General features: G+C 36.1%; 7 protein-coding genes, 3 long non-coding RNA genes and 1 other non-coding gene across 14 annotated transcripts; 7 read left to right on the forward strand and 4 right to left on the reverse strand.

Moving 5' to 3' along the window:
• Positions 1 to 1584: 1584 nt before the first annotated feature.
• On the reverse strand, positions 1585 to 1657 carry TRNAA-CGC (transfer RNA alanine (anticodon CGC)). The gene has a single exon. It is a non-coding gene; the product is annotated as a tRNA-Ala (tRNA).
• An 862-nt stretch (positions 1658 to 2519) lies between these two features.
• On the forward strand, positions 2520 to 4413 carry LOC147569340 (uncharacterized). Its single transcript, XM_086655829.1, has 2 exons — positions 2520 to 2809; positions 3455 to 4413. Exons 1-2 carry the CDS (start codon positions 2753 to 2755, stop codon positions 4346 to 4348), a joined length of 951 nt encoding a protein of 316 aa, XP_086511955.1. The 5' UTR covers positions 2520 to 2752; the 3' UTR covers positions 4349 to 4413.
• Positions 4414 to 4604: 191 nt separating this feature from the next.
• Positions 4605 to 6865, reverse strand: LOC147569341 (uncharacterized). Its single transcript, XR_015231247.1, has 5 exons — positions 6533 to 6865; positions 5655 to 6484; positions 5493 to 5551; positions 5327 to 5373; positions 4605 to 5161 (listed from the first exon to the last, which is right to left on the reverse strand). It is a non-coding gene; the product is annotated as an uncharacterized LOC147569341 (long non-coding RNA).
• Positions 6866 to 10490: 3625 nt separating this feature from the next.
• Positions 10491 to 15877, forward strand: LOC147569342 (uncharacterized). The gene is made up of 8 exons (XM_086671893.1): positions 10491 to 10999; positions 11737 to 11979; positions 12494 to 12915; positions 13393 to 13500; positions 13850 to 14042; positions 14690 to 14766; positions 14900 to 15053; positions 15299 to 15877. Exons 1-8 carry the CDS (start codon positions 10667 to 10669, stop codon positions 15578 to 15580), a joined length of 1812 nt encoding a protein of 603 aa, XP_086528019.1. The 5' UTR covers positions 10491 to 10666; the 3' UTR covers positions 15581 to 15877.
• Positions 15878 to 22016: 6139 nt separating this feature from the next.
• LOC147569343 (uncharacterized) lies at positions 22017 to 24315 on the forward strand. 3 transcript variants are annotated; one of them, XR_015231250.1, is made up of 4 exons: positions 22017 to 22317; positions 23167 to 23258; positions 23905 to 24037; positions 24131 to 24315. It is a non-coding gene; the product is annotated as an uncharacterized LOC147569343 (long non-coding RNA). The 3 variants fall into 3 exon arrangements; XR_015231249.1 differs by having other exon boundaries at positions 23696 to 24315; XR_015231248.1 differs by having other exon boundaries at positions 22020 to 22317; positions 23905 to 24315.
• A 678-nt stretch (positions 24316 to 24993) lies between these two features.
• LOC147569344 (histone-lysine N-methyltransferase ATX4-like) lies at positions 24994 to 35920 on the forward strand. Of its 2 annotated transcripts, XM_086655831.1 has the most exons (24): positions 25087 to 25145; positions 25477 to 26699; positions 26806 to 26861; positions 26954 to 27167; positions 28094 to 28213; positions 28322 to 28390; positions 28493 to 28561; positions 28679 to 28770; positions 28918 to 29010; positions 29532 to 29667; positions 30703 to 30808; positions 30940 to 31039; positions 31177 to 31301; positions 31689 to 31834; positions 32110 to 32214; positions 32586 to 32650; positions 33124 to 33331; positions 33659 to 33748; positions 33861 to 33917; positions 34011 to 34097; positions 34378 to 34464; positions 34716 to 34790; positions 34929 to 35029; positions 35586 to 35920. In XM_086655831.1, the coding sequence occupies exons 2-24, from the start codon at positions 25653 to 25655 to the stop codon at positions 35674 to 35676; spliced, it is 3339 nt and encodes a 1112-aa protein (XP_086511957.1). In that variant the 5' UTR covers positions 25087 to 25145; positions 25477 to 25652; the 3' UTR covers positions 35677 to 35920. The 2 variants fall into 2 exon arrangements, with proteins under 2 accessions (XP_086511956.1, XP_086511957.1); XM_086655830.1 differs by having other exon boundaries at positions 24994 to 26699.
• A 3097-nt stretch (positions 35921 to 39017) lies between these two features.
• On the reverse strand, positions 39018 to 42339 carry LOC147569345 (phosphatidylinositol 4-kinase gamma 4-like). The gene is made up of 2 exons (XM_086655837.1): positions 39882 to 42339; positions 39018 to 39634 (listed from the first exon to the last, which is right to left on the reverse strand). The coding sequence occupies exons 1-2, from the start codon at positions 41262 to 41264 to the stop codon at positions 39257 to 39259; spliced, it is 1761 nt and encodes a 586-aa protein (XP_086511963.1). The 5' UTR covers positions 41265 to 42339; the 3' UTR covers positions 39018 to 39256.
• Positions 42340 to 45590: 3251 nt separating this feature from the next.
• LOC147569346 (SGNH hydrolase-type esterase superfamily protein) lies at positions 45591 to 50627 on the forward strand. The gene is made up of 5 exons (XM_086655833.1): positions 45591 to 46017; positions 46293 to 46420; positions 46505 to 46744; positions 46852 to 47107; positions 47223 to 50627. Exons 1-5 carry the CDS (start codon positions 45684 to 45686, stop codon positions 47438 to 47440), a joined length of 1176 nt encoding a protein of 391 aa, XP_086511959.1. The 5' UTR covers positions 45591 to 45683; the 3' UTR covers positions 47441 to 50627.
• Positions 47269 to 50627, forward strand: EMB1796 (Pentatricopeptide repeat (PPR) superfamily protein). Its single transcript, XM_086655832.1, has one exon. It carries the CDS (start codon positions 48463 to 48465, stop codon positions 50383 to 50385), a length of 1923 nt encoding a protein of 640 aa, XP_086511958.1. The 5' UTR covers positions 47269 to 48462; the 3' UTR covers positions 50386 to 50627.
• Positions 50628 to 52224: 1597 nt separating this feature from the next.
• Positions 52225 to 54694, reverse strand: LOC147569348 (uncharacterized). Its single transcript, XR_015238653.1, has 4 exons — positions 54622 to 54694; positions 54468 to 54535; positions 53709 to 53790; positions 52225 to 52507 (listed from the first exon to the last, which is right to left on the reverse strand). It is a non-coding gene; the product is annotated as an uncharacterized LOC147569348 (long non-coding RNA).
• Positions 54695 to 65233: 10539 nt separating this feature from the next.
• On the forward strand, positions 65234 to 68760 carry LOC147569349 (SUN domain-containing protein 5-like). The gene is made up of 4 exons (XM_086655835.1): positions 65234 to 65889; positions 66309 to 67441; positions 67548 to 67633; positions 68301 to 68760. Exons 1-4 carry the CDS (start codon positions 65667 to 65669, stop codon positions 68533 to 68535), a joined length of 1677 nt encoding a protein of 558 aa, XP_086511961.1. The 5' UTR covers positions 65234 to 65666; the 3' UTR covers positions 68536 to 68760.
• Positions 68761 to 69335: the final 575 nt, after the last annotated feature.

Raw genomic sequence — 69335 nt, forward strand, 5'->3', positions numbered from 1 at the left:
GGCCCTCCCCTTAAGCTTTAACCCAATCCTCTCATCCCAAACACAACTCAAGACTCAGGCCCAACTTAAAATAAACAAGGACCTAAGGGAATCTTTAAATGCACTCACCATTTTTGTTATATACAATTACATCTAAGGTAATATTTGTTGAAGTCAAAGAAGATGTGAGTGTGACCAGTAGAAATGGTGAGTGCATTTCTCATGACATATTCTTACTTTTCCAAGTTCCACAACCCAAATAATTAATTTTTTATATTTGAAGTTTTTATTATTTCAATATTATTTGAAGTTGTTGTTATTTCAAGTTTCAATTGCTTTTCTAGTTGTTAATTTATATTGATTCCAATTGTAAAGAGAAATCAATTTAAGTCATCCAAACTTTGATATCTCGTAACCTAAAATTAATTGTCTCTCAAATCGTAATTCGAAAGCAAATACATTTATCAAAGAAATCGTATTTTCTCTCAGATTTTTTGATTTTGTACAATGAAAAAGAAATCATTCAGAAGTTTAGCACATATATCCATTATAAAAGATTTTAGAAATTTAAAAGAGCGACGGGTTTTATTTTCTTTCATTAAAGAGAAAAACTATCAGGTGTAGCAGTACCATATTATTTTTCTTATTTATGGTTAATCTCTATGACTTAATTGATATTTTTAATTGAAATATTGAATGAAGTTGATATTTTTAAGTGCTAGTTTTGAACGGAATGGAATTGATATTTGTATTTAATCTCTATGACTTATTTATGTATAAATTTCTCAAATTTATTTATGACTATGATAGTTCGGCCCTTTCTAACAAAAACTCTGGTTTTGACCCAGCACAAATACATTTAATAGAAAAAAATAGTTGAGAGAGAAAGATTTTCTATTAGTCCAAAAATTAAATTTGATGACTAAGATACTTAAGAGATCTCAAAAATAGAGTTTGTAATTGAGGCATCTCAAAATTAAATGTTTTCACATCATCTTAAGATCTCGATTGAGTTTTGCATTTAAGAGGTTTTTTTTGTATAAAAAAAACTAAAAAATCCTAGGTGGGGACACTTAAGATTTTAAGATTGAGTCTTGCATTGGAGATTCTCTAACTACTTATTTTGATGTCTGATGATCTACTAACTCACTTATCGCAGGCCAGGAAAAACAAAATTACAACAGAGCCGGTGTGACCACGTAACAAACGCACAGAAGTTCTAAATTGCTCTTGAAGAAAAATAACTTACTTTTTTTTTTTGTTGAAAAGAAAAATAACTTACTTGATGGTTTGAAAGCAATTCCGATTGCTGCTCAGAAGAAAGATAACTGCATTGAGGGGTTGAAAGCATTAACGTCTCTTCAAGAAGAAGATGACTATCATATCACAATCTACATTATAATTTCTCGGTCGTTAATCTAGAAAACTAGATGTGGAGTTCTGTGTGAGAATCAGTGGCCCCTGTTTTGGAATAGTGTTCATCATTCATGAGGAATAAAAAAATCATATGCTTTTTTAGACACAATTGATGAAAATTTTTTTTTTTCATCTTTCACCAAATTTTGAAAAAAAATGAAGAAAAGAAAACACAAAAAGTGGTGGAATTGGAGGTGCGGGGAATCGAACCCCGTGCCTCTCGCATGCGAAGCGAGCGCTCTACCATATGAGCTACACCCCCGTTTTTGATTATCTGTTGAGTTGTGTTTACTTACTGGAAACACGCATGTACAAATTTCCCACCGGAATAAAAAAAAAGAGCAAGACATTCATGCATTGAATGGACTTCTCTCTCTCTCTCGACCACATAGAATGCAAGTTTGTACAAGTGCCTAACTCATTCACAAACATTATTTCTGATTTTAATTTTCCGATAATGTCTTCTTTTTTTTACTCTGGAAGGATATATGAGTATGTAACTCCCATGAAACATCACTACATAATATCTACGGAATAGAGTATCTTTTCCCTCCACCCAACCGTTCAGATTTATTCTCATGGTGATATAAGACCAGAAATTTTTTTAAGACAAAATAAGCTCATAAGTAACCATATAAAAAACATTACAATTACATTCTACACCTATATTTCCACCCACATTATGTATGTATCAACCTTATAGTCCCAAAGCACAAAGTACTCGTAAATGAAATAGGGTGCGTCTACAGGCGCACTCCAAACTTGGTATAAGGCCCTCCAAGAGTGTTTGAGTGTAGTCGATTCTTGATACCTATAGGTGCCCCCACTCGGACTGACCAATTCGAAACGAAAGCATTGCGCGTAGAGAGGCACCCAGTCAAATGATCCCACAAAATCACTAATCAGAGTTAAACCGATCAAGTCAAAACGAAATCGTCATGGTCAAAATCCAACTAACGCCAGTTTGTAAACTCTACCCAAGTATTTGTAACAGAATTGTTGGTTGGGTACTTGGATCCTAGGGTAGTCGTAATTTCCGTGTTAGTTTCCGTTTGTTTAGGGTGTAACCACGTATACAGTTAATTTACCTCAGTATATTTAGGCACCCGCTTTTTGTCATCGTTGTACAAATTCTAAAATACCAACCATATCCTCTAACCTAAAATAAAGGCCTTCTTTCTCCATTCCATAAACCAGAATCAAATAGAGTTTTCTCTCTAAACTTTGTCAATTTTTTTGTGAATTTAAAATTTCCGGTTTCTATATATTATCATTTTTTCCGGAAGAATTCAATCAAATCAGATTAGTTAGAGACAAAATATTGGATTCAATCTGATTTTGGTATATATATTCTGAAATGGGAGGATGGTCACCTCAATCTGCCACAAATGCTTATTTTGATACCCTTAAACTGGTATATCTCTCACTCTCACTCTCTTCATTAATTTTTGGGGTGTTAGATATTGGAGGTCTTAATTTGTTGAACAATTTTCTTCTTCTTAATTGCATTAGGACTTTAAAAGACTTAATAGATGATTATGGGTTAAAATAGTTAGTTTTGAGGAATATATGAATTGAACATCATATATGAATTTAGTGTCAATATTATATTGAGGAATAAAGCAAAGGAATGATAATTAACTTCTCAAAATCCAATAATTAAAACCAATGGTTAGCTTAAACTTGTACAATTAATACAACTAATTGAACATTTAGACTACTTTGTGCATATTATTAGGTCTCACTTATTCTTCTCTAAATTTTTCGTAATGATGTTCATCCCTTACGCAATCCCATCTTTTGAAATTTCAGTAAGATAACATAATTAGTTTATACAAAATACACTCAAATACATAAATACACATGAAGGAATCATAATTTGGAGTATGCTTATTTACAAACATTCATTAGCAAACCAATACTAGCAAATATTCTTTCGTGGATACGTTTTTATGCGTAATATATATATTTTTTATTCGCGTTATTTCAACAAGTGTTTCTAAGGTGAGTCTTGGCATTCCGCCACGGTATTTTTAGCATAATTTCGGTTTTTTGGCAGTGTAAAGATCAAAATGAGAAGGGAAACGAGCCAGAGATAAATGGTAGTCAAGAATGGGCCGAGTGTAACGAGGCTATATCGGCATTAGCTGCGGGAATGACTGCTAAACTAATTGTCGAAGTTTCGTCTCAAGTATCACCATCAACAATAGCCTTAGCAGCTGCTGCAAGACAAACAGGCGGTCGTCTAGTATGTATATTACCTGAAGAAGCCACCTTAACAGAATCCAAACAAGTAATAAAAGAGAAAGGACTTAAAGATATGGTTGAATTCAGAGTTGGTAATCCTTTCGAACTATTACCAACTTATGAAAACATTGATTTCTCCCTCATTGATTGTAAAACTGAAGATTATACAAGACTGTTGAACTTGGTAGATGTAAACCCTAAAAGATCAGTTGTGGTGGCAAATCATTTGAAGGATGGGGAAGTAGGGTTAGGAGGGAATATAAGAGTTGAGAAAGATAAGACTACTTCAATTAGGTCTACAAAACACATTATTGGAAAAGGTGTTGAAGTCACTATGTTTGGAAAGAGTGATGAGTTTGAGTCTAGAGGTTTGGGTAGCCATGGTGGTGGCAACAACAGTTGCTCCCTACCCAGTGGTGGTGGTGGTGGTGGTGGTGGAGTACAAGGTCATTTTGGTGACAGTGAGGTTAGAGCTACATCTCGTAGATATGGTGTTGATGAGCTTGGTGGTTCACTTGGTAGATGTCGATATGGAGGTGGTGGTGGTACACCTAGTCAATATGGAGGTGGTGGTGGTGGTGGTGTTGGGACACCTCCAAGGAATACAAGGAGGGGTGGAAGGAGATCGGGTAAGAGTAAATGGGTTGTTCAGTATGATGAGAAGAGTGGAGAGGAGCACATAACTAGGGTTCCTTTCTCATTATAAAGTTAATATGATCATGTAATGGTTGAAATTGAATAATGTCATGAACTATTTTTAATGCTCACAAACAATGGGATAAGGTTAATGTGTGTGTGTGTGTCTGTCTATATATATACACCCCTATGATTAATGGCATTTAAGTATCAAAACTTTCACAAATTCAATATTTTGCAACAATTCAGCATCTACTGGCGCTGTTTACAGTTAGGACGGCACAAAAAACCCTAATGAATGTTAACTTCCAATCCTGGCAGGAAAAGGGGGGAAATGGATACTCAATTTAAAGTGAGTAAACAGAATTCCATACTCGATCTCATAGATACATATAGAATTCTTGGAAAGCCATATTAACCATAATAGACCATATAAAAGATCCAACAAAACTCCAATGACAACAATAATTCCTAATCTAGTATTAAACCACTTTTACGAGTATCCAACCATGAACCACAGTGAAAGCTGAGAAAATCGAAAAAGGACAAGTCATTGGTTTAAACTTCTACTCTTTGTTTTTCTGTCCATAAAAAACACAATTTCCTCTTACTCCAAATCATAGAGGTTACCTTGTTCAAATTTGAATGAGTAGCTTCTCCGTTCTCGTAGTCACTTATTTAATAGTGGTGGTGGTGGTGGCAGTGGTTGGGTGGAGGACTTATAGTTGGTGTAGAGGATTCACGGTTTTTCTGCCAAATCCTTCTGTTGATGATAGGGTTGTTGTGTTGGTGGTGGACTGGTGGCAGCACCGGCGGTGGTGGTGACGTTAGTTGAGGTGGAGTCTTCATGAATCCCTTCAACTTGGAGTACTCTTCTTACCTTCTAATACAACAAAAAAATGACATTGAACTTCAATAACTAAAGAAATCTAGACAGGGAGTCCAGAAACCGAAAGAGGAAAGGATGAATTAAAGAATGAAATATGTTGATGAAACCAAAACCCAAACTTCAAGTATAGTAAAATTCCGAAAAGTAAGATGTTAGTACCAGACTACTAGATGGTTTTCCTTCTCATCACTCCGTGGAGCTATTATCTAAATCAGACAATACCAGATCTAATTAAGTTACTATAATCTAAATAAAAGAAAAACATAAAAAGATAATCAACTTCTTATGTGTGTTTGAAAAGAACAAACAACTCCATCGGTCTTACCAGATGCCTCTAGATTATATCAGGGTTGTTACTTGATAGCAATAGTAAGTATGTCCCAACTGAATCACAAGGGTGCAAATTATCTCATTAAACGATAAAAAAAACATAAACGAAGAGCTTAATTGTTCAATGAAATGGAATTGAAAGATTTTTTTTATACACCTAGCCAGAATGCAGTTCCTGGTCCTAAAGCATGTAAATTGGAAGAAGACGCCATAAATAATCATCAGATTCCAGCCTGGAATAAACCCATCTACAGTATCATATTATCAAGCAAACAAAAGTGGCATGATTATAAATTGTAATAAAAATCAAGGCAGCCCTAAAAGTTGACGAAAAGCGACATGAAATTTAAAAATCAAGTCCCAAAATGTACATAGCGAAAGGATCAGAACGAAGGTTTGATCAACGCAGGAAAGATGAAGATAGCAACGAGATGAACATCAGCTTGGGGATATGGTACTATGTCGGGCGAAGTCTAGGCTAGCACCCAACTCTAGAATACAGCCCACGCCTTTTCTAATCAACCCGTTATACAAATGTATAATTTTTATGGGAGAGGTTGCGAAAGCCACATGTTATAACTTGAGCAAAGGCCAGGGCCCTCTCCCCGAGTCCCTTCCCCATCTGACTTCATCTAGTTGCTATCAACACTCTTTTCCTACTCATACCTTTTACTGTCAAATCATCATGTCCTTACTTAGACATTAAGGGGATAAAAGTTAAAACACATTAGATAAAAATACGAAATGTACAATTTCGTAGAATGTACTCCATATGCCGGATTGGGTAAGCCCATTTCAGGTTTAGGATGCCCATGGGATACCTCGGACTGTCGCAGGTCATTCTCCCACGCTTAGAACCTGCGGTACGAGCACCTAGGGTTCCGGGAGCCATCCATTGAACCCATTCCTATATCCTCGAATCAGAAGGAAGTCATATTTGAAAGTGATTTCAGATCAAAGTATACCTCATTATATGATTGACGGAAGCTTAAAGAGTTTAGTTGTATAAAATGATATGTCCCTTCAAAGAAAAACATGATTTAAGGTGAAGGGAAATAAGCTTAACTATAATTAACTCATATATCACAATTTCTATCAATGAATCAACACAAATCAGGTAACTAGATAACAAGTCAAAAAATATCAACTTTGCAGTAAAAATACACAAAAAGTAGGGCAAATGATGTGCTAAAAAATTGAATGGGTAGTATAAACAAGCATTTTAAAGATGAGAAAACGTCTATAGGGATCACCAGAGAATAGTTTGAAACGGCGATGAGTGACCTCAAGGTACTTGTGGTCAAAGATAGAACAAATGAACCACACAAAACCCTGTTCCTTACGAGATCTCCACTCTTGGAGAAAGATGACTTTAGGGTTTTTACTTGGGTATAAATAGAAGTTGTGTACAAATAAGAAACTAGAAGGAATAATGACCTTCAAGACCTTATTTCCAGCTTTTCTTACATTTCACTCTCTATTTCAAATACTATAAATCTTGATAGAAATATAAATATTCATTCTCTAACTTAACAAATTACCTATATTTATAGATAACATTTTCTAAAGTTCACCAATTTTTTCTTTTAAAACTTAAATTTTTTTATATGTTTTACCTAAGATGTATCATTAATACTCTATATATATAAATATATATATTTAAAGAGAAGAAGGAAAAAAAAGTTGTCGGGCTCAACTCGAGCTTTTATCGAGTCGGGCTCAACTCGAGCTTTTATCGAGTCGGGCTCAACTCGAGCTTTTATCGAGTCGGGCTTAGCCCGTTGGGCCAAGTATAGAGGTCTGAATTCGGGAGAACCCGGGTTGACCTGACTCGTCTTCCGTACGGGCGGGTGCCCGAACTGACCCGTCCTTTTGAGCACCACTACCAGCAACTGGTCAGCTCAGTCAGAAACTGATTCTGATGGAGGAGGGGTGTATTGAATGTCAACTCAAATGTTAGCCTAAGATAAAGAATTCTGAAGATGACTGAAAAAATAAGAAACAAAATAACCATGAAGAGTAAACATGACTGCTCAATAAAGCCTGTATCTTAATGAAAGATACACTGGTTTTTGGTTTATGTCAGTTAATGGTGTTTAACTGATTAGATGAGTAAAGTATATCTAGGGTTCTAACTGACCAGATCTGAAAATTAAAAATAAGGTTGAAGCAGATAATCAAATTTAAAGATCCAACCGAACTAGGTCGATTGAATATATCGACAAAAAGCAGTAACTAATAAAGAGAGTATAAAATCAGATAATACTAAAAGAAATCAGGTTTGATAGACTCCCCCCTCTAAGTTGGAATGGTAGATCAGTTGAGGATTACAAGTGGATTATGTAGATTTTTTTCTCTTCTTTGATTGTGATAAAACCCTTCGGTGAAAACAATAAATACTTGATTGCTTAATTAAATCTTGAAGACTTCCATAAATCTGTGTTGTTTATTTAATATCTTGTGTATAATTGTTTTTCAGGACAACAAAACTTCTCTTTCTTCCTCATACCACTCATTTTTTCGGCCACCACGACCACCATTCTCTCATCTCCATCTCTTCTCCCTTTTTTTCTTCCCACCGCCACTTATATTTCTCCACCACTTATATTTCTCTTTTTGCCTTGTCTTTCCTACTTTCATTCTATTTATTCTCGCGAGCAAGGTCCCCTTCACCTAAAGCTTGGTCATGTTTGTGGGGTTCCTCCAAGTCAGACAAACATTCTGGGGAAAGGAACCCTCCTTTCGCCGGAATAGAGAAAGTGGAAGGAAGTTAGGGAGAGATGGAGCAAAAGAGAGATAGGAATGACGGTGGTGATAGTCGATGAAGAAGAGTGAATGATTTGGAAAAAAGATGTTGCCGACATTAGCCCTTTGCGCGCGACCATTGTTAGAGTTTGAGAAGGAATGGTAGCGGGGAAACAAGAAAATTCATAAAAATGAACGTAAAATTTGTTTAATATTTTTTTCTCCAAAACGGTGGCCTTTCCAAATAGTGTCGAGGAACAGAGTAAAAATTACTTATATCTTATACTCTACAAATGCGATATCTGGATGAAAAAGTTAGATATTATATTGAAAAGAACTATACGACTTCTAATCGAGTATTGCTCAATGAAGACTTCTTTTATTTGTAACTATTTTTTTGTTATAAGGGATGTGGCTGCCCATAAATCATTGGTGATGCAAGGGATTTGGGTGCCTTTAATATACCCTTTTTCTTATCCAACTTATATCTCTAGCCACCCACCATTTCTACAATACCACCTTGATGTGGTGTCACCTTATGGTAGCTCCATATGAGAGGTGTCACCTTATGGTAGCTCCATGTGACAAGTGTTTGTGGTTAAGTGACACCACATCATGCAAGTGACAACACATGAGGTTATGTGTCACCATTCTACAACTCCATATGCAAAGTGTCATCTTGGTGGTGACAACACACCATGCAAGTGACAACACATAGGGTATGTGTCAACATCCTATTACTTCTCCCACCCTATAAATAGATGTACTTTGTGTATTGTTGAGATAAGTTGGTAAGAGATAAGAAAGTGTATGGAAAAGATTTGGAAAGAATTCTTCTAAATATAGTTTGGTTCAAGATCATCTCTTTGTTTTAGTATATCTTAATATTTCTATCTTTTTCTCTTCCTTTATTTCCATTAAGTTGCATGCAAATATCGATACACATTGAAGCAAATAGACCGACAATTTACAACATTTTTATCATTGTTTAGTATTATTTGCTTCATGTTTCAAGTTTATACCTCTTTTTTTATTTCTTTGTGAAATGGTAAATGTTTCAATAAAAATGTATGTGTTGCTGATTCTTTTTTACTTGTCTTCGTTAAGATAATGGGTATAGTTACACGCACATTGCAATAATTTTTTTTATTGTGGGTAACTTTCTAATTAATATTACTTAGATATCTCGTGATGATGGTTTTACATTGAGAATGTATCATGTTACTTGTTATTAATTTTTTGTAACGTTATTCAGTATCGTAAAGTACGACTTTGGTTGTGAATATGATATATTATTCTAAAACAAGAGCGACGCACTTTTTTTTATTTGTAAGTGCTACTTATTAGAATATAGAATTGAAATAGATAAAAAGCGAACCAACACGAGTACTAAATACCAAAAATAGTAGCTCAATACATTTACACAGTGCGTTGATCTGTACTGCGTTTGAAAGAACTATTTGTACCCCACCGACACTACTTACACCCTTTTATCGGAAGAAATAATCAAATAACTCATAAACCCGCTTATGAAGTAAACCCCTAACCAGGCACTACTTACACCCTTCTAAAGCCTATGCCAATTTGTTTTGACAAAGTCTTCTTAGGTGAAAAATGCATTGGCTTTAACAAATTTGTACATTGTGTACCCATTTTTCCTAAAAAGTTTGACTAGTTTTGGGCGCATTTCTTTCCTTCTAGACGTCAACGTGGATTCGTGGTAATATAGGACTTCGTATATGCAAATGGTCAGTGTTTTAGAGAAATAAGAAAAGTTTACAGGCAATAAATTTCAGGTGGAAACAAATTTTGTTTGTGTTTCCTCCAAAAATCACCTTTAATCATTTTTCAGTTTTTTAATTTTTCTTCTTCCCTTCTCGCCTCCACTAGAACTCTGGCGACTTCCACCATTAGTGCCGACGACCACAACCACCAAATCTGGTAAGCTACTTTCTCTATTTTCTTCTTTCTTCTTTCTCCTTTCTATGTTCTCTCCCTCTCTCCTCTTTCCCTATCTCTCATTCTCTCTCTAAGTTCCGGAAACTCGTTTGGATCTGGTTCTTCTGGTTTCTAGACGAAAGAACCCTATTTTCGTTTGGAACTCAAGCGCAGGGTTTCAGCGAAAGGAGCTCTCCCCTCGTCGGAACTTAGACAAAAAAGAGAGACGTCACCACCCATCTCCAGTCGACCGTTTTATGCCGACAGTTGAGGGGTGTGTATGATGGATGGGTGATTTTTGGGGTTTCAAGGGAAACTTTTCTTTTTTCCCCCAAGGCACCCACCTATGCAAATATAGGGCGGGCCCTCTGTCTTCCCTCCAAAAATCTTCCAACTTCTCACCCTTCTTCCTTACTTAAAAATTTTCCAGAATTGTTTCTCTCTCTCGGGTTTTAGGGCAGAAATTTGTAGCCTTCGTTTTTCGCAATGAGAGGCCGTGATCTGATAAACACAGTTCTTCCTGATGAACTAATTCTTGAGATTTTCAATCGTCTCAATGATGATTCAAAACCAATTACCGATTCATGTTCTCTTCGTTCATGTTCTCTTGTGTGCAAAAAATGGCTCAAACTCGAAAGATTAAGTCATCGTACACTTCGAATCAATGATTCTTGTAATCAAGATTATGTAATTAAGTTGATGATTGATCGATTTGTTAATCTTCGAAATGTTATTATCGATGGAACATCACCATATTCCAGCAGTCCACCAATTAATTCCTTACTTAGACCCGTCCAAAGATCTTGTCGCCCCATCAATGTAAGTCTGCTTCATCTTAAATTTGTTATTAAATGTTCTTGTTGAATTAGGGTTTTGATTCATAGCCGTTCTTTAAAAAAAATTACCAGCATTGAAAATTATGTGAAGAGTTTTATATAATGATAGTGAAATTAACATTCAAGGGTTATGAAATCCTTTGTGAAGTGTTCTTACTTACTAGTTAGTGATTTATCATGATTCTGCTTGATTTTTAAGAGTAAGTAATATTAGCTTAATCTCCCATGAAGTTATTTTTGTTGGAAAGTCAAAACTGATCAACTTGAATTTAAAGATTAGATACATAAACAACCCGGTTTATTCAAAGTCTCAAAAAAGCAAAATATTTATACTTGGATGTTGCTACGTGGTAACGTGGGGATACATAAAAGCATGCAAATTTTTTGAGGGATTTTATGTAGGAGAGTGCGTGCTTTGGCCGTGTGCAAGTTGGCGGGTTCTCTTAGAAGCTAGGCTTTAAAACAGAACCCTCGTGGAGGCAACGGGAAACATGTTTTTTATTCAGATTATGGGCTCATTGGGCTCTTCTCTAAGTAGAAAGTTTTTCCTCGATAACAAGTCAATTTTGTTGCTCATGCTGAAAAAACAGATATCTTACCCATTAGTCTAGATGTGTACACAACTTGATATTCATTGTGTTGATTTTCTTAATGTAATTTTTTCCCTCCAAAATCCTACATATCCAATTCAAGAAATTGACAGTTTTACTTCCCTCGCAGAAAGGAAGACGCCGTCGTATTAAGAATTCAAGCTCTTCCATAGAACAATGTGATGGTCATGGGACTAGTGGATCTGAAAAATGTGTCTTTGATACAAGTGGCTTATCAGATGTCGGTTTGTCCTTTCTTGCTCAGATAAGTAAGCTTGAGAAGTTAACCTTGATGTGGTGTCTTGATGTCACAAGTGCAGGACTAGTATCCTTGGCTGAGAAATGTCGATTCTTGAGATCTTTGACATTATATGTGAGTATTTATCCCCATTATATTATTTATTTTCTCGTTTGATAAGCGTTTCATCTATTAACATAGCCTGTACTCTTTGTTTTGAATTTTGAATTTTGAATCATGAAATGATGTGTCTTTTGTGTTCAAACTGTAGGCAGTAAACATGGTATTTCACTTCGTATCAAAGAGGAGTGGGCTAGTGGCAAAGCTCATGAAATGAGTTGTATATACTGTGTATAATATAATTTATCAATTCAGCTCATTAAACAACATCAATTTTGAGAAAAATCTTAAAAATATAGGAAGATAAATTTAATTCTATTAAATTTGTTTAGAAAAACACAAGAAATTTCGAATGAGATAAAAAAAAATCCGGTACTCCAGACTCCAGAGCAATGTTAAGTTGTTAACCCTTATGCAGAAATATGCAATGGTCAGTCTGCATTATTTTTCGACCAATGCGTAAATATACTCAACGAATCACTAGTGACCAATGCGTAATTTTGAAGTATTACTTGTTTTTTGCATGTAGGGATGTAATATTGGAGATCAAGCATTAGCAACTGTGGGACAGTGTTGCAAGAAACTTGAAGATTTATATTTATGTAGTTGTAAATGCTTGACAGATAAAGGTGTGGTTGAAATAGTTGTTGGATGTGGGAAGTCGCTCAAAGCACTTGAAATATCTAATTGTGAAAATATTTCTGATAAGTCATTGGAAGTTGTGGGGTCTAATTGTGACTATCTTCAGAAATTATCATTGGCTTCAATCTACATTAGGGACGAAGTGATGCTTTCTATAGCTAAAGGGTGCCCATCTTTAAAAGTTTTGAAGCTAGCAATCCTAGCATCAGTAAGTGTTACTGATACAGATGAGGGATTACAAGCTGTGGGTTCCTACTGTTTATCATTGGAGTTTCTTTCATTATATCTTTTGCCGAGATTAACTGATAGGTAAGATAACCTTTTATGATTGTTTATTTGAAATTTGATATTGAACCGATTCTCATGAAGACTTTGGAGTCAATGAAAAACCAGAAAATTTTACTCTTTCCGTTAAGCGTAAAGATCTGAAATGGTTTCTTGTAGGCAATACCATCAATATCCTTCAAGGATGAGTGAAAACACCAAACTGGCCCAATTGACATTCACAAATCACAACCACCTGTCACAGTAGCATATGATGTTCAGTTGACAAAGAAAGCTAAAATACTTTGAACTTCCCTCCGAGTTTTCAGTTGGTTAGTAGTATATGATGTTCACCGGCTAGTTTTGTTGGGCTTCATTAGGATCTAATAAATCGTATTCTTGATATTTTGGAGTTATGAAGTATAAACGTGTCTTATCTTGTAGTTGTCTCCTTGCAATTGGGTTTAGGTGCAAGTAATTGAAATATGCTACTCTGAATGGTTGTTCTTTCTTGAGCGACAGGGGTCTACAATCAATTGCAGATGGATGTTCTAAACTCACACATCTTGAAATTGTATACTGCAAGAATATTGGAACAGTTGGATTGAAATCTATTGGAAGATCTTGCCCGTCAGTTTCTCACTCTCTCTTGCAAGTCCATTTGACATTTATTTTTGAAACGACGTGCTTTTGAGTTGTTTTACTTAACATATTTTGAGTAACAGAGACCTAAAAGTGATTCATCAAGTCCATTAGTGTTTGCATCCTTCGACATTTATGCTTTACAATTTTTTTGTTTTATTATTACGAGAGCATAGACAGGTTCAGTTGAACACACACGAATTAGGGTAAACTTTATTTTATCAAAGAGCAAAATTATTCTTTCGCCCTTATTCATGTTCCCGATAAAATAGATGCTACTAACTCCTTTATAATGTATCCATTGGAACTAAAGTTATTTACATTTTGATGGGTTCAGGAATCTTTGTGAACTAACTTTAGACTCCTGGCACGGAAATGGCAGCGATGTGTTTCTTGAGATTGGTAGATGTTGCAAATGGTTAAAAACTCTGAAGTTACGCAAATGTCCGGATATAGGAGATGATGCCATATGCCACATAGCCGAGGGTTGCAAAAGCTTGAAACACCTTCATATTACACAATGTACTGAGGTAACTTATTCCTTCATTGATGCACAAATTCTTACTTTGTTATTTGGCATAAATTTACCTTTTTTTTTTTAAAACTATAAATTTACCTTTTATATGAGACTTCCAGAGGTTTTGTTCCTCAAATTCTTGCTTGAAGAAGCAGTTACAATTGTAGCAATAGGGTTCGGTTACTAGACATTGTTAAATACAGTCATATCCATGATTAGAACAATGTTGATTAACGAGAAGGTTACCGTTCAAACTATAGAGTGGGGCCCTTAACCGGATGCATTGAATTATGAGTCCACTAGATGAATAACCTAGAAATTCTCCTCTTATTGTGGCATTGCTAAATGTTAAGCATGCTTGCTTGGATACAGGAACAGCTGCGTTCAGAATACTGCTATTTGAATTATCAAACACCAAAGTTTCCTATGGTGTCATAAAGGACGCCAAATCAAGTAGGCATGGGGGGCTTAGTATATTCGTAGTTTTTGTTTGTCATCACTTTTTCTAGGGGGACAAGTGGGTCATCAAAAGCAAGAGGAGAGGGCAGGGGGGTTATGAGGGGGCTGAAGCTGCAGAAGAAGCGGTCCTTTGTTGTGTTAATCCACAATAGAAATAAAGCATGAAAAGGACTTTATTTATTTTATTTGCATTTTATATAGATTGGAGACGAGGGAATTGTAGCCATTGGAGTCAACTGCCAGTGTCTCACACTCTTGACTCTTTGGGATTGTGGAAGGTGATTTTCTTTCTCTGATTCTTCTTTTGAACAGTAAGCTGTTTTTTCTTACGTTTTACGAATTAAATTTTACGTTACAGTATTCTTTAACATATATCTTATAAAGTTATACTATTCATGTGGATACCATTAGGGTTGGAGATGATGCCCTTATTGCCATTGGTCAGGGATGCTCTTCACTTACGCATTTGAATGTCAGTCTTAGCAAGCAGATTGATGATGTTGGACTGAGAGCCATTGCAAGGGGATGCCCTAGGCTTACTTACCTAAACTTGTCTGGGCTTTCTGTAAGGATTCTTTCTACTTTATTATCACATAGACAAATATTGATTCTGTTGTTAAGTTCTATTATTTGGATATAAGTTGCCAACTGCCCACAATGCAGAATGCACACACACACAAACACAAGCTCACATATTTTAGAAAGATTTTTTCTCCAATCAAAATGAAATGAAGTCTGAAATGGCTTAATTATTAATCTCACACTTCTTCGAACAGTACTAAATCAAATATATTTGTTTTGTATAAGCAGGACTTGGGAGATGCGGCTTTGGTGGAGATAGGAAAAGGATGTCCATTACTAAAACATATTGTATTACGTCATTGTGAAAAAATCACAGATGTTGGTTTATCACATCTTGTGAGAAATTGCAAACAACTTGAGTCCTGTAAGGTTGATAATTGTCCGGGTGTATCCTCAGATGGAGTTGCAACAATCGTTTCGAGTTGTCCCAACATAAAGAAGGTCTCAGTTGAGAAATATAAGGTGAGCCTAAGAACAAAGCGAAATGCACCTGCCCTCTTCAACGACTAGTTCTGTTTCTTCGATTCGCCATCAAAGTTTTTTCTTTATGCTATTTCCTCTTTGGGACAATGTGGAGAGAAGGTGGCTCTGGGCAAGTTTTGTCAATGTCGCAAGGTATACTTCTTTCCTCTAATAATAACACAAGCTTCACTTGGCAAAATTTGATTGAACCTTTGGTTGCTCGTGTTGAGTTTTTCTGCTATTGGTGTTACATGGTGCAAGTATAAGCAGAGGTGAAAATGTCTGATTGTCGGTTTGGATGAAGTAAACATGAATTCTAAGTCCTCCAGGGACATGATTCCTAAAGAACTACATTATTGTTCATTGTTGACAACTCCTTTTTCGTAAAAAAATTAAAAAAAAAAGAAAATCATCTTTACCACCAACATCAGCAACTATCAGTCTCCCTTCTCTTTGGGGGAGGGTGGCAACCTTTGCTTTGCTGTTGGACAAGGGAGGTGAAGGGCGAACATCGTTCTGATAAGCAGAGGGGAAGAGTGACTTCGGCAAGAGTGAGAGATATGAGAGTGAAGAAAGAGAGAAAAGGTGGTTATTTCCATCTCCATTTTCGACTATCTTTCTTCTTTATAACTTGATCTTTCTTACTTTACCTCTTCTAGAGTAATCGGTAGTTAAGCTCACCTCTTCAATAATTAGTAATTTAATTACGTGTTCCTCGTGGAATCATATATTTAGGGTAGGTTCTATGGACGCCCCTGTAAACGGTAAACCCCACGCAAAATTTAGCTGTATGGGGAGCACTTGAAGTAATAAATTGGAGCCCATGTAAAAACTATAAAGCAGTAACACTATAATTTAATAAATCACAATTACTAAACTGAAGGATTGCATAAAATAGCTTCAATTCATAAAATATTTTTCATTTTGTGGCTTGTATATCTTACATCTCCTCTTGAAAATGATAAGGAATTTGATGAGAAGTCTGCCTAATTAAATGGAAGATAAAATTACTAAGCATCGTGTACCATTGTAGACGAATTATATGGACACCCAAAATCCCCAGGGAAAATAGGATGTCCGCACGGAGGAACATAAAATTGGTCCCAATTTTTTTCCGCTACTAAACAAAGAAACCATGCCCACTCGAATCTGAAGTAAAAGAAACGAATCGGACACTTGGTAGGCTGGTAATTGGGATCTCTGTCAAAATATATATGAGTATAAATACCGAACTAAGTCAACAAATGATCTCAAATGATTTGTGATGAAGGGTGGAAGTGAAAATGTTAAGGAATGATGATAGAAATTTAGATCCAAACGATAATCAAAGACTAAAGTAAACGACAAAAAAAGAGCTTAGAAATGAGATAGAAACCATGGGAGACAACGAGGAGAGTTCATATCTTGGTATCATCTGAGTTCAAAGGGTACAATGAGATTGATTTTTTACTCCCCCGAATAAAAGGGACAATGGCCCCTAAGACCAAAGTCAATGACTAGGGTGGCAAATGTGGGCCGAAATAAACCATTCCAGACCGGGTCCAAGCAACCCCGACTGATATAGTCCCCGACGGGGCTGGTTGGCTAAACCATGACCCAGCACGGGACCAGGACTTGACCCAGACCGGGCCTATCCAAATGGGGATAACCATTTTTTGTTTTAAAATATGAAATTCAATAAAAGATTACCAAATCCTAAAAGTAAATTAAAGAGAAATATTACAAATATAAAAGTACTAGGGTAAAAAGCAAATTCTTTTATTTCCATGGAAATATGAGATAGCAAACAGACCTTAAAAGGAAACTATTTTCTAAATGTTTTAGGTCCAGAACTTAATCTAGGATTTTTAATGTCCCGGAACATAAAAAGGTTTACCACCTAAAAGATCATGGTCTTTCAAATTTTTAATAAGAATGGTCCAAAACTTTTGAGATCTTTGAAGATCTGGACTTTGAAGATCTAGTAAAAAGACCTTAACGAATAACAGACCCTTAGAATTTTGGATTTTTGAGTCAAAGGTCCAAATCTGGGGGGTAAACTCAAAAAAAATCCACTCTTGCCCAAAAATTAGTTGCATGTCCAAATGTCAGTTTTTTTATTTTTATCCCCCTCTTGCCCTTGGACGGGACATGCTGACGTTTTCCTGAAAAAAAAACTGACTGGTAAATAAAATAATTTACCAGTACACGAAAAATTCAAATTTTCAAAATTTTTTGAAAATTTGAAATTCCCGCCCAAATTTCCAGTACATAAAATAATTTTCCGGTCACAAAATCTTTTTTTCGAAATTTTGAAATTTTCAAATGAAATTTCAAATTCCCGCCCAAATTTTTAAATTTTTTTACGAAATTTCAAATTCCCGCCCAGCAAAAGTGTCTAGCTAGTACAGAAAAAAATAATTTCCCGAAAAAAATTTCGTTTCTCGGGAATTTTTCGGTGGCAGTTCCGTAAATTTCTGAACAGTACAGATTCTGATGGACGGGTTGTCAGATTCTTTTTCAGAAAAAAATCGTTTCCCGAGAAATTTCGATGACAATTTTGTAATTTTCAATGGCAGTTTTGTAATTTTCGATGGCATGAACGACAAATACTTTATTTTCTAAGGGCCCTTTACGTAATTTTGAACCCCAAACTGACACATTGGACCTCCCTTTCATTTTTAGGCAACCTTGGGTGAGATTTTCATTTTGGGCCCCTTTTTGGACCAATGGCCCAATCCCCCTAGAATTTTTAGTTGGGTATAAATAGAAGTTGTGTACAAATAAGAAACTAGAAGTAATAATGACCTTCAAGACCTTATTTTCAGCTTTTCTTACATTTCAATCTCTATTTCAAAATTTATTCGTCTCTGTACATTGAGACCCTATATTTGTTCTCGGAAAATACTATTGGTGACAGAAATCCCATGTAGATTTGCGATGGAATCTCAGAACACTGGTTGAGATTGATTTTTCAACTTCTTCTCTTGACACGAGAGGAAATTTAGGTCGTTGATTTAATATTTCCTCCCTAATTTATCTTGGGTTTTCCTGGCTCTATCTCTACTATTTTTTTTCGTTATTAGTCACTTGAAGAAATTGCCAAGAAAATAACTGCTAATTGATAAGAAAGTCATGTATTTGAGTTTGTCAATCGTACCACATTTGTTTCACGCTTTACTGGTGTAATTCGACCAAGGCCATAGTCAACACAAACTAGTCTATTTCGATTATGTGGCATGTCAGTTCAGTTCGCCAAATAAACATATTAGGCCAAAGCGGGCTAAGTAAACTTAGTGAGAACAAACCCTTATTCATTTTCCTTCCACTGATTTTATTCGTTCCAAGCGCTATGCTCTACCTTAATTTACTCGGTAAGTCTACATTGCATGACTTGTGTTGTATATACACAAGAAATGTCGTTGAACGCATTATACTAACACAAAAGTTTCCAACAAATCGGCACACGACCGTCGATCATAAAAACATAAGATCGGCACGCGACCGTCATAGTAGTTCGAGGAAAGATTTGGGCTCAATGAATACTATTAGAATTATCCTATCTTGTCAGTAAACACCTTCTTAGTGGTGGTAAAAAAATCCGGAAGACCGCTACCCGATCCGTCCGACCAAGACAAAAAGTGTCCATGGACACCCGATGGTCATAACAGTCTGTGTCCAACCGGACCGAAAGAACTGGCGGACAATCACGATCAAAATTCAGTGTCGAAGGACCGCCTGCTAGCCTACCAGTAGTCCGGTACGAGTGACCAAATAACCCGTCCTTATTTTTAGAGGTTATAGACCGTCAAATTTTGTAGATATATGATGGTTGTGGAGCTAACTTTGAATCAACAACATATTTATTGTTTAACGATGCACTTTGTCTTGCCCCTTATAGTGTCAGACGATGTGTTATCGAAAATATGAGGGTATGATTAGCGCATGTCTTAATTATATTTTGCCAAATAGTGATCAACTTTTTTTCATGGATACTTGTGTTTTCTTGGTTAAACATTTTCATTTTGTAATTTTATTTGTGGTAATAAAAAAAGAGTTAGTAAGTTTATATAAATTTTATTGGAAAGTCTGGGCCGAAACCGTCAGGTGTTCGAAGCCGATAAAATAAATGGTCTTAGACGGGTCAATAGATAAACAATTCTTGAAAGTGACCGCTTGAGACCGTCAAATTAAATAAATGAGTCACCAATAATATTTTATATCCGAGTCCACCGATCCGATGAAACTAGAGACCGGTATCGACCGACCCGAACCGATTTTCTCTATCACTACATTCTATCTCCATTTGACCTTCACTCCAAATATACCACTCCCAACACTCCAAATATACCACGGGAAAATGACTTCTGAGGATGAAAAAAATATTATAATAACTAAAAAAGCCTACATATTTTTCTATTCACTAAAAGTTACAATAATATTATGGGTAATGAAACATAAAGTTTAAAATAATATGGTTAATTAGAAATCAGGTCATTTTTTTATGTTTTCTCTTCCCAAAATACCCTTACCACTAAAACTCACACTCTTTCTCTCTCTAAAAATATTCAGAATTTTTAGGGTTTTCTCCTTCTTCTTCCTCTTGATTCCTCTTCTTCTGGGTTCTTCTTCACGATTCTTCTGTGTATTCGATAGAAACGAATTTTTCAACATTGCCAATGTCCAAAACATTTCTGCTGCACTTCCTTTCTTAACAACCAAAGAAGCATTTTTGATTCTCTCTGTGCTATCATTGCTTCAGGTAAGTCAGGAGCTAAGCGGCAATACCATACGAGCCTACTTCCTTCCCAATCTTCAATTCATCTTCTTATTCTGATCTTCCACTTTTTCCTCATATAAATATATAAATCTAAAATTTTAGTTAGGGGTTCTCCATCTTTAATTCATCTCCATTACGATTTTCCATTACGATTGTTAGGGGTTAACCAAAAAGGTTACATGTATCCACATTCAGTTGTTGTGTTCTTAATGGAGTATACTCCGGAGACTATTACTAAAGCATGAAAGTAATTGTTCTATCCACATTCAGTTGTTGTGGTAACGATTATTAAAGCACGAAAATAATTATTTGATTACAATATTCTCTTCTTTAGAAGAAGCTTATTTTGATTTAGCGTCAGTAACCATTCTGAAATATTGAATGCTCTTCCAAGGGCATTGAAGAAAGAAAGAACAAGAAGATTATCTTGAATATTGCAGATGAGGTGTTTGTGGAAATTCCTGAGTTAGCTTCAATGGGTTGTCTAATGGTAATGTTGATGAAAGGAGATGGGTTGTCTAATGGTAATGTTAATGAAGGGGGAAGATGTTTATTCGATGAATGTTGGCTATAGTCGAGAAGTTTTAGCTCATAAACCAAAGCCTGATCTAGCGTTAGGCTAAACTTGCCATGAATGGATTGGTTGCAAAAGCAATGGTATAGATTGTGTTGGAACATACCTTTGTGAATATCTCTGTATTCACATCAATTCTTGATTTGTGGAGAATTAGGCAGCAATTTCCAATTGTTCCAATTCAAAGCCTTGGTGAGAGACCTACAATAAAAGGAGTGTATTCTTGTGATAATGATGGGGGGGTGGGGGGAGTTATCCAATTGTTTTAGTTCAACAACTTGATGAAAAGGGTGTGTTTAAGTTATTTGATCTTAAGTTCATTGTTAATATTGAGTATTGTACTCTTGTGACGAACGAATGCGATGGTGTATTAACGAAAGAATGGATGAATACGGTCAATTCTTGAGTATCTATTTATTGAAAATATAGATTATTTATTTGACGAATACACTACAAATTTTCGTATAAATAAGGAAAGATGAATAGTAGTAAAGCAAGTTCTTGGGTGGAAACCAAAAGTTGGTTTGGGGAAATTAGTGAGTTTTTTGCAATGTCGCAAATGCAAACTGAGTTTGCATTGTCGCACATGCAAACACATGTTTGCAAAATAGCAAATGCAAACACAGGTTTGCAATATCGCAAATGCAAACACACGTTTGCAGAACATATTGTTGCAAACACGTTTGCATAACTGATTTTTGCAAACACGTTTGCATAACAGATTGTTGCAAACACGTTTGCAGAAAAACGTAAAGGAAAAAAACGCCGTTTTTTTCTAGGGTTTTTTTTTGAAAAAAAGTATTGAAAGTGGATCTTGTTAGAAAGTTAATGAAAAATCATTTCTAAATATATAATTTTTATAGAAATCCGACATCTCAAACAAAAGTTATATCGATTTAAAGTTTAAAGAAAAATAAAAGAATTTAGTTACACAAAATGACAAAAAAGGGTATTTTAGTATTTGCACACTTTTTGACCTGAATAATCATTTTCAAATGTTTTGTGCTTTTCTACTCATTTTCAATATTATTTTGACCTTTCTAGAAATTACCCCATATTAAGGATAATTACACATAAGGTTTAAAATAATATGGGTAATTAAGAATCAGGTCATTTTCTATCCTTTTCCTTCCCAAAATACCCTACTCACTAATATTCATTCTCTCCCAAAAAACAAACCAAAATTTTAGGGTTTTTCTTTTTCTTCTTCTTCCCCTTCAATTGAATTTCTTTAACACCTGAAACTTCATCTCCATACTCCTCCTCACCAGCAGCATCTTAGCTTTCACTGTTTCTTTCTCACTCTAGAATTTGGTGTCCATCTTCAGATCGATCTTCTACTGTTGGAAGATGAGAATTTGGTCTCTAGATCTAAAACTCGGCAACCAATGTATCTTCCATTGGTTTTTGCTAATGTTTTACTCAACTTCAGTTTTGATGGATGTTAAATCGGTATGTATGATCTTGATGGGAAAGTAATGGATTTTATTTCATCAAAAAAAAAGTAATGGATTTTATTTGTGGGAAAACTGTTCTTCCTAGGTTTTACATTCTCTTTGTTTTTTTATATCTATCATTAGCAGGAATTTGGGTTTATATTCACTATAAGAAAAGAGTTTATGTTTATCTATCAATTTCTTTATGTTAGCTGTTTTGATTTCAAAATCTTTGAACCCTTTATGTTAATTTAAGGATAAATCTTACACTAAACGAACTGGTACTGCTCATGGTTGGGATATTTTTGTTTCATATTTTCAGTTTCTTGAAAGGAATCAGTTTGTTCACTTTGATTGTTTTGATTGGAATTGGTTTGTCATCCTTGAAATCCTAGTTACAGGACAAAGAAAAAAAAGGTTTTGATGACTGTAAACTAGGTTTACAATTATGAAAAGTCGTATATACGGTATCGCCAAACAAGTTTTCAACACCAAAGTCTGAGTCTCTGTGTATGAAACTTAGAACAAACATCTAAACTTGAGATGCATCTAGAAGTCTCAAAACTCATAATCAAGTGATTACGAGTACTTACTGGAAGTAAAATATAATCCCAACTTTCCTTCTCCAAACGGCACTTAAAGTCCATTTTTATGCTATCGAGAAGGTTGTTATCAGTTGGTAGCGTCATCGAGAAATTTAAGGATATTTCGTTCTAGTCCGTGTTTACGGGGAGGACACTCATAATGTTATACTTACTCTATCTGTTTTGAATCCTTTAATGCTTACCCACACTGTCGAACTATACGTATGCTATCATTAAATATACGAATACTAAAATGTCTTGGTTTTTCTGTTTTCTTTCAGGTACCACTGTGGCTGGCTGAAACTCTAGAATCATAAAGTTTTAGTTAAAGGCGAAACAACTTTTGGACGTTCGGACATGTGCAAGCTCAAAGGTACCCCATTCCCAACTTCCTAAATCTAATTTTGGTTGCAATTATTAGGTGGTATCCTCAAATCTCACACACTGTTAAGATCTTAGTAGACTTACAATGTACGTATATATTATTAATAGCTTCTGGCCTAGTAGGATACTAAGTCACTGTTGAATAAGCTCAAGCTCTTTATTAGTAGTCTATAGGCTGTAGTGATAATATATGAAAATAGTCAATTTTTATCACAACAATATATGAAACTATACTTCTGTAATTTGTTTATAGATGTCAATTAGCTCTCGTTTGAACCCTTCCCGAATACCAATTGTATTATATATTACATCTTGCATAATTTTTGCTTCGCGATTTTCACTATAATTTCGTTACTTTTCCTATATATTTGACGGTTCTACCACAGACTTGTGTGAAAATGTATGACCTTTGTTGCTTCCTACTAGGTTGTGCTCGACAACGAAACTTCAAACCCTTGATCATGGGCAGTAAAAAAATCACAAACCCAAACTGAGTATGAAATTAACTTCATATCCGACCTGTTTTTATGATCCTTTCTTTTTTTACTATATTAATTTTTTTTTCTTGTTTCCGTTTCTTGGTTCTTGTTTGTATTTCCAATCTTGTGCCAATAATGCTTTCTTTTCACATGTAGATGCATCCCATTCTAAGCACCAAGAACCATGGACTACGCAACGTATCGTCCTCGCACTCATAAATAATAAAAGCTGTCAAGAACAAATAAGAGACTATCTTGTTTTTCATTTAAAGTTTAGTCAATAGAAGAGGTCAGATTTCATGATTGATATTTGTGTTAGAAGTGACCAACTCAAAACTAAATGGAGGAACATTGCCACTTATAATTGGATTGGTAGTTGCAGGAGGTGGTGTACTATTGATCTGCATTGATGATGTGCCAAATGTGTCGAATTGTGGAAATGGAACATTGGCAGGATCCCGCTGATTCACCCAGAAAGAGGAGGTGGTGATGATAGCGACTGTGGGGTATACTATTAATCCCGATGGATGATGAACCAAACGGAACTAAATAGGCCAAATGTAACTACTATTTGTGTTGGCATATAAGTATTTTTCAGTGACAATGGCTTCATTAATTTTATATGATGAATGATGAAATCAATTCTAAACTCAAGATTTTGTAAATACATACTCTTAGTTTATATTCTCGATTTCCAAATCGAGTTTGCAAGATATGCAATTAAAGATTATATTCAATAAAGCTTGCAAATCATGTTTGCAATCTATATTTTGCAAACACTTACATTATGCAAACACGTTTGCATAACAGGTTGTTGCAAACACGTTTGCATAACAGGTTGTTGCAAACACGTTTGCATAACAGATTGTTGCAAACACGTTTGCAGAAAAACGTAAAGGAAAAAACGCCGTTTTTTTCTGGGTTTTTTTTTTGAAAAAAAATATTGAAAGTGGATATTGTTAGAAAGCTAATGAAAAATCATTTCTAAATATATAATTTTTATAGAAATCCGACATCTCAAACAAAAGTTATATCGATTTAAAATTTAAAGAAAAATAAAAGAATTTAGTTACACAAAATGACAAAAAAGGGTATTTTAGTATTTGCACACTTTTTGATCTGAATAATAATTTTCAAATCTTTTGTGCTTTTCTACTCATTTTCAATATTATTTTGACCTTTATAGAAATTACCTCATATACCACTCCCAACAAAAAGAACAAACTTCCTCATGGATGTAGCTCCGTCCTCAAGTGGTCAAGTGTACCCATCTGCCATCTCCTCCCAAACTTATACAAAATCGGAAAAAAAGGACAATATTGTAAAATACTTTAATAAGAGAAGCCCCTTTTAGTTTTAGTTAGGAGCCTCATCTAATCTCACCTCAGAGGGTGGAAGTAACTATCTATCTCCTCTGCTCAAATCCAATTCTCATCAGAACTCCTCTCCTCTTCGGATTCGTCTATTTTTTTTTCTCTCTCTAAACTTTCTCTCTCTAAACTTTCTCTCTCTAAAACTTTCTCTCTCTAGATTTCTCATTAAATACCTCCTTTCGTGATTCAATTTCTCTTTTTTATCATCATTACCTGACTTCTTCGTTCGCTGGAATAAGAATTTCTGCCGTCTCTCTAAAGTTTCTGAATTTCGGCGATACTGCTGTATATTTCGTCTTTTTTTTTTGAATTTTAGGGTTTCCCTTGCGTAAATTGGTGGTTTTTCATTGATCAGGATAGGGTTTGTGTGAATTGGTATTGGAAAGGATGGTCATTGATTATTGGAAAACGAGATTCAAAAGTTTTTCAATTTGGTGAGGTTTGATTCGCGATCTTAGGATTAGGGTTGTTGGAGGAAATTGGGGTTCGAAAGGGGCTGAATTTTTCGAATTTTGAGTTTTGAGATAGAGGATGATTATAAAAAAGAACTTGAAATCGGAAATGCCAAACTTGAAGAGGTGTAAAGCTGAAGTATCTGGTATTGAAGTCGATGAAAGTTGTGGAAATTTGAAGAAATTGAAGACGGATGATAGTGATGATTATTCGTTACATCTCCTTGGAGATATTGCTTCCGGTGCAATTCCGATCAATGGGTATATTGGGGACCAACAAATGGCTTGCGATAATGGGGGAGATTTTGGTAGCAGTGTCGGAGGAGCTTCGTTATGTACTGAAACTTCATCTTTTCCCGGTGAAGTTGAATCTGAAAACAGAAATAGTCACACCAGAGAGAGCAATGATTCTAAAGAGGAGGTTGATCGTCCCCCACTTGTGAAAACTTCTCGTGGACGAGTGCGGGTAATTCCTTCTCGTTTCAATGATTCAATTCTTGATCCTTGGAAAAAAGATGCAAAATCAAACGTGATAGAATCATTAACTGTAGATGTTAAAACTACTACTAATACTAAGAAAGGAAAAGTTTATAGTAAAACCCCCAAATTTGAAAATCAAGTTAAAGAGGGTAAACTCAACTACCCACGCTCTAATTTTGATTCATTATTTGGAGAAGGCTATGAGGAAGTATATGATTTAGATTCAAGGAACTTACTGTCTGACAAGTATTCTAGTTCTCATAGTACATTGACGTTGATTAGTGACCCACTTATCGAAGTTGAGAAGTCTCCAGTTGAATTCGAGGACAGTCCTTCTCAAACTAAAAACTTTGAAGACAGTCCTTCTCAAATTAAAGAATTTGAGGACAATTTTGGGATAGAGTATACAACAGTTCTAGATGGGTCATCGAAGAAGAGTTTGACGGAGAAGCGTAAGGGGTTTTATAGGCCTGAGGATTTCATTTCCGGTGATATAGTTTGGGCTAAATGTGGGAAGAGGTATCCTGCTTGGCCAGCTATTGTCATTGATCCACTGTTGCAAGCTCCCGATAGTGTTCTGAAATCATGTGTTGCTGGAGCAATTTGTGTTATGTTCTTTGGGTACTCTGGAAATGGGAAAGAAAGAGTAAGAATCACAATAAACACTCTCTATAATATAATATTCATATGTATGTGTGTGTGTGTGTGTGTGTTTGTTTACACGTTGCTTTGTGAATATGGTTGATGAACAGGATTATGCGTGGGTGAAACATGGAATGATATTTCCCTTCATAGATTATGTGGACAGGTGAGAAGTGGTTTTATTTTGTAAGGTCTGAATTGTGAGTTTTGCTATATTTGGAAATTTCGAGTCTGAATCCTGAAGAAAAAAATGTTCAGATTTCAGGGAGAGACCCAGCTGCACAGGAGTAAACCCAGTGACTTCCGTATGGCTATAGAGGAAGCCTTTCTAGTAGAGCATGGTTTCACAGAGATATTGATAGAGGGCATGAACACAACTGTAGGTCAGCCTGCTTATAACCAGTTGCTCCCTAAAGGAATTCAAGAAGCAACTGACTCGAATCAGGATCAGGAGTGCCAATCTCAGAACAAGGCAAGTTGTGCTCTTCTAAGCTGTAGCACTTTTGTTCAATTCTCTTTTGTTCTGACTCTGTATACTGTTCTAGTTGACCGACGCTCATTTTGTCATTAAAATTCTAATTATGTAAAAACTTGTTCTTGATAAAATTGTAAAATGGATCCCATCTCATTGTTAAATATTTAACCAACTGTTTATTTGGGCGAAAGTTTTAGCTAGTTGGTTATATTTGAGAAAGATTTACAATTTTACACGGTGAAGATCACATCATCACAAATACAACCGTTGGATCACCTTCATGTGGGACCCAATGCCGCTGTATGGTTTAAGTTGTGTAAGGACCCTTTGGCTTAAGAAAAATACTACGGAAAACAACTAATAGTGTCTACCTGTACTATGAAGTGTACATGTTGTTTTTTTTTGAAAAGTGTACATGTTGTGCATCTGCTGGTGCAAAGAAAAAGTTGAGAACAATGTTATTGATAAAATGTCGCCGATATTACTTTCAGCTAGGGTGTTTACTCAATCCAATCATTCACTTTTAAGCATATCTCAATGTTCTATTTCTAGCTTTAAAATTTTCAATCAAGTTACAACTTAGTTACACTTTCGCCAACTTCTAACATGAGTTAGTTCGCTGTAACTTATTTGCAGACATTATATATTTTGCCTCAATGACTATGATTATGGTGTCAAAGTGAGATTAGTTTTGAAAAACTATATCTTACTTCATCTTCCCTGCATCACTGATAACTTGATTAGTTCCTTTTATTGGTAGTCTTTCTGATATTTTTTTAAGCGGTGGTTATAAGTTATTACAGGGAGTAGAACTTGACTAGACCTTACTAACAATCCTCTTTAACATTACAAATTCAATTACGACGTGATAATGCATATTTATATAAGTTCCCTAGTTCATGGACTTTAGTTTCTCTTTACAGGATGTAGCAAAAGATTCACGATTTTGTGAGTACTGTGGTTTGAGCTTGCCTTTTAAAACTGCACAGAAAATGAAAGGCTCGACTTCTAAAGGCCAGGTTTTATGCAAGCATTGTACGAAGGTTTGTAATTAATTGCCTTATTTTGGATTGCATCTAAGGCGTTCTTGATCATATTATAGCCTGTGGGTTGTTTGCTTACCATGGTTGCGATATCTGCTACTGCTGCAGTTATTGAATTCAAAGCAATATTGTGGCATATGCAAGAAAATCTGGCATCACTCGGATGGTGGGAGTTGGGTGAGTCATCTACAATTCGAACGACATCTCTGTTTCTCTCTTTATTCGCTAAAATACTAAATGACTGGTTATTATTTTGTTTTGACTTCTTTGTTGCGCCAGGTATGTTGTGATGGTTGCAAGGTTTGGATTCATGCAGAGTGTGCCAAAATCCCAGGCAACAATCTCAAGGTATGTCTGTCATATTTTGCAGGAAAACTGATACCATCAAGTAACTTGATTGCTCTTCATTCTTTCGTCTTTTATGGTTTTGGTCTCACCTAGTTGTTTTTTTCTTACGTGCCGAAGAATCTGGCAGACATGGATTACTACTGCCCAGAGTGCAAGCCAGAATTAGATTTTGAGCTACCAGATTCAGAAAAAGCTGAGCAAAAATTATTGTATGTACTCCGATGTTGTTTCTTTATTGTTTTTTTTTTATGATTATTGATATAATTGCTAAGGATTTGACTTAACTTGTAAGTCTAAGGTGGAAATGTTCCCTGCATATCCTCTATTTATTATGACATTTTTTTTTCTTGTAACAGATCAATTAAAAGCAAAGTGAAGCTCTTTCTGCCCGACAGGATAGTTGTTGTTTGCACTGGCGTCGAGGGGATATATTTTCCAAGTCTTCACGTGTAAGGAATACTTAAGGTTAATAATAATTTTGTTTTGTATGGATTGGTGAAGTTATCCCCATCTTCACTTCTTTTATACCTTCTAGGGACATAAGATAATCTATTGTCAGTTTGTTCAAATATATGAATATCACAGGCTGTTACTATTTATTACCATTATGAATGGTGCAACCAATGATTGTCAATCTCGGAAATGAGTAAACTTTTTCTAGGTCAATTATACGAAAAGATGTGGCACCCAAGCTCGTCACAGTTCTTTAGGTGTTGAAATGTACTCTCACTTCAGAGAGTCCAGATAGGTTGGAGATATCTAATGCCCAGAAACACTCCTAAGGAAAATGAAATAAGTATTTGTTCATGCACATACATGAATCAAATTGGCCTTTTAGAACTCGGTTGTCAAATTTGAGTTGGGATTACTTGATCTCGTTTTATTGAAAATATTTGCGCATGCGTTGATTCGCTCTTCACGGAATTACAAAATTTATTTGTCACTGATTTTAGCTTCATCTGTGTTTCAGAGTTGTATGTAGATGCGGTTCTTGTGGAGCAGAGAAGATGTCACCTAGTGAGTGGGAGCGACATACAGGTTCTAAAACGAAAAATTGGAAGTCTAGTGTCAAAGTGAAAGGTTTAAAACAATCACTAGAAGAATGGGTTTGTTCTTGAATTTAATCTTGTTTTATTTAGCGTTAGATCTTCTCCTAATTATGCACCTTTGCGGTTTAGTTTCTATCTAAGAACAGTTGCTATATCATGCAATCAATGTTTGAAAAAGCGTTTTTACACCTTGATGCGGTTTTCCATGACAATGCGAGGCGGTAAAGAGGCGTAGCTTCAATCTCATATATTTTAATATAGTTATAGTATTTTATTCTATTAATGGTATATTTTATTGAATTTGTTTGTAGTACGAATTATTTTTTAATAGTGATGTTAAAGGATATGGATGCTTTCTGTCACTTCTACCCTTTTGAATACCTCTAGAAGTTAAAGAAAACAAGGAAAGTTACTACAGCACCGAGGCATAAGTTCTGACGCGTTACACCTATATTTTGCTCGAGACGTATGCGTCAATGCGCCTTTCTAAACATTGCATGCAATAAAGCTTTTGTTTTATTTGAAGACACGATATGAAAACTGCCAAATCTGTACCTGACATGTAACTTAAGATGATAAGTTTGCCTTATATATATGTTCTCTTTTGCAATTTGTAATACCATTTTGATTTTCTCCGTCCTTGTAAAATAGACTAAATATTTTTTCTTAAGATAGTAGAACATATTTTCATGCCTAGGCCCTAAAACAAGGTATCGTGAAAACATAAACTTCTTGTCTTTAGTCTGTTTCACCTTGAGAGAACAGTAAGTTCCGCCTAAAATTTCTAGAAAACTTATCCTACTTGCGTAGCTTTCTTTAGTAGTTAAGTAGAGTGGACCTGCTTAGAGGACGCTTACTTGTGTGCTGCCAATCTGGGTATGTCTAGTTGTTTCGTTTTGAAAACTAAATATAAGCTCAAGTGGCCGGGCAGGGTAACCATGCATCAAATAGGCTATAGGCGCTAGCTTATAGATTTTGAGATAAGGTTGCGTTTATACATTTTCTTGCTGTTATTGAATGCTGCAAACAAACAATATTAGCCAGGGTCGAAGTTTTAATATGCCTACTATATGTGAAACCTATACTGTGCAGATGCTGGAGCTTTTGGAATATTATGAACATGATCTTGTTTCTGAAGATACACAAATACGACCTTCAATGAAGTCGAGAAAAGACCAGTTGCTTGATTTCTTGCATGGTAACGTTTCGTCTTAAGTTCTTCACATACCATCTATTGCATTAATTTGTTTATCGGGGAATTGACTCAATTGAGGACCTTCTAGAGTCTCAGTCTAATCACTGAACACTACTTTTTTGTCATTATGCCAGAAAATTACGAGCCTGTTAATGCTAAGTGGACAACGGAGAGATGTGCTGTATGTAGATGGGTTGAAGATTGGGACTACAATAAAATCATTATCTGCATAAGGTAATCTGGTCATTTGACATTCTGACATCTATCTGTGAATTTTGTAGAACAAAACAACAACAATACGTTGCTAAGGACTATATTGTAAATGTTCAATTATTATGCGAGCCTCATAATTAGTAGTTTTAATGGTTCAGATGTCAAATAGCTGTCCACCAAGAATGCTACGGAGCGAGAAATATTAAGGATTTCACATCGTGGGTATGCAGAGCATGTGAGACTCCTGATGTCCAGAGAGAGTGTTGCCTTTGTCCTGTAAAAGGTGGGTTTTCTAGAATTACGGAAGTCTTCTCTATTCCATTTGTTTTTCATGGCTTTTAGATTTTTGATGAAAGGGGCAAGTGCTTCACTTAGGAAGAAACATTCTGTTATGTCTTTTAAAGCAAGTCAACGTGATTCACTATACGTTCCAGAGGACTCCGACTATGAGGAATTGTGAATCACGTTGACTTGCTTTAGGAGAAGATCTAACGCTAAATAAAACAAGATTAAATTCAAGAACAAACCCATTCTTCTAGTGATTGTTTTAAACCAATTCAAAAGGATGGTCCGCAGACTCCGACTATGAGGAATTGGATTGAATGCTTAAGTTGCTTTCGACAGATGATATATACCTATGTTCATTTCATTTTGATATTTTCATTTTTAGGTGGTGCTCTAAAACCATCTGATGTTGAAGGATTATGGGTTCATGTTACATGCGCTTGGTTCCAACCTGAAGTATCGTTCTCTAGTGATGAAAAAATGGAGCCTGCTGTTGGGATCTTGAGTATTCCATCGAGTTCCTTTGCGAAGGTAAACACTATTTGTATGATAATTTACGACTAGAGTCGCTTCATTTGAGCTCCCATATCTTTTCCCAAAAGTTACATAGTATAAATTGGAAATAGTGGTCTGTTTGAGAAATACATGTGTATTTTCCTAACTTTTCATGAAATTAACCTAAAAAATTGTGGTCACTCTAGGTCTCGAATAGAATTTTTTTTTTTTGAAAACCGAATGGTAAATAGTAGTATATTTTAGTAAATGCAAGTTAAATATTTGGTTGTCTGGCTGATATTGTCCTCCAGGTCTGTGTGATTTGCAAGCAAGCACATGGTTCGTGTCAACAATGCTGCAAATGCTCGACTCCTTACCATGCAATGTGTGCGTCTAGGGCTGGATACTGCATGGAGGTAACATGTGAAGTCATTAAGTTGATGTTGAAATAGTATACCTGTTTGAATGTCTGTGCGTTTTTGGTGACTACAATAAAAATTGTAGTTTGTTACTGAGCATCATTTCTTTGAAGGGATGATATTGTGTCCAAGTCAGCTGCATGAATGATGTTTCATGTTTATCCACTGATACCTTATCCTTGAGCGGCAATTATGTTCATCCATAGCATGTCAGTTCAAAAATTTTAATTTGAAAGAGAGGGAACTTTGTTAACCTTGTCAAAAAAGTTCCAAAGAAAGTTTGGCGCTCTATTTTTTCTTTTTCTTGGAAGAGTGATCACTCTTTTCTTTAATCCTCTTCTTATCTTCCGAAAACTTGCATCTTGCAGTTACATAGTTCGGAGAAAAATGGAAGACAGATAACGAGGATGGTCTCATATTGTGCTTTTCACAGGTAAGAGTCGCTTGCTTTCTGATAATGCATTCCTGTATTGTATGTATTATTGAGAAAGTTTCCAGGCTGAGTGGACCTGCAGAATTTATTGGTGTTACCACAGAGACTTTTGGTGAAACGTGTCAATGTCCGAAGGTTTAATCCTAAGTTTTCTGGTCCACTGATCAAGTCATTGTGTCTTATTGAGGCATCTGGTGGTGTTTAGTTGGATTCCCCAAGTTATTTACTAGTGACTTGGGACTTGGCTCGATTAGTCGTTTTTTTTTCTTTGTTTCTTTCTTTTTAACTTTCCTTTTCTTATACATGAACTACGGAACCGCAAGTTTTTTTTTCATATAAGAAATATTACATTCATGTGGAAACCCCCTCAAGGGTCATTATTTACAAAGAGACCTCAATCTGTTAAAAAAAAAATTTAACGTAATTTCCAATCTTGAATTGTCCTAATACGCGTTAATATCGTCGTTATGCAGGACACCAAACCCAAACAATGTTTTAGTTGTGCAAACCCCCTCAAGGGTTTTCTCAACCAAAAGCCTGCTCCAAGATAAGAAACGAACTGGTGCAAGGCTAATTTCAGGTAGCAGAGCTGTGCTTTTAGAAGATACAGCCTTAGAAACTGATCAACACGAGCCGATGTCATCTGCAAGATGCCGGACATATAAAGGACGGCAAAACAGGGTACTCCTTTTCTCTTAAACTTTACTAAAGAAAAATTAACTATATGTTCTTTTACCTGCATGTAATATGTGAGAGTGGTGTCAATTTATAGTCCACTTCTTTTCTCAGAAAAGAAGAACGAAGTACAATACCGTCATAATCTGTTTTATGTTTAGGTTAATTTTCGAATTTATGAGCATTCAACAGCTCTATTTTTCGTACTGTAATTTTATCATTCCAGGTGTTTTGAAGTAAGGAGCAAAACTAGTTCCTCAACTCCTGCTTTTTTCTTTTCTTTTTGACACTATTTCAGTTTATATCTTCTCATTTTTGTTTTCTACTTTCCAGAGGAGGAAGGGAGAAGGGGCAATAGCCCACATATTAATGGGCCCTCGCCATCATTCAATAGACATGATTGAAAGCTTAAATACATTTCGGGTAATCTATGTGTACTAGTTTACATTTGATAGCTCCATATTCCACACTCCCGTTATATTTTCGTTGTCAGTTGCAAAGCAACTGTGCTTATTTTCATTTATGTATTTAATAGGAAGAAAAGGCTGCAAAAACTTTTTCTACATTCAAGGAGCGTCTTTACGACTTACAGGCAAATTATAAACCCTTCATTTCAATTAGTTTGCCTTGCTTAGTGACATTCTCTAATATTCTTATTTCTTATAATGCTTACTGTTGACTCCAGAGAACTGGAAAGGATGCTTGCTTTGGTAGATCCGGGATACACGGATGGGGCCTCTTTGCACGCAGGAATATTCAAGAAGGAGAAATGGTACTCTTCCAAACTATTTTGTACCCCCGGAAGGACCAAAACTCTCTTTTCCTTTTCGGAATTTGTGATTTTTAAATCTCTGCAAGTATATTTTGAGATATGAGAATAGGACTTTCTCGTATCACAAAAGCATTGTGTTTTCGAACTATAATAATGACATGTCGTCATTTGATAGGACTTTCTCGTATCACAAAAGCATTGTGTATTCGACTGCACATTTACGAGTAAAATATATTTTTTTTTTTCATTCTTTACAAGCCATATCTTTCATTATCTTCAGGTTATCGATTATCGAGGGGAACAGGTGAGAAGAAGTGTTGCAGATTTGAGGGAGGCACGCTACAAGAAGGAAGGCAAAGACTGCTATGTGAGTCACTTTCCCGGTTAATTTTTCTATTTCATTAGCTTGGTTGAATTTGATCAGAGTTAGAATGCTTTAGAAGAAAACTATAAACCCAACATCACAAGCTAATCTTTAAGTAGTTTGGGTTATGGCCTTTCATTTCAGTTACTAGAGAATTACTCGTTATTTGACTGATAATCTTTCTAACTGTTTGGTGGGGATTATCTTGTGATTTGATATTCTAACCTATCTGAAACATATCTGAATTTGTGCAGCTATTTAAGATCAGTGAAGAGGTAGTGGTTGATGCCACTGATAAAGGGAATATTGCTCGCTTAATAAACCACTCTGTAAGTTATGATCCGAATTAAGATAAAAAACAAATTGCTATGTTTGTTGTAGTGTATGCCAAATTGCTTTGCTTGGATTTTCGGTTATTATATGTCAGTTTTCTGGACCATAGACCTAAAAAGTTATTTTTGTTGTAGTGTATGCCAAATTGCTTTGCTAGGATCATGAGTGTAGGTGATGACCAAAGCCGAATTGTTCTTATTGCTAAGATGAATGTCTCTGCTGGTGACGAGCTGACGTATGTACTTCCTAACCCTAAACTCTCTCTTTTGATTCCTTTTTGTTGCCCTAATCTAGTAGAATATAATCAAAGGGCCAACTCTATTACTATGAACTATCCTCCTAGCATTCAGACACTATTTTTGCCTTGGGCTAAGGGACCGCATTGGAAACCAAGAGTTTCAGGAAAAAGAATTGGAAACCAAGAAAACTAAAAACCATCACATAATACGGCAGAACTATAATCCAGAATACGTAATTTCTGTGAGCCCTATCGATATGTCTATAGGCACCGTTGTTTTGGACTCGAAATCCATCACTTCGGGCTGTGTCCACGGAGTTTAGTGCATATAGGCACCCAAAGTCCGATGCCATTGACTTCAGTTGGGTGACGTCTAGCATTTTCATTCGGAATATATTTGGAAGATCCTCAAGGGTCGAACAAGGACTCAACTCCCAAAACTTCAAATTAAGTCCAACCATTTAGCATAATCGTGTACGAACTTTCTTTTTCTTTGTTGGAGAAAATCATCTTTTTGTAATTGAAATTTTAACGTGTTTTGCTTGTTTGACAGGTACGACTACTTGTTCGATCCTGATGAGTCGGATGAGTGTAAAGTTCCTTGCCTCTGTAAATCAACAAACTGCCGGAAGTTCATGAATTAGGTTAGAAAAAGTATACCATTCTTTCTCCCGAAGGAGACTGATCGTTCTCGTCAATCTCCCAAGTTTTTCATATTAATTCTCCCCCTTTGTATTCTGTAATATTATCACATTTCTTTTGATAAGAAGAAGCTTGGACTTCAAGTTGCTAATCATATCATATTAATGTAAATCACAAACGTGCCTTCTTTATTATAATAATTCTTTTGGATTAGTCTTAATCAGAAATATCACTTCAACTAACAAAGCAAATTGTAGCTTCCAATTTATGAAATATGATTTTGTAATTTTCTACCAAGTTTTTATTTCTCTGAGACGCCGTCTACATAGATAGAATACTATCAAAACACAACAAGCTAGTTCATAGTAATTTGAACTTACCCAACGTAATATAATTGAATTATCTTGCTTATTCTAGTTTGTTTTTTATTTATTTTTTCGATACGAGACTAGGGTTTGAAATTTGATGTTTTTAACAACTTGTGTGTACTAACTCTATTTTCAACTTTAAGTAACATAATTTCTGAAATTAAAAATATCATAATTTAGACAAATTTAAAAATCCCCGTGTTTTTGCCAAATAGATAAAATTAAGGGTTATAACTGAAGTTCTTATTCCGAGTAGAACCATTTTACTTGGTAAATTATCTTTGAGGGGGGCCCTTCTAACAAAAGTGAGGGGCCCTATAAAATTAACCCTTTTACAAGTTCAGTCCTGTTTCTTTTAGAGAGAGTGAATGAAATACTCCTTTAAATTCTAATCCAAGGGTAGAAGAAAATTAGAGTTAAATTGCAAAAGAAATAAACGGCTGATATGAAGAGAAGCAAGCTGGTAGTGGGTGTTTCAAACCCACGGGATCAAGAAAATAGAAGTGACCGTTAGAAGTTGAAGTCCATAATATTAGAAATTACATGATATCTATGAGAGAGAGAGAGAGAGAGATGAATAGAAATTGAACTCCATAAGATTAACATCCAATTACTAAATTTTAGAAACAACAAACCCTAGAGATAGAAACAAACTTGAGAAAATTAGAAGTTCTTCAAATAGTTTTCAGGTTGGATTAGGTTTTCATTCTGGAGGTTCTATATATACTCCTCATACAAACACAATGAGTGAGTAAATTCTACTCTATTCTTTTGCTTTGCTCTATCAAGAAACACTTAAGCCAAAACAAAACAAGTAGAAGAAGAAGAAGCTTTTGAAGCATGGGTTCTGATGCAATTAATGGTTCTAATTCAATAGAGGATTCTGATCCTACTAAGGGGGGTTCTGATGCAATTAAGGGTTCTGATCTAATGAAGGATTCTGATTCGATTATGGGTTCTATTTCAATACAGGATTCTGATCCAATGAAGGATTCTGATCCTACTAAGGGGGGTTCTGATGATGTTATAGTTGATGGATATGTTGCTTCCATGCGTTTTGGTGAACAAGAAAAAGAGGCATGGTCAAGATATCCAAATATGGATATTGAGGAGTTCGAATTAAAAAGGGAAGAAATCGAAAAAATTCCAATTCAGGGTTATGACTGCACCAGGAAAGGCATTGAAGAGACAAAAAGGTGCGTTGCTGCCCTACATGAAGCTGTTGAGTTGGAATCACTTAGATATAGAAGAGGTGAAAAACCCAGACCTAGAAGTGATGTGGCCAACGACTATCGCGAAGCCTGGCGTAGTGGAAAAAACGGAACCAATACTCAAGGAAATACAAGTACTAGGTCTAATGACGATCATCATGATGATTCCAAGTCCAACCCTATTGTCAAGATTCCTCAGAGAGCAAAAACGAAGAAGAAGAAGACCGTACATCCATCATCACCACCACCACCACCACCACCACCGCTAGTACCAGAAGAAGCAGGTGAAGCACCACCACTAAGAATAAGAGTAGCAGCACCACCTGTACAAGTAACACCACAACGACCAGAGGTTCCTGCTATAGCAGCACCACCACTTCAAATAGTAGTACCACAACTACCAGAGATTCCTGCTATAGCAGCACCACCACTTCAAATAGTAGTACCACAACGACAAGAGGTGCCTGCCATAGCATCACCACCACCACGAGTTCAAATAGCAGCACAACGACAACAACAACAACAACGAGAGGTGCCTGCTATAGCAGCACATCAAGTACGAATAGCAGCAGCACCACAACAACAACAACGGCCGCTCCCTCGCATCCTCCAAGATTTAATCGCTATTCACAACGGGACAGAGATTATGTGGCTAACAGAGAAGAATTTGGAGAATACCGATACAAATCGAAAAGAGGCGAGATTATTTTTCCCACCTTGTGAAGAAGCATTGGAAGGCTACTTAACTGATAGAGAAAAGAAAGAAAGTCTGGTTACAAAGGATAACAAGGAAGGACTGAGTGTGATTGTGGTCCGTTCGGATGGAAACACATCTCAAGTCAAATTCAAATTTTGGAAAAGTGTGAAGAAATATGTATTCGCTGGTGCAAACTATAATGACATGGTTCATGGAATGGGACTGACAGGGAGAACACATAAAGTCCATATCTGGTGCTTCAGATTACCTCCTGAGAAGGACTCCAAACTTTGCTTTGCCATCGATAAATCAGAAATCGTACAATAGCTCTAATATTTTAATTGGTGTCTAAATATTGTTTTCATAGTTCTTTTGGTTGTTAATCAAAGTTGTTTAGTTAATGGAATTCTTTTAATTCATTCTTTTTAACCAGATAAAATCTCAACTCAAAGTTCATTATCTTAACCCCTGATTGCTTGGTTCAAAGTTGTTAGTTGTTTATAGTAAAAGTTCATTCTCTTAATCAGATAAGATTTCATTCTTAATCAAAGTTGTTTATAGTCACTACACTATAGCCTTCAAAGTTTCGAATTTGAAAGTGAAGTCGAAGGACTAATTCTTATTTCATCAGTCGTTGTAAGAGCACCAAATTGTTGCAGAAAAATTGTCTTCAGCATCCATTGTCAAATAAACAGTGAGAGTGGAACAGAATAATAAGTGAGAAACAAAGACAAATGGAGACTATATCTCGCAAATTAAGGGTTCGTTTGTTACATGGGAAAATAGGGTTGGGGAAGTTATTTTCGCCGGAAAGTGGATTTTCTGCCGTTTGGTTGGGCAAAAGAGTGTGAAAGTGATTTTCTCATGGTAAAAAGAAGAGGGAAAAGAACTCCAAAAATTTAGAAGTAGGGTCCGTTTGAAAGCATAACTTCATTGCAAAGCTTACCTAATGGAGATTATGATCCTTCATCTAGTATTACTGCTCTTCCATAGTTCTTTCTACTTGCAAGAAAACTCATATACCCAAAGCCAGGCTCTCAGGGCGAACATCCATCTTGAGAAACAAATTAGTAACCAAACAATATACTTAATAGACCAAATAACACATTAGTTAGTTTAAAACTTCTGTATACAATTAACAGTTAAATACATAAACATAAGATTAAGTTCTTGACCTTCTGTTCAAACTTGAGATTGAAAAGAGAAAATGGGCAGAGAGAGAGAGAGAGAGAGAAAGAGAAACAGTCTACCCAAACATGGATGTGCATATACACACATATGTACTAGAGACTCGTCTTTATCTCTTTTATAGAGCAAGCTCGTTTAGACGATGATCCATGATCTCTGCGACAGTTTCAAGGAATGTAGCTTCACTTGTTCCTGGGAGCACCGAGTCCTCAGCTTCATGAACAATCTCTTCGATAATGGATTCTTTGTTCAAGTTTTCTCTGCACATGATGCTTCCAATGATGAAGGGAGTAAACCCTCTTTCCACACCTTTCTTTAGAAGCATGGTGGAGATCTGAAGAACACGGGCACACTCGAGTGATAAGTCCCAGCCATGATAGCTCAGAAGGGCGATGTCTTCTTCAGCATCTAATGATCTTATGTAATCAATAGTCTCGGGTGAGTAAGGTTTCCGGGCTTGGGGCCAGTAGAGCCAATCAAATGTGCAATCTTCAAACTGCATTTAAAGCACAGAAAGATACTTGAATATGAGCTACTAACTTGTATCTCTCAATGGTAAAAGTAAGTTTGACAAAACCTAGTTCACTTTAAATTCTAAGCAGGAATTAACATCACAATATTAACAGTATATGATACCCATGAATGAAATCGACAACGATAAAGCATTGAAGAAGGAATTCTCACAAATAAACATGGATTTTTAACGAAACTAAGTAGAGGAAATCACTAAGGAGTAAGCTTACATGTTCGGGTAAGCAGTATCCATGATCGATAGGGATTAATGTAGTTCTCCCCGATTCTCTATCTTTGCTTATCAGAATATTTCCAGCATGCCTATCTGTATTTGCCATCCTTATATCCAAGACAGATATCTTATGCACTTCCTCCACAGGAAATGCATTAGGTCCAATGTCCTCACAACTCCCATCATTATTGATAAACATCTGCAAGGAACCAATCTTCATGTTCTTCGAGGAAAACTCGAATCCTTCTGGATGGTAAAACCCTTCGTGCAAGCATTGGACCAGCATTGTTGGTGGGACACCCGAAAATCCGATCTTTTTATCGGAAAATGGTTGTGGACCATCTCTTGGATGGTCTAAAATGTATGCTGCAACTTCTCTAAACGCCCCTTCACCGACTCGGGTTCCCCTCTTCAGTCCTTCCCCGTCAGATGATAATGGCAGCCCACGAGGATTGTTTACTGCCATGGGTTCCTCATCGATTGGCTTAAAAACTGAAAGATAACCATTACCCAATGAATCAGGCATCAAATAAGCTCCACCGGAACCTTCAGAAGATCTGATTGGTTGTTTCCCACTTACCAATCCAGAAAATGTAGAATTAATCATATCCCAAATCACAGAAGGTAATTTGATATTTGGATTAACAATAACTGGTTCTAACAACACATCACTATCAGGTTGGTTCCTACCCTCAACCTGAACATCATCGTATTCCAATTTCTTCTCTTCATCTACTATTTTCTCATCTCTCCTCTCATTCAAATCTGAAGCTGCAACAATTGATATTTCGAAATTTTTCTCAACAGGTTTGGCTCTAATTTTTGCGGATTTTCGAACTAGCAAATGAATCACAGCATCATTGTTTTTACAGATATCGTCAATGAGGCATTGGTCATGAAGCTTCTTACCATTACATATCAATTCCTGATCTTTAACATTATCGAAATCTTCCTCCTTTTCGGCAATCTGTTGTTTCACATATCCTACATTTTTGTTCCTCTCAACATGGAATTCATATTCCTTCCCACAAACAGTCCTAACAGTAACAACTTGAAGCTCAGAGGTTTTAAGGACTAAATGAAGAATATTTCCATCAGTAACTCCATAATCTCTAACCAGAGAATCGTTTCGAGCTAATTCTCGTCCACCAAAAACAATCTTTTGCTTCTTAACAACAAAACCCTTGCAAGATTGAATCCTAAGTTTAACAGAAGCAATAGAATCCGACTCCAATACACGCAATGGAATCAAAGAACCCGAAACTGTTAGATAAATCCATATTGATTCATTCCAATTAGGGTCTGGAAGAGAATGGAAATGTCCAGGGGAAGCGATTGATTCATCGCGTAAAGGACTAAGAACAAGACCAGATACAGACATTCTGCTTCAGAAACTGAAGGGTTTTTTTTTTCTTCTTCTTACCAAAATCAATTAAAAGCTTTAATCCAGAAAAACCCAACTCCAATTTCACAAGATTAACCTCATAAACAGTAGATCTTAAATAAATGGAGGGATCAATCTAATTAATTACCCAGAATAATAACCAAAAAGATTCTAAAAATCCCTAATATTAATAATAACAATCCAACCCTAGAAATTGATGACTAAGAGAGAACAAACCCTAATCAATAAAGATTAAGGTAAGATCCTCAAAGATCATACAATGAAGAACCTCTTATCAAATACTCTGATCAATACATCATTAGAAAAGAGAAAACACAAATTCGAAGATATGGGTATTTTCTAAATTTAGGTTTTCTAAACCAAAATCAAAGAGATTTGAAAAAAGATTGGAAGGTGGGTTCTTACCGAAAGAGAAGAACCAAAGAGGATAAATGAATTAGAGAAAGCTTAAATTGAACGATGAGATCAACTATCACTTCTTCAAATTCCGATTTGTACGCAAAACAATCGAAGAAGAAAAAAAATTGTGCCTTTTTTTGGAGTTTTGATAAGGGAGAAGATAAACAAGACCTCAAATCGTAGCTGTCGGCTTTTCATGCGGTTTGATTATTTGACCGTCTTTAACGTTGACGGTGAAAAAAGAAGGAGTTGGTTCCGTTAAGTTTTAGAGAGAGAAAGTCAAAGTATCTAGAAAGATAAAGTCAAGTAATATTGACCGTCTGATTCAACGATCTTGGATACTCAGAGGTGATCCAAGGGTGGGTCAGTATTTAGATGACCAATTGGTAAAGAATGTTTGACTGATGGTGACGGGGGACGTTAGGTTTTAAGGAATGACGTGTTTGGACGAATGAGAGTTAAGGATTAGAAAACCGGAGGCTAGAACCTTGTTTTTTCTAGGTTTGGAGGAATCCTCTACTCTCTTTCTCTCTCTACTCTCTATATGGTAACGGTGGCCCCAAATGAGGGAAGTTTCCTTATATGGTGCCATGGTGGACACTAATAATACTATGTTTTGAAAGTAATGGAGAATGATGTTGTCATTCCTTAGGTGGACTCTTTGTTTATTTCTTGTGTTAAATAATTTGAAGTATATAAAGAAAAGAGAAAAATGAATATTAGTCTAAAAAATTTAGAAATGCAGCCCAAGAGCAAAGCCAATATTTTTTTTTTTTTTGTTGAAGAGAGCAAAGCCAATAAGATGGGTTGGATTCCAATTTTGGGAGCTTGAGAAATTCTGAGAGCTTTCTAAATTTTTCAATTTGAATGAGGGTTTCTAAATAAGGGTTCCCAACTCAAATATTTAGACGTACCTAATATATATGTGCGGAATCTTAATTTTATTTTTCAATTATAAATTATTATTTTTGTTGCAATCAACTATAAATTAGTAATTCTAAATTTTAAATTTTAGTTTTGATATAACTCTCGATGGAGAAGTTTGAAAAGATAAACAACAAAGTAAAAAAGATTAGACAAGAACTTTTTTTTTTGATGAAAGATTAGACAAGAACTTAAAATAAAGATTTATTTTGACCCCCAATTTATGATCAACTCACCGTTTTGATCCCTTTAGGTGTGACAATTCGATTTGGCCCCCCAAAGATAAAAAGAAATTAAACTTTTTCCACAACTACCTTGAGGGCTTAAATAGAGTTAATTAAAAAATTTAACAACATAAACGTCATCTTATCTCTCCCTCTTCTTCCATTTTATCACCTCTCTCCTCCAAATTCATTTCTCTCGCCACCCTATCGCCTTCTCCGCGTGAAGGTTGTCGAGCGTCGGTCAGCGACCTTCAAACATAACAATAAAATAAATTCTCTATCTTCTTCTCCTTTCTCCTCTTCTCTCTCTCTCTATTCCATCTCACTCTACTCCTTTTCTCTCTACTCACTGTCCGTGAGAAGGGGATCTTCCCCTTAGCTGGACAATGAGTAGAGAGAGAGAGAGAGAGAGAGAGAGAGAGAGAGAGAGAGAGAGAGAGAGAGAGAGAGAGAGAGAGAGAGAGAGAGAGAGAGAGAGAGAGAGAGAGAGAGAGAGAGAATAGAAGAAATGGAAAGAGGAAGAAGAAGGAAAGAAAAAGAGAGAGAAAGAATAAATTTTGAAGGTTGTCGGCCGAAAATTGATCGGTCGACGACCTTCACCGGATAAGAAGATAAAGTGGAGGAGAGAGGTGATGAAATGGAGGAGAGGAAAAGAGATTAGGAGGTGTTTATGGTCTTAATTTTTTTTTGGAATTAAAGTTTATTTTGGGCCCGAAGGACAGATCCATAAAAAGTTAAAATTATTTATATCCTTGGGGGCTAAATCGAACTACGAGACATTTATGGGGACCTAAATAGTGAGTTGGCGCAAATTGGGGGTCAAAACGTCACTAACCCTTTTAAAAGAACTGATTTGATATAATTGTCGAGAACAATAAAATAAAATAATTTTTTTCTTAAAAAGACACCAACGACTATATTGGTGGTTGTGAGTTCAACAGGGAGGGGCACCCAGCCCCGAGGGAGCCCAACCCATGGACTCCCTCATTGGAGTGGGTGTATGAGGGGTTGGGCTCCCAAATTCAATACATCGACATAACCAAATAACTATTTAAAACAAATGAAAAAAATACTGAATTTGAGTTTGAAAATATTAATATCCTCAATCATAGGATGCAGAACACTATATAAAGGAGAAACTTTGGCGGCTCTTTAAACCATATCAATGACCATAGATATGAGTTTTGTGGATCTAATACTGGAATGGGGCACATTCTAGCATTATATTCAAATAAGCTGCAAAGCAAACCCCATGTTTGAAATGTTCTCAAGGGTGGCAGTCGGATAGTCCGGGCCTTTGTTTAATGGAATAGGCCACTTAAAAAGATTGAGATCGGTGGATTTCTATATTTGTAATGGGTCGAAAACAAATTTTTTTTAATGTAATTTATACGTATTTATATTTTTTAATAAAGTAAAAGAAATTCTTATGGTCTTTAAAATCTCTTGGTAGGGCAGTCATGATGACCATTGAAAAAGTAATATATCGTGACTGAAGTTTGGCATGTCGAGACGAATGGTCCACACGCTTACTTTAACCTTATAGTACGGAAAATCAACATTGAATGTGTTGTAATAGACTGGCAACTCACCATGTTATTGATATAATGAGGAAAAGTGGCACTGCCTAAATCCCCAACTCCTTTCTTCTGCATTATCTAAATCCCCAACTCCCTTAACAAAAAAAAAAAGAATCTCCAACTTGGCTTACATAATAACAACTACAAGATGTTATTTCATCGAAAAAAAAAAACTACAAGATGTTAGGAGTTTATGGGCAAACTAAAGTTGCTTTTTGGGGATTCAAGTTGTAAATGTAACAGAATTTTAGTGAGTATATACAGAAAATGAATTAGATTACGATAAATTAGATATTTTATTGTAGTTTATTCTCTTGTGCAAGAACAAATAACACATTATGCATATTGACCAACCTTTTTGAGTCTTTGAACCAAATAACACACATACTACGGATAGTTGTCATTCATAATTGAACACTCCTAGAGACGGGCCATGAGATTCATAGGGAACAACATATCTTGGCGGAGAAATATGATACGTCAAGACTATCGAGTAATCACATGTGTTAAGCACAATCACGGAGATTAAAGGATTAGACTCATTCTTATTTAGCCCGTTATTTCATGACCCCTCACTTAGGGGAACCTTTGAGAATGAGGCTCTAATAAAGCCGGCCGACGACTTTCGCCGGATAAGATGATGAGGTGTCGAGAAGATGAAGTGGCAGAGAGAACAGATGAGATGGAGGAGAACTTTCAAAAAAATGTATTGTGTATTCCCCATAAAAATTTATTCCCCGGAGAATTTTCAAAAAAATCTGGATTCCCTCGAGAATTTATTCTCCGAAGAATTTTCTTTATTCCCCAAAGCCGTGGCCTTGAGTTTAGAGATTTTGGAGTGTACAAAGAACTAATCAATAATGGCAATTGTAGATGATGCACAAATCTTCTCTCTTAACCTTTAGGATTCATTTTGTTATTGTAATGTTGTGCTTCTTTAAGCTTCATGTTGTAATTTACTTTTGTAAGTCACACATTGTTCTCAAATGAACCAAAAGACTTAAAACCAGGTAAAATGTATTGGATTGAATTCTTACTTAATGAAAGTTCTAGTTAAGTTAGAAAAAAAAAAAGTAAATGGTGCGCGCCTATAGAATACCCCTATATATCAGCAATTAACCACCAATTACATCTCTTCACTCTCCTCCCTCCACCCTCCCTCTACCCTCCCTCTAGGGCTGTTTTCGTCTTTCCAGCCATTTAAACATCCGTTATTACCCGCTAAAGACCTCTTTCTCTCTCTAACTTTCTCTCCATCTCTTCCTGCAATGTCTCTCTGTTCTCTGTTTCTGCTTTTCACCATCTTCCTGCAACTAAAAACTATACAATCGTCAAGAACAATCCAAAACCCATCAACAGAAATAGAAAATAATCGGACTTTCAGTTTGGGTTCTCCGATTTCAAGCCCTATTTCATCACCAACCCCAAATTCTCCTCTGGTTCCTGCTCTATTCGTTTTTGGAGATTCATCTGTTGATTGTGGCAATAACAATTATCTTGGAACTTTTGCACGCGCTGATTTACTTCCTTATGGAAGAGATTTCGATACCCATACTCCTACTGGAAGGTTTTGTAATGGAAGAACTGCTGTTGATTATCTTGGTAATAAAGAACTTCACCTCAATTCTTGCTTATTTGAATCTTAATCTAATCTAATCTTGTTTCTGTGTTTCTTTCTCTCTTCTCTACTGAAATTCTTGTCGATCTTGCTATGTTCTTGATTCATTTTCAGTCCCTACTTTGTCAATTTGTTCTTCAGTTTAACATATTTTCTTGCAAAAGCCAGATTAGAAGATGGGTTTTCCCTTGTTCTTTCCTTTTGTTGTTCTATAGAAATTTTCAGAGAAATTGACATAGTTTGGATGAATTTCTATCAGCTTTACGACTAGGGCTTCCATTTGTACCTGCATTTCTTGGGCAAGGTGGAACAACTGATGATATGATCCATGGAGTGAATTTCGCTTCTGCTGCTGCTGGCATTATCTTCTCAAGTGGATCAGAACTGGTAAACCCAATCTCTAAGAAAACTAGGAAATTCAATTCACGATATTAGGTTCAATCTGATCTTTCCTCTTTCGATTCAATTCAGGGACAACATATCTCATTAACACAGCAAATTCAACAAGCAATGGATACCTTTCAGCAATTCATATTAGAATTAGGAGAGGAATCAGCAAGGAAAATCATCTCGAAGTCGATCTTTTACCTTTCTGTCGGAACCAACGATTATATTCATTACTATCTTCGAAATATCTCCAGAGTTCAATCTCTCTATCTCCCATGGACATTCAACCAGCTCTTAGTCAATACAGTAAAACAAGAGTTGAAGGTAATTTACACCCTAAACGTCATAATTATACCATTTTAAACCAGAATCATCTCTTTCGGCCTTTATGGAAAATGGGTATATGACAAGTTCGATTATTTTTATTGCAGACTTTGTATGATGCTAATGTGAGGAAAATCGTAGTAATGGGTTTGGCTCCGATTGGTTGTGCTCCTCATTACCTGTGGCAATACAACAGTCAGAATGGAGAATGTGTAAAGGAGATAAATGATTTGATAATGGAGTTCAATTTAGGAATGAGATATATGATTGAACAGCTTAATCAAGAACTTTTCGATGCAATTATCACTTTCTGTGATGCATATGAAGCTTCCATGGATATAATGAAAAACCGTAAACGTTATGGTAAGATCATTAACATGGGATTCTTTCATTTTGTTATGAAATCTCTGACTATAAATTAAATTATCGAAAGTTTTGTCGATCTGGAAGTATTCTTAAAGTAACTCTTTGAATGCAGGTTTTGAAGTAACAACAGATGCGTGCTGTGGTTTAGGTCCATATCGAGGTTGGATAATGTGTATATCACCGCAAATGGCTTGTCAAAATGCATCGACTCATCTGTGGTGGGATCAGTTTCATCCAACTGATGCTGTTAATGAAATCCTGGCTGATAATATCTGGTCAAGTGAGTACATGAACATGTGTTATCCGACAAATTTACAGGACATGATCTGATCAAGAACAAGAAGCTTAAAAACAAGCAGCTTTTTAGAAGGCTATAATGGTTGCAGAATTTATATCTTAGATCTTATTGGCTAAAAAAAATTAGGAAAATTTTGGTCTAAATGCTTCCACTTTCATGTACAAATGTGTAAGATTGGTTTCTTCTGCAACTTTCTTGGGTTGTTATACAATTTTCTGTATTTGTTAAAAGTTCTGGTTGAAAATTTGCTTGATTAGGCTCAAAGACATTACTCATTAGGGTTTTGCAGAAACTTTCTCTATGAAACCTACTTGATTTTTGCTGAAATTCTCTATTCTAACACTAATTAGGGGTTTCTATGTATAAATCTGCTTGATTTAGACTTTCATTCTGTTAAAATCCCCTTTTCTGATATTCATTTGGGTTTATGGTATTATGTTTATGAAACCCACTTTTGTTTAGCTGAAATTCTTTGTTTTGATACTCAAACACTCATTAGGGTTTCTTCTGAAAATCCCTTTGGTTCAGCTAAAAAGCATTTGTAGAATTTCTCTGTAAGAAAACACAACCTGGGTTCTACTTAATTTCCCCTTGGAAACCATTGATATAAATAAATTCAATATAAAAGATCTGATCTTTAAGCTCTGAAACTACTAATGTTCATCATTAGAGCTAAAAAATAATTGATATTTCAAGACAATTCAGGTTTGAGGGTGAAAATAGTACCTCACAACTCACAAGTAGTTATTTTTCTGTTCATTGGGAAAATTGAAGAATCCCTCTTTCCAGTTGAGATGAAATAAAAAAACCCTAGATTTTGCAATTCAGATTTTCAGAATACGGAGAAGAACCCTAGAGGGGTAAAATTGTACAAGACAAAATCTTTCAGGACCAAATGATTGGATGCCCTAAACCTGAACCTAACCCTAACTCTAACTCGAGTTAGGAATACAAACCCTAGCAAAACCCTTGATTTCCTTTCTTATCTTTCCCAAAATTTGTTTATCTCTTTCAATCGTTTCTCCCCTTCTCTCTCTCTATTCGATTTTCATCAATGGCTCTCTCAAAACCTACCTTCTTCACCCACTTAAAAACCCTAACAAAACCCTTCTACCTCCGTCGCCATCAACCTCCATCATTCATCTCTCTTCGTCTTCTCTCATTCGCCACTCCAGAAGAAGCCGCCGCCGAACGTCGTCGCAGGAAGAGACGTCTCCGTATCGAACCACCACTAAACTCCCTCCGTCAATCCCAACCTCAACGACGTCCCCAAAATCCTATCCCTAAAACAAACCCTAATGCCCCAAAACTCCCAGATCCTGTTTCAGTTCTAGTTGGAAACCGACTCAATCTTCATAACCGAATCCTCACTCTAATCCGTCAAAATGATCTTGAAGAAGCTGCTCTTCTTACTCGACATTCAATCTATTCAAATTGTAGACCTACTGTTTTCACCTGTAATAGTGTTATGGCTGCTCTTCTTCGTCAATCAAAATATGCAGATTTTCTCTCTCTACATCGGTTCATCACTCAAGCTAGTGTTATACCTAATATCGTTACTTATAATCTTCTCATTAGTGCTTATTGTGATTGTAAGAAAACTGATACTGCTCTTGAACATTATCGACAGTTGATCAATAATGCTCCTTTTAATCCTTCACCAACTACTTATAGGATTCTTGTTAAAGGGTTAGTTGATAATTCTAAAGTTGAACAAGCTTTAACCCTAAAGGATGAAATGCTTGAAAAGGGTTTAGGTCCTGATCCAGTTGTTTATAACTATTTGATGTTAGGTCTTGTGAAAAATGAAGATTCAGATGGGGTTTTAGCTTTATATGATGAGTTAAAGGAGAAATTAGGTTTTGTTTCTGATGGGATTGTTTATGGGAATTTGATGAAAGCTTATTTTCAGAAAGGAATGGAGAAAGAAGCTATGGAATGTTATGATGAAGCTGTTGGTGAGAATTCTAGGGTTAAAATGAGTGCTTTAGCTTATAATTCTGTTTTGGATGCTTTGAGTAAAAATGGGAAATTTGATGAAGCAATGAAATTGTTTGATAGGGTTATGAATGAACATAGTCCTCCTAGAAAGCTTACTGTAAATTTAGGAACTTTCAATGTAATGGCTGATGGGTTTTCTGCTCAAGGGAGATTCAAGGAAGCAATTGAAGTTTTCAGAAAGATGGGTGAGAAAAGATGTAATCCAGATACTGTGTCTTTTAACAATCTGATTGAACAGTTATGTAAAAATTCAATGGCGTCTGAGGCTGAAGAATTATACAGGGAGATGAGTGAAAAGGGGGTTAGTCCTGATGAATTTACTTATGTTCTTCTAGTAGATACTTGTTTTGTTGAAAATCGTCCTGACGATGCTTCTGGGTATTTTCAGAAGATGCTTGAATCTGGGTTGAGACCAAATTTAGTTGTTTTCGAAAAGGTTATTGATGGGTTGGTGAAATCAGAGAAGATTGATGAAGCTAAGGTGTTTTTTGATCAAATGGTGGAGAGATTGACACCTGAAGTTAGTAAGTATGAAGCTATGTTGAAGATTCTATGCGAGTCAGGGAAGCTTGATGAGGTACTTAAGTTGGTTGGTGTTATGTTGGATGATGAGAGTGTGGGTTTGAGTTCAGAAATGAAGGAATTTGTATCAGATGAGTTAAAGAAAGAAGGAAGAGAGGAAGAACTGGTTACATTAATGGAGGATAAAGAGCGAGAGAAGGCGGAAGCTCTAGCTAAGAAGGAAGCTGAAGCTGAAGCAGCAAGGGCAGCAGCTAATGCACCTCCCGAGAAGTTGGTCATTCCAGACTTCCTTCTATCTCCTAATAAATCTGTTTCAGAAAATGGGAATGGGAGTCTTGAAGGTGTTAAAGAAGAAGCTCTTCCTGCAGAAGTGGTGGGTTCTGCTGAGACAAGTGTGGCTGGAGAAGCGGAATCAACTGAAGAAGTGAAGGCAAGTGAGGTAACTACACCATAAATTCACTGGTTCAGCAGATGATTATTTGCATTTACAATATTTAGGGTTTCATTCTTTGTTGAAACTCAGCAGTGATTTAGGACACCAATGCATTTGAATCATAGTTTAGGCTAGTTTCAATTGGTAGGAAATTTGAAGCTTTTAGATATATGAACTAAGAATTATGCATCGATATACTAGTCTGTTATGACTATAGATTATGTATGGAACTCCGAAACTTAATTGAAGTTTTAATGTTTGTATATTTGGGTTCTTATTGGAAATTTTGGTAGAGTTATTTATTGTTCTAAATCATGTTGTGAAGAAAACATAACTTTCCGTGTTCCTCGTATATCATACTACTCTCTGCACCTAATGCCAGAGTCAAGTTTGTGTCAGCACCGTGTGTGTGTCGGTCGAGTTCGATCTTGGAAACTAGTGATGAGAGGAGGTGCCATCGTGTTTTAATGTCGACTTGGTGTCGGCTATTCTCGTGAGACTGAACATAGGTGTGAGCCCCCTAGCGAGTGTCTTGGCGTTTTTGTTTGAACGGAAGCAAAACCCCATACCTGTTGGGCTTGGGCGGTTTCACTTTCACCTGTTGTCTGTCTACATACCATCATGAAGTGCCAGAGTTTTTTTTTTTGTTGAGAAATGAAATGCCAGAGTTGATCTTTCAGTTTCACCAGAAGTCGAGCTCGAAATGTCATCCCTCAAACATGGGGTAACAAATATTTGGGTGTGTTGATCGAATTGGTGCTACTGAGTCCTAATATAGTTATTAGTTGTAACTGCGAACAGCTCTATGAAAGTGGATGTGTAAGATTACTAGTTCCTTCAACCCTCGCTGGGCATTATTTTGGGCTATATGTAGTTGCTCGTTCTGGGTATGACAATTTTTTTAGGAGGAAAGAAAGTCGGATGAGTTCTAAGTTATTCTTTTGTAAACTCAACAAAAAAAATTATTCTTTTGTATATACTCGTGACATGTGATTTTAGGAATGAAAATATGAGAAAAAAGTCAAAGCGATAGCTAAAGTACTTCACAACAATACTAGAGATGTCATTTTAAAGTGGGTTGAAAACTTCATCAGAAGTCCTCAGACTCCTCAGTGAGAGGGATCACTGATTTCTCGTGAAACTAATTCATCCAAATTTCCTTAGAACTGCTCATGTTAATTTCATTCCCGGGCAAATTGCGAATTCCTACTCACAAGAACATCATTTGACATGAAATTTTCTTGACAAAATATTTTACTTTTCATTATTTTCTTGACAAAAAAGAAGTCTATATTTAGAAACATTAAAGATGAATATTAGATACTTTTTTTTTGTTGAACTAGATGAATATTAGATGTAGATGTAAAGACTAAGAATTGCTAAGAAACACTATTACCTTAAATTAAGAATAGTTGAAATGGTGGAGGAAACTTACAGGAAGTTCTTTCAAGAGGCCATGGTAGAATAGTCCAAAGACATATTTGAAGATTGGGCTTATAATTTAATTGTTTTTTTATTTGAAACAATTAACTGTCATGATAAAAAAGACAAAGATGAAGTGGTTCACTTTCATGATACAAAAGCACCAAGTATAATTTAATTGTTTCTTTATTTTATTTTATTTTTGTTGCAAATTTGGAATTGATTGTAACTAAACGTGAAGTACTTTACCATTTCATGCTGTTCAGTGATAATTTAGTGTAGAGTTATTGTGATGTCCCGTGCCCCATAACTAGGTACGATCACGCCCCGACAATTCACAGACGAGTCGAAAATCCGGCAACACCTCATCTGTAAATCGAACCGGTCGTACCTGTGACCTGTCATGCAAACCATACATTCGCATACACATACATGACGGAAGCTAAAAGTAAGACATAACTCAACTAAAAAACTCTGGTTCCAAGCTGAACCACCAACACTAGGTTAACTCAACCTGCACACAACCTTACATCCCTGCTATGTGATATATATATATTTACATTATAAGGTATTCAGTGTATAAAAGTATAACTTCGAAGATAAATCAAAACCGAAGTGAAAGGAAATAACACCAAAGTGGCACCACGCCACAACCCCTGCAATTCATCTGCTAACCCTGTCGCTGCAGATGCTTCTAACTAAGAATCTGCATACTAACACACTGGTAGGGGGTCAATAACTCACCGACACGAGTTAACTGGTAGAGGAGTCCCAAAACAAAACTACGATAAAACCATTTTCGCAATAAAACATGCACACGTATAAATATATATATATCAATCCTACTCTAACATCCAACAACGCCCATGGTATGCTCCTCAATCAACAGAGAGTTACCCAGAGAACTCTATAGTACTTGGGCTAGTATCGTCCCATTCCGACACTAACCCAGGTACTCAAGTTCTCTCGAGAAAGTGGCTTACCCTAGGTAGGTAAGCCCCTCTCCCACTAGGCGACTCCACAGTCATTGAAAAGCTAACCTCGTGATAAATATATACACCTAGCTTAACTAGATACGTTTTAGCTTCACCGAAGTCGAATAATTAGGTCGTCCCTCCAGTATTCGTGTTGGGACGAAAAACATATTCTCATCAGTACCCTAGCATGCAACTATTCCTTCTGGTTTTAGAAAAGCATTTATTGTGTCAACAACCGTAATAATACTCTTTTCTTGTGAAAACATCCTTCACCCACAATCTCAACAGATTCGGAACTCGTCCTTTACGCCCTTGACTGAGATAGGCTTTTTAAACATTACTTATCTTATCACACACAGAAGTGGCACAACCAAGAGTCATATCATAACGTGCAGAGGGATCCCAATCACCAAATTAGTCGGGCGGTCCGAGGTGTACAACCTCTGAGCCCCGAGAGTAAGAACAAACAGGCTTACAGTCCAATCAAGCGGTCAAGGGTAGCAAATCCCTGAGCCCCGAGAGTCCAACCTAAACGAGAATCCTAGCCAGAGAGTAGAGCACTACAACTGCCAAGACCCTCATGACTCGTCTTAGCTCACTTCACCAATCACATACAACATACGAAATCAATATGTTTTCAAAACATCGATTATCACAATCCGTACCAAAAACCATTTCTGTAGAAATCATTCGTAAAACATGCTTGCATATATAAAACCATCGCATCAAGAATTCACGATACAAAGCTCATCGAAATCAGAGTCTAAATCGTTAACCCATCAATAATCAATAATCCAAACCAACGATACAACTTTCATTGAAATCAAGGGTTTAAATCATGCATATATGATCACCAACCATCTACACATAATGATGCATGCATATCTACTACTTCTAGCATGAATCTAGACAATAGTATAAAAGAAAACAAGAGGTATCCCCTACCTAGCGATGCAGGACTCCGTCCTCATCCGATTTGCTTCGAGCATCTTGCTCCCAACTCGTTTTTGGCTTTCATTCTGACAACCTAGACAAGGATAAATCTTAGATTCTTCGAGAAGAATCTTAAAATAACACAAATAACTCCGAAAGAACCATAAGAAAAAGAAATACAAATAAGACTTGACTCGCATTAACGTCGGAAGAACCCGAGTGACTCTATCACGTCTTAGATTCAATCCTACCACAATTTAGTCCCAATTCAAGCATACCATATATCGTTGGAAAACTACTTCAGTTTCTAACATTTCATTCCTTAGTGTCTCGGTCAAATTCCAACTGTATAACCTCGAAACGAACAAAATAAACGCAGTAGTGCATCAGTCTTCCCCGAATGCGCGTTGTTCACTCTAATGGCCATAACTCACTCACCCGAACTCGAAACGACTTATTACCATACCATTCTAGAATCGTCTCGAGACGAGCTACAAGTTTGTAGAAGATTCTAAAAGCTTTTGAACCATCGATATCGTGCTACATACCTAACAGTACACTGTTACGGGTATAAAGTCTATATAACTCGTCAATTTCGAACTCATTTTCATCTCTAGGTTCAACCATTACTCTTAAATCAAACATCACACTACTAATATATGAAATTCTCCCTCATTCAAACCCTAAAAATCAGAAAGCCCCAAATCTATAATCATTGAACCCTAGAATTTGAAAAACATTAGCATTTATCTCAAAGAATTATCAACTCACCTTGGATTGTTTGATGATAGTTAGATTACCCTCATGTTATTTAGTTCTCATCCTTAATTGACTAGTCCCTACACATGCAAGTATGAACAACTCCATTAAAACTAATTCAACCCAAACCACCATGGATATCTAGAGAGAGAAACAAAATCTTTACCAATATCACAATCAAATCCACCCATTTTTCCTCTATTCATCTCAAAACTCTAACCCCCAAAGTGAAAACGACCAGCTGCTCCTAGCATCTGATTTCTTCATATAAACAACCGAATTTACACTTTAGTCCTCGTATTCGTTCTGATTTCCAAAAGCCCCCCGATTCTGACCTGATTGTACATTTAGTCCCTGATTTTAACCTTGTGCGTTTGCAAATAGTCCCTAAGGCAACTTATTCATTCCATTCCCCATTGAAAACCCGGGATGTTACAGTTATGATATGTCATAGTTGTTTTCCATTAATATTGAGGATTATCATGTAGTTGATAGGATAACTGTTAAATACAGATTTCTTGTAAAATGGATGCAAATAATGTTCACTATTTTGCTTGGTACATGTGTTCTTAACGAAGCTCCATTTAGAACAAAGTTATTACCCGATCCGAATGCGCTCTAGGGAGGATTGGAAAATGATTGAACATTTATATCTTTAACTTCTACTCCACATATAAGAAACCTTGTAAAGACAAATTTGAAGTGGTTCACTGTGAAGATATATTTACTTTTAGCAAAATAGGAAATAAGAACTTGGAACATGAAGAGGCCTTCTCCATGTTAAAGGTGTTCCTTCTATTCGTAATTTATAAACAATTTAGCAGAATTGTCGTTCCAATCACAACACTAATGGGGAAAAATAATTTTCCATGCAAACGAGACAAAAGAGCTTTCCAATTTATCAAACAAAAGATGACAACACCATGTTCCTCGCCATTTGAATTCTGACCAACCTTTTAAAGTGACTTGTGACGCCTGTAAGGAAGATATATGCACTATTGTTCGTCAAGCTGAGAAGCCTATTGCCTTATATCGTCAAAACTTATTTGGTGTATACGGCAAAGTGCAACTACTCTACCTATGACTTGGAGCTCTATGCAAAGGCACTATATCTTTCATTGCAATTTTGTTATCAAATATGACCATAAATCCGTCAATATTCAAGAGGGTAAAGTAATGAGCTAGATGCAACCAAGGTGGTTAGCTAGAACCTCTGGCACTGTCAGAACAATCATGTCCATTCATGAGATTTCTCGTGCGTATCACTGGTAAGTATCTCCTCAAAGTTCCTAGCAAAATGTTACAACTCCCGCCATCACTTTATTTCATTGTTTGTTACTATCTTAGATTATCATATAAATTGTGCTTCACTTAGTCAAGTACAACCTCATACTGTTCATGGTGCACAAAAAATATCATCTCTTTCTCCTAATACATCTCTCTAGATATTACCTTATATGTATAAAAACATGGTGCGCAAAAAATATCAACTTCAGATTGTTCACGCTAGTCCAAAATAAAATGGGATTTTGCCCAACTAGTTTCTAATTGAGTTCGAATGGTCCAATTCAGATTGCTTCTGAGAGTAGTGTTATCAAGGGAAATACTCCTGAAGTCTAACCCATCACAGCCTTTGGGGTTACAGATTGAATTCCAATTCTTAAGATAGAGTTTAGCAGAGGGAGAATAAGCTCTCCACCAAAAATCTCTCTGAAGAGAAGTCATAGTTTTTTTTATTTTACAAGGAAGATCAAAAATGGACATCTGGTATCTGGGGACAACAAATAAAGATGATTTAATGAGTTCACGTTTACCAGTCCGAGAGAGAAATTTATCTTTCCAAATGCAGAGCTTTTGATGAAGTTTATCTAGGAGGGGGGAAAGGGGTCCACCTTGGACCTGCCTATGAAGATGTTCATACCATTTCAGACCTAAGTAAGGGTCCTTTTTGTTGCTTTGTTTGACCTTGAGAATTCTAGAGACAATACGACAGTACTTAGGATGTGGGAAAACTTTTTTTTTTTGCAGCAGGTATTAGGGGTTTGCTTTATTCCCAACAAACAAGATATATAGAAGAAATGCACAACAAACAAGTTTTGTGTAAAACCCATTATGTAAAATAAGAGAACCAAAACTCATTTTGTATCCTCTTTCTTTTCTTATTTTGTGAAACAAAATATCTTTTGTAATGTACAAAATGAAATTTGTTATAAACAATTTTGTAATTTTTCTTTGCGACAATTTGAGAACTTTTGCAAAAGCAGAATGAATTTAAAACAACCAAAACGTATATTGCTCCGGCAAATTTTTTGCAAAACTTTTTGAACTAACTTGAAGATTGTTGTGAAGAAATATCCATAATAATGCGATATTCTACACACAAAATAATGTTTACTGTTAACAACACAATCCAAAATACAAGAACCAAAATACATTATGTATCCTTCAACAAAAAAAAAAATACGTTATGCCATACAAGATTTTGAATGTACGATGCAAAATCCTTTGTGTAACATAAACACTTGTATATTTGTTGGTACATTTTCTCTAGTAGATTAAAGATGTATTTATAACATGTAAATGGGGAATGATCAATTTGGTGTTTTCTGTTTGCGACCATTTGATAACTTTGCATAAGTAAAAGCCATGAATGAAGATGATGATGAAGTCGGTAATAGTTCCCTGTGAGATCTAACAGTTGTCGTAGCCTCGGACATGCTCCAAAGAGATGGAACATCGTCTCATTATCTGTTGTTGAACAAAGTCGGCATGTAGAGTAGCGAGTCCGTTATGGATTAGTTTCCAGATAAATAGTTGTATCTCCGGATCTCCATTTAACACTTTTGACTTTCCTAAACTTTTTTCATGGGAAGTTGAACGCCTCTGTGGACAATGCAGGTAACGACTTGATTTCTTTGTAGTAAGACTTTGTTGTGAATCTGCCATGTTCCCTTGGTACCCATATAAGAGTATCTCTTGTCTCACAATTAGAGTTATTTATTTTATTGCTTGAATTGTGTTATTGTCGAATAATTGATGTAACAGGTTGTCATTTCATCTCTTTGGGTTGGGTAATATTAGATCTGAGACCCCATTGATCTAGGGATCGAATACCCATACCCCCATTTTGTTTTTGGTTACATAGAATGTGTCATCTAATTAATTGTATCTTTCTTATATCTTGTGAATGTCCCTACCAAAAATTGCGCTCAAGTCGTTCCAATTGACGTAGTATCCATTTTGGCAACTTTTGAAGACTAAATGGGTAAGTGCAATAGAAACTAAATACTGACTTTATTAGAACTATTTTCGTTGCTTGAGTGATGAGCTTTTCTTCCCATCCCGACAAAGAAGAAGTATATTTGTCTATCAACTACTCAAAACTTTTAATCCTATTTCCAAGTTTAAAATCATCGCTCCTAGATATTTAGCATGGTCAGTCATTAGTAGAGCCTTTAAGGTGGACGTATACTCAGCTTTGGTGGTCGATGGTACATTGAAGCTGAAGAACAATGAAGATTTATCATAATTTACCTTCTGGCCTAAGAATTGGGAGTATTCCACCATCAAATATGTAATCTTTAAAATTTTCCAAGGTAACTTTACCAAATAAGATCGGATCGCCGACAATAAGTAACTGAGAAATGTTAGGGTCGACGGTGTCGATCAAGTTACTAGAAGCATAGTTAACGGTATTTAAACGGTTAGACCACAAAAGAACTAGTCCCCCACCACAGTCTTGGGCTGGGACATGAAAATGATTAATGACACCAAATTGTAAAAGATGTAAAAAAATTAAATTAGAAAGTCTAGTTTTTAATAAAAAAATCTAAATCTGGTTTGGTTGAAGCCATGAACTAAGAGCATCCCCTACGGCCCAGGAGATCACCAAATTCTGGTGATCTCCCGGGAAAAAGGGACCCAACGACACAGCAGATTGTCAATAATCTGTTGTGCCATGAACAGTAACTGTTCACTCCCATTAAAATGGTGGGATGGTGGGTCCCTCTGTTTTAATATATAATTAATCCTTTTGTAAGTTGGTCTTTCTCCTTTAGTCCCTTTATTTATTTTAAAATTTGTATTTGGTCTCATAAAATATTTCTATTTGGTCCCCATAAAACAATAAAATACCGTAATGATCTGAATTTGGAATTTAAGTCTTATAATTCTAATTACTATTTTAATAAATTAATTGTTATCTTATTTTATTTAAAAAAATGAGTATTAAAAATAATAAAAATGAAATCTAGTGTGATGAATAGTGATTTAGTGGGAGTTTTAGTGTTTTCACTTTGGGTTCAACAATTTGAAAACACCAAAAAATTTGGTGAAGATTCTTTTTTGGTGATATTTTTGGTGCCAACCATTGGGGATAGGGCTGGGAAAACGGTCCGGGAACCCGAGACCCGGCCCTATCCGCCCGGACCGTTGGGATCCGATGGCCGAAGTAAGCCCGAGCCGGGCTTACCCGGCCCGTTAAATCGGGTTATAGTGGGCGGGCCTCGGGTAAGGTCTCCTACCCGAGTCCCGGCCCGTTATACCCGCCCGTTACCCGTCCGACCGTTACCACCCGCTACCTATCCGCCGGATAACCCGAGAAATCGTTTTTATGCTCTACTTAACTTCTGTTAACTTCTCTATTCTCAAATCTTTCCTCCCTCAAACCCTAGAGTTCTATCACTCTAAGTCTGCAACCATCTCAAGAACCTAGATATCCATCTCTCCCTTTCTCTCTCTAAAATTCCATCTAACACTATGGATGATAGCTGTGTTGTATAAGCCCAAACCCTTGAAAGGATATGAATGATCATGAATCTTTAAGGTGATATGAAAGGATTTGTTGACTTGAAACTACTTGCCATATTAAATCTTGGTGCTCAATAGATCATCTGGTTATATGAAAGTGAAGTTTAGTCTCTATAGATGTGTGAAAGGGTTTGTAGATCATGAATCTATAAGGTGAAATTTAATCACTGACCTTTTGAAGATGAGTCCTTTAGGTTTGATCTACTTTGAAGATGAATGTTTGAAATGAAATGAAAAAAAAATCTATTCTCAAGAAAAGAAATGAGTGATGAAATCGAATGGGAGGTTCTTGAAATTTCTTGAAGAGATGGAATCTCAATAATGATTGAAAGTGAAATGGAAACCTGATGTAGGTTTGAATGATTGATTTCAGAAGGGAGAAAGTTGGATCCCCACCATTTAGGGTTTTTCTCAGAAATTAGACGATTTAGGGTTTTAGAGTAGCATTTATTGAAGGGGATTCAGAGTTATTACAATTATTAATCCCTCCTTTATCATGGTTTCTTAAATTTGGTGGGAGATCTGAACCAAACGAAACAACTTCCCTTCCCTATCCGTGTGTGGAGAAAAGGACTTTAAAATGTCTCTGAAAGCCAATAAAATAAGACAATTTTTGCATATGCCCAATCAGACCACAAAAGTTACAGAAACGCGATAATTTTTCTATTTTAATCTCGATTGAGATTAATTTGGTGTTAGAGAGTTTTAAGAAAATTCTTTGGGGTAGTGGCTTGTAATTTTGAATTCTACTATAATAGGACCCAATAAACTCCATTTGAAGGCTTCCTCCATTGAGGTGTGCCCAAGAGAGCCAAATCTTGTTGATATTGTTGGAGAATCACCTATTCGTCTTAAATAACCCATGGTGAACTTTCCCAAATGGAGTTCCAATGCCATCGTAAATCGAACTAGAAAAACGTTTGTCCGGACGTCCGTAAGAATGTCTATCTGTTTGGTACTCTAGAACCAAACAACACATTTAATTAATTCATCCTCTGTAGAAATCAAGTCGTTATCGTCCACCGTATTGGATGGTCATCAGCCGTTGTAAGAGCAACAAATTATTGCAGAAAAATAGTGTCTTGAGCATCCATTGTCCAAGAAACAGTGAGAGGAGAGGAAAAAAAATAATAAGCGAGAAACAAAACAAATAGAGGCTATATCTTGCGAGTTAAGACCCCTGAAGGGTAAAGAAAAAGAAATAGGCAGAGAAAAGTCCACCAGAAACAGTGTGTTGGTTCTGAGAAGAAACTATTAGAATTGTCTGAGTAACTACCATGTAACTGAATGTCTATCAGACTTGTGTGGTGGAACCGCCCCAAGAAATCCAAACGCTCCGGTAGGGAGAGAAAAACTTTAACCAATTAATCTCTTGTTTAACTCGACCTCTTATTAATCTTCATTTTTGAGACCTTTTTCCCAACCCTATTAGTTTATAGTAGTTTTAGGACCTAAATTATGTGTTAACTATATGAAAACATTTGAATTAATAAATTAGTATTATATGTTATTTAAGAAATAATAAAAAATGTGATGAACCACCTGATTTCACCCCCAATATTATATACAAAAAAATAAGGGCCAAATTCAAGAGGCCTTTGTTGGCCTGATTTAGGGTGAAAATATTTGATCATAGAGATAGACAAACAAAGAAATGTTGGAAGGAAAAAGAGAATATATAGGAATATAAAGATTACGGTATTTCCCTAATCCAACAGTACAAGAACAAAGAGACCCTAAATTAAGCAATAAAAGGCTGATGGATCAAAACCCTCACAAGTTAAATTTGAAAAAGAACCTAGAGAAATAGAGAGTGGGAGAGAGAAATAGAAACTCTTCTTCTATTCAGTGGTAAGTACATATGTGTTCACTCTCACTCCTGTTTCTAACTAACAAGTTTAAAAGAGAGTGAATGAAATACTCCCTTTAAATTCTAATCCAACGGTTGAGAAAAATCCGAGTTAAATTGCGTGTGAGATTAACGGCTGATATGAACTGAAGCAAGCTGGTAGTGGGTGTTTCAAACCCACGCGATCAAGAAAATAAAACTGACCGTTAGAAGTTGAACTCCACAAGATATGAGAGAAAAAAATAGAAAGTCTGAATTCGGATTATATAAAGAGATTAGCATCCGATTGATTCCCATTACCAATTTTTAGAAACAAGAAATCCTGGTAAAGTAAGAAAGAGGAAAAATTAGAAGTTCTCCAAATAGTGGGTGTTTCAACCTGAATTTGGATTTCTAGAGGTTCTCTATATATATCTTTATACAAACACAGTGAGTAAAAATCTATCTATTCTTTTGCTTTGCTCTATCAACAAATCTTAAGCCAAAAGAAAACAAGTAGAAGAAGAAGAAGAAGTTTTTGAAGCATGGGTTCTGATCCGATGAAGGATTCTGATCCTACTAAGGGTTCTGATGATGTTATAGTTGATGAATATCGTGCTATGATTCGTTTTCGTAAACAAGAAAAAAGTGCAAGGGAAAATAATGAAGATATGGATATTGAGGAATTCGAATTAAGAAGAGAAGAAATTGAAAAAATTACAATTCAGGGTCATGACTGCACCAGAAAAGGTGTTGAACAAAGAAAAAGGTGTGTTGCTGCCCTACAAGAAGCTGTTGAGTTGGAATCACTTCGATATAGAAGAGGTGAAAACCCCAGACCTAGAAGTGTTGTTGCCAACTACTTTCTTCAAGCCTGGCGTAGTGGAAAAGACGGAACAACTACTCAAGGCAATAAAAGAACTAGGTCTAATGACGATCATAATGATGATTCCGACCCTATTGTCGAGATTCCTCACAGAGCAAGAACGAAGAAGAAGAAGAAGACCATACATTCATCGCCGGTACCAGAAGAAGCAGGTGAAGCACCACCAATAGCAGCACCACCACCACTAAGAATAAGAGTAAGATTAGCAGCACCAACCGTACAAGTAACACTACCACAACTACAAGTACAACCACAACCACCAGAGGTTCCTGCTATAGCAGCACCACCACTTCGAATAGCTTTACCACAACGACGAGAGGTGCCTGCAACAGCAGCAGCACCACTTCGAATAGCAGCACAAGGACAACAGCAACAGCGAGAGGTGCCTGCTATAGCAGCACGACGAGTTCGAATAGCAGCACCACGACAACCACAACCACAACCACAACCACAACCGCAACAACAACAACAACAACAACAACAACAACAACAACCGCAACAACAACAACGACCGCTCCCTCCTATCCTCCAAAAGTTAATCGCTACTCAGAACGGGACAGAGATAATGTGGTTAACCGAAAAGAATCTAGTGGATACTGATACAAATCGAAATGAGGCAAGAATACTTTTGCCACCTTGTGAAGAAGCATTTAAAGGCTACTTAACCCCTACAGAAAAGGAAAAAGTTAAGATTACAAAGGATAACAAGGAAGGACTGAGTGTGACGGTGGTTCGTTCTGATGGAGAAACATCTCAAGTCAAATTCAAATTGTGGCCAAGTGTGATGAAATATGTATTGGCTGGTCCAAACTATAATGACATGGTTCATAGAATGAAACTGAAAGGGAGAAGACATAAGGTTCATATCTGGTGCTTCAGATTACCTCCTGAGAAGGGCTCCGAACTTTGCTTTGCAATCGAGAAATCAAAAATTGTACAAGTACAATAGCTCTAATGTTTTGGTGTCTAACTGTCATAACTTCGTCGAAATAGTTCTTTTGATTGTTGATCATATTCATGTAATTAAATCTTTGATACTTAATCGAAGTTGTTTAGTTAATGGAATTCTTTTAACCCATTCTTAATCAGATAAAATCTCAACTAAAAGTTAATTATCTTAACCCCTGATAGCTTGGTTCAAAGTTGTTTATAGTAAAAGTTCATTCTCTTAATCAGATAAGATTTCATTCTTAATCGAAGTTGTTTATAGTCACTACACTATAGCCTTCAAAGTTTTGAATTTGAAAGTGAAGTCGAAAGACTAATTCTTATAACATAAGAGTTTGAAAATAGGAGAGGGTGATTTTGCAAAAAGAAGAACCCTGAAGAGTTTTAAAATGAATGAAACCGTTGATATCTTCATCTACGTGGTGCCTGATTGCAATTACGTGGCCAATAAGAAAGTGTGACATCGAATGTCCTTCTTCGGCGGTTCGGCCATGAAGGTGCATTAGATCATGGTGAAACAAACATCAAGAAGATGAAAAACTATGAATGAAGATGAAAAAACCATGATGGTTGTTATGAAAAAAGAAATTTCATAAACATGGATCAAGATGAAGATGGTTCCTGCCATGAAGATGAAACCAAATGAAAAGACCATGGATGAAGATGAACTGTAAAACCAAAAAGGTTGAAGTAAAAAAACAATAAAATCCTGTCTTTACAAGTTAGAAGATGAAAGCAAGATAATCTGGTGCTTATGACTAGATTTCTACCTAGCCCCCTAGTTTACTGAAAATGCCTGTATGGTCCCATTTTCTTTCTTTTTCATTCATTGGAGGTTAAATTTTATTTACACTTTCCAGAAATACCCTCTTTTTAATTCCCTCACGTAGTTAATGTTGGGTGGTCTTGGGCCTCTCTTACCCCGTAAGCTAGCTCAAGAGGTAAGACTTCTCCCACGCACCATGCCCCTTCCACAACCAATGTGGGATTAACTTAACAATTTCCCCCTCACACATTGACTCTTAACATCAATAGTTATTGGGTCGAGACTTGTTATTGTTTTTCTTGTTTGATCAACTACTTCATTTATCCCACTTCCTTCTCGTAGCCTCTCCAGACACCCATAGAGAAGAAGAGAAAAACCAAAGCAAAACACACTGAAAATTAACAACTCTCACTTTCACTCTCTAAAATTTCTCATTAACATTGAATGGAGACACCATTGTAAAGTCTATTTCAAAAAAAAAAAAAAAAATCTATTGGAAGATCTTTAGTCTGGTTATATTATAGATATAATTAAGAGAGAAGCTAAAGATGAACTTCAGATTAGTACATCATATATTTTCTTCATTTCATGGATGTGGGTTCAATTATTCTAGATAGAGAGAGTGAAATTCAGTCATTCAAGAATCCAACAACAACTAGAAGAAGATCAAAGCAAAATTGAATACCCAATGTCTCAAATCGTCATTCATCAAGAACAAAAATATCAATCACAAATACAACTTAAAAACAAATTCAAATCGATCGAAATCGAATACCCAATGTCTCAAATCATTATCAAATTCATCAAGAACAATAATATCAATCAGAACAAAAGCTTAACAAGAAATTTAAATCGATCAAACTCATTAAAACAGAGTTAGTAGTCATTATTGGACGAAAAAGAACAAAAGTGGGCTATTCGAAAATTTTCAGTAAAATAAGGAGCTATGCAGGTCTGGTCATAAATTAGGGGTCATTTGAGAAATAACCCATCTAAAAATTTTGTAAGAAGTTGAAAGAGGGGCCATTTAAATTGGCCAGCGCTTTGGGGAAAGCTAAATATTTTCCGGGGTGTGAAATTTTAAAGGGAATATTTAGAATTTTAGAAATTTTCCGGGAAAATAAATTTTAAGGGAAAATAAAAAAAACCTCCACCTCACCTCACTCTCTCTCCACCTCACCTCTCTCTCTCTCTCTCTTCTCCGACAGGTCGCCGGCCGGAATTTTTTTTACTCAGTCTCTCTCTCTAGAAACTCCGGCGAAGGGGTTTCCCTTCGTCGGAGTTTCTAGAGAGAGAGTGAGTGAATTTTTTTTTTTCATAGTCGCCGGGCGGAAAATTTTCTGGCAGACGACCTGTCGGAGAAGAGAGAGAGAGTGGTGGGGAGAGAGAGTGGTGGGGAGAGAGAAGATGAGGTGGAGAGAGAGAGAGAGAGGTGAGGTGGAGAAGCTATTTTGCTTTCCCCAAAATAAATCAAACAAAATTGACCAATTTTTTTATCAAGTCTTCACACCCCGGAAATTATTTTGCTTTCCCGCTGGCCTTTAAAATTGCCTTTGTATTTCAAGTCCTTCCCTAATTAACTGCTTTAAAAATGGCTAGATGGAGTTTTATCCACAAAAACCAACCACCAAAATGAGGCTAGGTTAACCATCTTTCACCACCTCCTTCCTTCAAACACTGAAACCTCATATCAATCTCCTCCAAAAATGGAAAAAGATTTGACACCTCAAATTGTAAAAAAATTGTAAGAAGTTGGGGAAGGGGCTAGTGAAATTTAGCTTTGTATTTTTAAGTCCTTCCCCAATTCAACTGCCTTAAAAATGGGAGAAAGTAGTTTGGTCTGGATCAAGTCTTATCCACAAAAACCAACCACCAAAATGAGGTACTTTCACCAACGGTTCTTTAACCATCTTCCACCACCACCTCCTCCTCACACACTCAAACCTGCAAATCAATCCCATCCAAAAACAAAAAATGGACAAAGATTATGCAAGGATGAGTGAGTTGGAGATGAAGAAACTACATGATAATAATAATACCCATAGAAATATAAACACCAATAAGGAAAATAAACACAAAGAGAATTGTAAGAAAAACAGGAAAAATATGTATGAGATTTCCTTGTCTTTGATTTTCTCTCTTTGGTGTTTTCTCTTTTTATTCTACTCTAGACTTGGTCATAGTCATGAAAATGAAGGTAATTTTCTCAATTCATCCTTTTTCCAATCTTAGTTTTCTTCATTACCCATCTCTTGATTTTTTGTTTTTAATAATACCCATGTCTCCAATTTGTAGACCTTATGAGAAAAAATCCTCCCTCTCTCTCTCTCTCTGCACTTCTTATTGATCTATGATTCTATTATATGCCATTCATGGCATCCTAGTGGTCTTATGGTGTTCATGAATCATGATCAAATAAAGTATGTGATAACAAATAGAGAAAGAGACCAATATAAGCTGAAAATTAATTACCCTCTATAAGTAGAGGAGATGATGTCCTTTAAATGTTTGTATGAATGTGACTTAGATAGAACAATGCATATATCCATATGTTGAAGTTTTAATTCCACTAATTGTATTAAAATGATTTTCGAAGTCATGATTATCACAATGCAGATATGAAGTTCTCCCTTAGAGAAAGAAACAATTTAGAAGCACTTCGGAGTTTTCTAGGTAATTCAGAATTAGAATGTAAAATGCCATCACAAGAACATAATACCACTAAGGCAGTCCAAGAACAACACAGTGAGAAATCTTCTTGTTCGACATATCTTGGACTAGAAGAATTCCGAAGCAAAACAATGCAAGCAAAAGTACAAGAACTAGATTGCAATCTCGGAAACATTACTCATCGATTAGAACCGGATGGAACGGAGTATAATTACGCCTCCGTTTCGAAGGGAGCAAAAGTCTTGACTCATAATAAGGAAGCAAAAGGAGCAAGTAATATCTTAGGGAAAGACAAGGATAAGTACTTAAGAAACCCATGTTCGGTTGGAGAGAAGTTTGTAGTCGTAGAACTCTCGGAGGAAACTCTAGTTGATGCCATCAAGATTGCAAATTTTGAGCATCATTCTTCGAATTTCAAGGATTTTGAAATTTTTGGTAGTTTGAATTATCCGACTGAGTCATGGACTCCTCTTGGCAAATATGTAGCTTCTAACGTGAAGCACGCACAAAGGTTCATGCTGACCGAACCGAAATGGGTGAGGTATTTGAGGTTGAAGTTGCATAGTCATTATGGTTCAGAATTTTACTGTACATTAAGTTTATTAGAGGTGTATGGGATTGATGCAATTGAGAGAATGCTTGAAGATCTTATTGAGGTTTCTGAAGGAAGAAGAACCGATCAATCTTCAGATTCCAACTTGATAGGAAAATCATCTTTAAGACCGGAACCGGGTTCTGCTCAGAAGCCAGAAGGAGTGAATTCTTCTATTGAAAGTGTAGAAAAGGTTGAAAAAGAACAAAAAGAGGAGACTACAGGTCTGAAACGGTCTGTTCCTGCTGTGGAAGTTAGACAACAATCGAATGGGAGAGTTCCTGGTGACACTGTTTTAAAGATCTTGATGCAAAAGGTAAGGTCACTTGAAATTAACCTATCTGTGCTACAAGAGTACATCAAAGAAGTGAATAAGAGACATGCCGATGCTTTGCCCGAGCTCGAAAAGGAGTTGTCTCAAAATACTTTGCTTTTAGAGAAAGCGAGTTCTGAAATCAAAGCACTCAAAGAGTGGAAAGAAGTAATGGTATGTAAATTTACTATTTCTTGTATGATTGCTGCAAGCATTTCCGACAAAATCAGTTTTCCGATTCGAAGTCCTAATAGGTGTTTTGCTGTTTTTGTTTTATCAGGAAAAAGGAAATAACATGCTCGAGTCTTGGAAAACTATTGTATCATCTCAGATGGAAGTATTGGTCAGAGAAAATACCATGCTGAGGTCAGTCTATCTGTTCTCAAAATTTTACAACCTTTCACTAAGTTTTAATTGCCCGAATAGGATACTCTATTTTGGTTTTTGAGACGATCAAGTCTCCGGTCTCTACTGAAAAACTGCATCATTCTCGACTTAAAGCCGTCTACAGGTAGGTAGATTTCCTTCACCCTTACCAAATGTGGGTGAAGAGATGGACTAGTTTATGAGAGATCATTATTTGAATAACTTTTGCCTTCTCCATTTGTTGCTTGGGATTTCGACGACCCTCTCAAAAGTAGATGCATGTGAACGACTCGGACAAGTCTCTTTCCCAACCGGACGCACTTATTGCAGCATAGACGCCTATGCCTCTGAAACAGTCCGTGAGAAGTTTAAAATTCCTAAAGTTCCCAAAAAGAACTTGTATCGCGTTATAACAAAGGCCTCTAATCTGATGTACATAAGAGACTCTGCCTGATTTGGGCGTTCTGATGTACCTACTTTCTGGACATGGCATCACAGTATCATAGTTTCCCTACCCGACAGGAGACATGAACCCCCTATTGGTGTTCTGAAGTCCCACAAAGAGATCTAAAGAATCAAACTGACCAGTCATTATAATGAAAGCAATTCTGTCATTGTTTTCTTCCTATTCGAGACGTCTAATATATGTTTTGTATTTTGAACACAGATCCGATGTAGAGAAAGTTTTAAGAGATCAAGCAAGTTTAGGAAATAAAGAAGTCGCCGTACTAGCTGTGAGTTTTTTCTTTGCGTGCGTCGCAGTTCTCAAGCTAGTCTCTGAGCAGGTCTTGACATTGTTTAGTTACTCAAAGTCCGAGAAAGTTAGCAAGAGAAATACAGGTTGGGTTTTAATACTAGTTAGTAGTAGTTTGACAACATTCATCACATTACTCTATAGTTAATCTCTCACGTGTGTAGCACAGTTTCCGATCGAACTTCCCGAATTAATTTTCTTGTAGTCTTCTATTGTTTAGGCATTTTTGTACTTCTGCTAACCCACAAACCCTAAAGATTTCCATGTTTTGTAGCACAGAAGTTTGTAACCTAAGTTGAGCCAACTTTGAACTACTACTCTGTTTGATTCTGCTGTAGTACAAATAAATTTGGGCGGTTGTTCTTTGATAGCATCTGAATGTCGAATATCACTTTTTTTTTATGCCATAACTATTTCATCGTTACGCAAATGTATCGAGTAATACTAATCACAGAAGTTTAGGGTTTGGACTGTCACAAGAGCATCAAAGCACGACGATATATTAATAGCTAACAGACGTAAGAAAGTGAGAGGTGTTTCGAAATTTTCGCTTACTAAACGTACTCAAAGGGAAACAAGAGAAGTTTAGAGAAAAGAAGAGTATCTAAAAGAAATATTCATAAGAAACCCAATTAGTAGCACTAGTAATGTCACTAGGGCAAACACCCCAGGCAGAATATGCATAAAAAATACCAGTGCTTTGGATCCTCCATGCTCCACATTGATAAAAATTATCGGGAGTCCGACGTCCGCCATAGGCGTCGAAGGCGTAAGAATGACCTTTTCCCCAAGAAATGGAACAAAAGAAGAGGGTATTGCCCAAAATATTAGGTATAAATGTCCATTGAACCATTTCTCCATTTTTCAATATGTGTTCACCAAGATCATTGTCTTTTGATTTACAATGAATGTTCAATTTTGCATCTCCATCTAAACCATTTATTACAT

The sequence above is a fragment of the Eschscholzia californica genome, unplaced genomic scaffold (assembly GCF_041429995.1).
Source record: "Eschscholzia californica isolate CP2 unplaced genomic scaffold, dmEscCali1.0.p SCAF_1, whole genome shotgun sequence".
Lineage (NCBI taxonomy): Eukaryota > Viridiplantae > Streptophyta > Magnoliopsida > Ranunculales > Papaveraceae > Eschscholzia > Eschscholzia californica.

What these genes read in the sequence shown, in the direction of transcription:
- LOC147569340 (XM_086655829.1), top strand. Translation starts at nt 2,753, where the DNA reads ATGGGAGGATGGTCACCTCAATCTGCCACAAATGCTTATTTTGATACC. An exon ending in ATTTTGATACCCTTAAACTG is followed by an intron (nt 2,810 to 3,454) that starts GTATATCTCTCA and finishes GTTTTTTGGCAG; the next exon opens with TGTAAAGATCAAAATGAGAA.
- LOC147569342 (XM_086671893.1), top strand. Translation starts at nt 10,667, where the DNA reads ATGAGAGGCCGTGATCTGATAAACACAGTTCTTCCTGATGAACTAATT. An exon ending in TCTATTGGAAGATCTTGCCC is followed by an intron (nt 13,501 to 13,849) that starts GTCAGTTTCTCA and finishes TGATGGGTTCAG; the next exon opens with GAATCTTTGTGAACTAACTT. An exon ending in ATATTACACAATGTACTGAG is followed by an intron (nt 14,043 to 14,689) that starts GTAACTTATTCC and finishes CATTTTATATAG; the next exon opens with ATTGGAGACGAGGGAATTGT.
- LOC147569344 (XM_086655830.1), top strand. Translation starts at nt 25,653, where the DNA reads ATGATTATAAAAAAGAACTTGAAATCGGAAATGCCAAACTTGAAGAGG. An exon ending in AGTGCCAATCTCAGAACAAG is followed by an intron (nt 27,168 to 28,093) that starts GCAAGTTGTGCT and finishes TTCTCTTTACAG; the next exon opens with GATGTAGCAAAAGATTCACG. An exon ending in AAAGCTGAGCAAAAATTATT is followed by an intron (nt 28,771 to 28,917) that starts GTATGTACTCCG and finishes TTCTTGTAACAG; the next exon opens with ATCAATTAAAAGCAAAGTGA.
- LOC147569345 (XM_086655837.1), bottom strand. Translation starts at nt 41,264, where the DNA reads ATGTCTGTATCTGGTCTTGTTCTTAGTCCTTTACGCGATGAATCAATC. An exon ending in GATACTGCTTACCCGAACAT is followed by an intron (nt 39,635 to 39,881) that starts GTAAGCTTACTC and finishes CTTTAAATGCAG; the next exon opens with TTTGAAGATTGCACATTTGA.
- LOC147569346 (XM_086655833.1), top strand. Translation starts at nt 45,684, where the DNA reads ATGTCTCTCTGTTCTCTGTTTCTGCTTTTCACCATCTTCCTGCAACTA. An exon ending in AACTGCTGTTGATTATCTTG is followed by an intron (nt 46,018 to 46,292) that starts GTAATAAAGAAC and finishes AATTTCTATCAG; the next exon opens with CTTTACGACTAGGGCTTCCA. An exon ending in TCTCAAGTGGATCAGAACTG is followed by an intron (nt 46,421 to 46,504) that starts GTAAACCCAATC and finishes GATTCAATTCAG; the next exon opens with GGACAACATATCTCATTAAC.
- EMB1796 (XM_086655832.1), top strand. Translation starts at nt 48,463, where the DNA reads ATGGCTCTCTCAAAACCTACCTTCTTCACCCACTTAAAAACCCTAACA.
- LOC147569349 (XM_086655835.1), top strand. Translation starts at nt 65,667, where the DNA reads ATGGACAAAGATTATGCAAGGATGAGTGAGTTGGAGATGAAGAAACTA. An exon ending in AAGAGTGGAAAGAAGTAATG is followed by an intron (nt 67,442 to 67,547) that starts GTATGTAAATTT and finishes TTGTTTTATCAG; the next exon opens with GAAAAAGGAAATAACATGCT. An exon ending in AGAGAAAATACCATGCTGAG is followed by an intron (nt 67,634 to 68,300) that starts GTCAGTCTATCT and finishes TTTTGAACACAG; the next exon opens with ATCCGATGTAGAGAAAGTTT.